This window comes from Pezoporus wallicus, unplaced genomic scaffold, assembly GCF_028554395.1.
Source record: "Pezoporus wallicus isolate ANWC-B61680 ecotype Strahan unplaced genomic scaffold, APGP_CSIRO_Pwel_v1 contig_13737, whole genome shotgun sequence".
Classification (NCBI taxonomy): Eukaryota; Metazoa; Chordata; class Aves; order Psittaciformes; family Psittacidae; genus Pezoporus; species Pezoporus wallicus.
In genome coordinates this window covers 644,991-712,057 of record NW_026641629.1, presented here as the reverse complement: position 1 = coordinate 712,057, position 67,067 = coordinate 644,991, and the positions used below count along the sequence as shown (strand labels likewise).

At 58.6% G+C, this 67,067-nt stretch overlaps 4 protein-coding genes across 5 annotated transcripts in view; 2 read left to right on the top strand and 2 right to left on the bottom strand.

Moving 5' to 3' along the window:
• The window catches only part of NOL4L (nucleolar protein 4 like), a 54,569-nt gene extending 50,060 nt beyond the window's left edge, over positions 1-4,509 (bottom strand). The window contains exon 1 of the mRNA XM_057424761.1: positions 4,153-4,509. Coding sequence (XP_057280744.1) covers positions 4,153-4,461 — 309 coding nt within the window. The 5' untranslated portion in view covers positions 4,462-4,509. The remainder of the gene's footprint in view (positions 1-4,152) is intronic.
• Positions 4,510-24,797: 20,288 nt separating this feature from the next.
• COMMD7 (COMM domain containing 7) lies at positions 24,798-30,022 on the bottom strand. Of its 2 annotated transcripts, XM_057424781.1 has the most exons (9): positions 29,896-30,022; positions 28,726-28,779; positions 28,539-28,641; positions 26,937-26,993; positions 26,823-26,860; positions 26,199-26,289; positions 26,038-26,087; positions 25,495-25,543; positions 24,798-25,074 (listed from the first exon to the last, which is right to left on the bottom strand). In XM_057424781.1, the coding sequence occupies exons 1-9, from the start codon at positions 29,977-29,979 to the stop codon at positions 24,998-25,000; spliced, it is 603 nt and encodes a 200-aa protein (XP_057280764.1). In that variant the 5' UTR covers positions 29,980-30,022; the 3' UTR covers positions 24,798-24,997. The 2 variants fall into 2 exon arrangements, with proteins under 2 accessions (XP_057280764.1, XP_057280765.1); XM_057424782.1 differs by lacking the exon at positions 26,937-26,993 and having other exon boundaries at positions 29,896-30,015.
• An 8,666-nt stretch (positions 30,023-38,688) lies between these two features.
• On the top strand, positions 38,689-55,064 carry DNMT3B (DNA methyltransferase 3 beta). Its single transcript, XM_057424783.1, has 19 exons — positions 38,689-38,932; positions 42,148-42,292; positions 42,903-43,018; positions 43,827-43,979; positions 44,389-44,580; positions 45,716-45,874; positions 46,353-46,460; positions 47,153-47,294; positions 47,568-47,696; positions 48,079-48,123; positions 48,399-48,478; positions 48,728-48,840; positions 49,166-49,349; positions 49,547-49,631; positions 50,090-50,235; positions 50,368-50,458; positions 50,716-50,864; positions 51,355-51,440; positions 53,076-55,064. The coding sequence occupies exons 1-19, from the start codon at positions 38,828-38,830 to the stop codon at positions 53,212-53,214; spliced, it is 2,367 nt and encodes a 788-aa protein (XP_057280766.1). The 5' UTR covers positions 38,689-38,827; the 3' UTR covers positions 53,215-55,064.
• Positions 55,065-56,191: 1,127 nt separating this feature from the next.
• Positions 56,192-66,196, top strand: MAPRE1 (microtubule associated protein RP/EB family member 1). The gene is made up of 7 exons (XM_057424778.1): positions 56,192-56,331; positions 56,984-57,107; positions 59,681-59,826; positions 61,105-61,309; positions 61,693-61,802; positions 62,459-62,611; positions 62,993-66,196. Exons 2-7 carry the CDS (start codon positions 56,987-56,989, stop codon positions 63,047-63,049), a joined length of 792 nt encoding a protein of 263 aa, XP_057280761.1. The 5' UTR covers positions 56,192-56,331; positions 56,984-56,986; the 3' UTR covers positions 63,050-66,196.
• The last annotated feature ends 871 nt before the right edge of the window (positions 66,197-67,067 follow it).

Here is a 67,067-nt window from a genome sequence, read left to right as displayed (position 1 = left end):
TCCCATGTGATGCTTTCCCTGCTGTTGGAGAAAGGCCTCCATCCATTTTGCTTCATGGTCTCACCAATTCCCACTGTAGGCTCCCCCCACTACAGGACCTTTCCTTGGGCTGAGCTTCACCAGGCACAGCTGTAAAATGCTTTCAAACGCCTGTGTCCGGGGGGGGGCAGCATCGGTGACCTGCACTCCTCCAACAGCAGCACCCACACAACGGCCGCAGCCTTCTAGCCATGCCCACAAGGCCCCCAGACCCTCGCCTTGGCTCTGCAGGGGACAGGGAGGGAGCAGGGAAGCAAACCCCAACGTGGGCAGCGCTGCAGAGCCTGCCCGAGCCCCGCGCGGTCCCCGAAGGGCCGGGCTGACGCCAGGCTCCCCAGTCTCATCCCGCATCACCCCTGCCAGGACAAGCCTGTCCTGCGAGCCCGGAGTTGTGAGGAGCTCCCACCACGCACGGCCAAGGGAGCGTGTGCGACCCTCCCACATCGAGGGCCCCAACCCAAGTCCAGGGCTGAGCCCCCCCTGCACACCCCGCTGCTACAGCCGGAGCCAGGCGCATCGCCGGTTGTCACCAAAGCGCTGCGCCACGTCTCCATCTCACTCTACATTTGTATGACTGTCTAAATGATGCTAAATGCTTAGGACAAGAGGGACACGAGATTATAATGAGCTGCGTCTTAGCACCTTGTCACGAAGGAATTCTCCCACAGTTCATAGCAAATCTGGGGAGAAGGGAGCCCGTGGCGCACCCGGGGCCGGGCCCCTCACCGGGTAATGAGGGGTTTTACACCTTATCCCCACGAAGGAAGGGCAGATCTGGGCACTTTGGGCTGTATCCATTGTCTGTGCTGCTGCAGCACACAAAGATGCCCTCCTCCTCCTCTTCAGTACAGCCTGAATGTGTTTCTTCCCAACACCCTGACCTAAAGGATGCAGCATCCAGCCCGTATGTGAATGGGGCTGTCAGACATCAGTGTCCTGCACGGCAACACCCCACGGGTTTATCTGCGTAGGGTTTTTTAATTGTGTGTTAAATGTCCAGCATCTTCGGGACGTTCATCTGGGAAACGGAAATGTGAGCGCTCCCCGTGCCAGACATCCGTCCGCACTGCTGTTCCTATTCCCAGTGCATTCTTTGAGAAGACCACCATCTGCTCTGACCACCACCTAAGGCAGATGCCCCTCTCAGTGCACAGTCCCAGCTCTCAAGCCACCCAAATCTGATTAGGCCTGTTCTGATGAGAGGCCTGGAGAAGGGCAAGGGAAAGTTACTCAGGAGAGAAAATAATAACCACATGTTAATTATGTTTTCGCTACAGATATGCAGAAAATACAGCAGCCAGCTCAGGATGGGTGAGCCAAAAGCAGCAGCAACACCGGGCTGCTGGAGGGGAGGATTATTTGGGGGGTTTGGGATTATTTCTTTATCCCGGTAGAGGAGTGGCCCAGCCCTGTCAGGGAAAGGCAGGATTTTATCCCCACTGCTGCCCTCTACACGCTCCTTACACCACCTCTAGCTACTGCTTCTGGTACCTCGGGTTCCCAGTAGTGACATGCAGACACGGCAGCACATCATGCACCCCCCTGCAGCCTCTGAGACCCCCCCTCCATCCCAGCTGCCTGTGCTTCACCCATCCCTCCAGCCACGGGACAGTCCCAGCACGGAGCTGCCCCAGCAGATGAGCTCGCGGAAGGACAAGCAGCCGGGATGGGACGTGTCGGGCTGCTGAGGAGCACAACCAGGAGAAAGCAAGCGGAACGCTCTCCAGAAGTGTTGGGAAAAGCAGTTGAACGGGCACTGAACCAGAACACACGCTTCACCGTCCAGCAAGAGGCTCCTATCAGCTTCCCTATTTGACTGCATGCGTGAGAGAAATGAAATACACCCACAGACCCAGCCCAAAGCAGCGAGGACGAGGAGAGCGCTGAATTCTGAGAGCTGAAGGAAATCCCTGTCAAGTTCTCTCTATATTTGAGAGCCCCTGCAGGCAAAACCCAAAATGCAGCAACGGCCTTAAAGGGTCCACGGGACTCCCAGCAGAGCGGGGCGGTGGGGCCGGGATGGTGGGGTCTGGGGGCACCCACAGACCCTGTGCTGGAGGATTTGGGAAGCACAGTGCCTAGTCTTCCCTACCACCAGTGGCTCTGGGAAGCACTCCCAGCCCCAACGTCCATCCGGTTGGGAATAAGCCCTATTGCCCCTTGGAAAATGCAGCTGTCCCCTGAGGGCACGGCTGCTTTTTGTTGGGCTTAGGGAGCGGGGTGTATCTGCTGCCTGCAGCCTGCAGGGACTCTGCCTGGGAAGATGCGGGGCCTGGACACGCTCCTCGCTGAAACTTCATCTGGGCAGAAGCCCTGGGGGACCCGCGGCCTCGCACCGGCCTCGCCGAGCCACCGGCCCCGGGGACCCTGCGGGACAAAGCGGGGGCCGGCGGGCGAGCAGCGGGGCCCAGCTCGGCCTCTCCGGGGTACCATGACTCGGCAGCATTCGGGAGATGTGGGATAGAGGCACCGGCTGGAGGGATGGAGAGGACCCGGGCAGGGCTGCATGTGTGAGAGCAGAGGGGTACAGCTCCGAATCCGCCCCGGCTGGGGCTCGGGGGGGGGGGGGGGGGAGGAGGCTGCAAAGAGGTCTTAAAAAAAAAAATTGCAAAGAATTTTTTTGGGGCATGGCATGGGGGAGGGGGGCTGCGAGGGGAGAAAGAAAGGAGCCTCTGAGCACCACGGAGGGAAAGGGAGAAATAATGACCCTTCCCCCTCCCCCCAATAATAAGGCAGACCAGATGGGAGGTAAATAGTGCGTTTAGAAGCATTTGCCACAGATGGGCTGCCCTCAATGGAAGCATCCTCCAGCCACATCAATGCTGGAGTCTGTGTGTGCACAGAAAACACTGCACCCTTCAGAGCAGCGGCAGCAGCAGCAGCAGCGGGAGAGGCGGGGAGGGACGGGGGGGAGAGAAAAAAAATCCCTCCCGGAGCCCTGCGGAGCCGCCGGCCCGAGGAGCGGCCCCGGGGGGGCGGCGGGGCCGGGGCAGCACCGGGCGCACCCTGCGCCGGGGGCCGCTAAAGTTGCGCGTTTGCCTCCGCGCCGGGGAGCGGAGCGCGCTCGGGACGGGAACAATGGGGCGGCGGGGCAGCCCCGGGCGGCGGCGGGGCGGGGGGGCGGCGGGCAGCGGGCAGGGAGGCGGCCGGTGCGCCCGGCGGAGCGCCGAACAATGAGGCTCCGGCGGGGGAGTTTCCCGGGACGGCGGCCCGAGGAGGGGAGGGGGAAGCGGGGAGGGGGGGGGGGGAGCTGCCCTAATCCGGGCTCTGCCGCTGCCCGCACCCCCCGGGGCACCGGCTGCAGCGGCCGCGCCGGGGCGGGCAGCGCCGCGGGACGCCGGGGCCGGGCGAGCCGCAGCGGGCCGGGTCCCTGCGCTCCCTCCGCTCGGCGCGGCGCGGCGGCCGGGCGGGCAGGGCGCGGCGGCGGCAGCGGCGGGGGGGGGGGGGGGGGGGGGCGCCACCGGCGCCCCCTCCCCGCCGCTCCCTGCCCTTGACTGCAGACCTGTCCCCGGCCGGGGGGCGGATGGGAAATGCCGGGCGAACGTGATCGGACGGGGCGGGGGGGGGGGGGGGGGGCAGCGGGACCCGCACCGGGCGGTGGCGAGGCCCCCCCGCGGGGGGCAGGTGCACGGCGGAGAGCGCGGGGCACCGCCGCCCCCCCACACCTCCCGCCGGCAGCGCCCGGGGCCGGCGGCCGCACCGGATGGGACGGGGACGGGCACGGGGAGGGGAGGGGAGGGGGGGGCGGCGGAAGGTGCGAGGCTCCGGGCGGGCGCCTCTCGCCATCCGCATCCCGGGCGGGCCGGGGCGGCGGGGGCGCGGCGGCTGCCCCGGGAGCGGCGGGGGCTGCGGGAGCGGCCGGGCCCCGCGTCGCGCCCCGCATGGGGCATGCGCGCTCCCGGCGGCCGGCGGCGCGGCGGGGCTGGGCCGCCCGGTGCTGACGGGACAGGGCCGGCGCGGCGGTGGTGGGGACAGGGGGCCCCGGGGGTGCCCACCCCCGCCCCGGGATACCCCCCCCACCCCTCCCGCCCGCACCCCCGGGGAGGACAGACAGACACGGACAGGCAGGCAGACAGACAGACACAGAGCCCCCGGGGCACGGAGCGCACTAACCGTTCCCGTTTTCACCGGCACATATACCACCACTTGACCCATCTTCGTCGCCTCCCTGGTGCCGTTTCCCAGGCGGAAGCCCTTGGACCGGACCCAGAACTGGAACTTGCCTTTCTCCCCCCCGCCGGAGCCGCCGCCGGAGCCGGATCCCCCCTGCAGCACCTCAGCGATGCGCTGGTACTTGCTCCGGGTCACCGTCTTGGTTTTAGCCGAGTCCCCGTAGGTGCGCAGGCACCAGTCCCGGAACTGCCGCCCCAGCTCGCTGTCCCCGGGGCGGCTCCCCCGTAGCAGCAACGGCGGCTTCGGCATCGCCCGGCCGGTAGCGGCGGCGGCGGCGGCGGTAGCAGCAGCAGCAGCAACGGCGGTTCCCGGCCCCGCGCCCTGTCCCGGAGCGTGCGGCGGGGGGCAACCGGGGCGGCGCGGTGAGCCCGGCCGGTGCTTGCTCAGCTCGGGGCGGCCCGGGACGGGCTGCGGGGCCACCGTCCGGGATGGAGCGGGGATGGAGGAGGATGGAGAGGAGCGGGGGGGGATGGCCGGGGCTCGGACAGCGACCCCTCTCCGGGCGGAGGGAGGCACCGGCGGCGCCAGCAGCAGCAGCAGCCGCTCCTGTCACAGGATCACAGGCGGCTCCGGCTCGTCCCCCTCCCTCCCTCCCTCCGCCCGCCCGCCCGCCCGTCCTCCGCCCCCCTCCGGCCTCCTCCTCCTCCTCTCAGCGGGATCCCACCTGTTAGAGCGGCCGCGACAACGGCGACGGGTCCCCCCCCTCCCCCGGACGGGACCGCCCCGGGGACGCCGTTCCCCCCGGCCCGGGCCTCGTGCTCCGCGACGGTTGCCCCCCGGTGGGATGCGCTCCCCCGGCTCGGTCGCCGCCTCCGTCCCCGCTCCCGCGGCCCGAACGGGGAGGGTTTACGGGGGGGTAGCCACTGAACCGGGGGGGGGGGGGGGGGGGGGGGGTCTGTCCACGGGTCCCGGTGCCGGTCCCAGACAAAGGGCCAGCGGGCGCACGTGTGAGCGGGACGGGACCGGGGCGAAGGCGGGCACCTGCCGAGCCGCCGCAGAGCCGGGGAGGAGCCGCGGGGGCAGCGGAGGGGTCTCCGCCACCCGCCCTCCGGAGCGGCCTGGAATGGAGAACGGGACAGAGCCGGGAGCTCGCCCCGCAGCGCCCTCGGTCGGGGCTGACCGTAGAAGCGGCTGCGGCTTGTCCCGCCTGACCGAGAGAGCCGCACCCCGCCCCGGAGAGCGGCCCCGGGGCAGCACCGGAGCCGGGAGACAAAGGCCGGACCCCGGCCTCGCTGCTTCGTTCCGCTCCCCCGCGGCGCTGCCCGGCCTGAGCATCCTCCCCGCGGGGCGGCGGCAGGGGGCTGAGGACCGGCACCGTCCCGGGGCGCTACCGAGCCCCGCCGCTGCGGGATAACGGGGGGGGCTCCGTCACACGGGGCTCCGGGGTCGGCCCCGGGCCCTGTCCCGGGCGGTAGCTGAGGCTCCCCGGTGCTCACATGCGTGTGCTGTGCTCCTGGTGGTGCCATACGTGTGCTCCCTGTCCTGCAGTGCCGTGTGTGCCGTGTGCCCACCCAGCAGTGCCATGTGTGTGCTCGTGGTCTGTCCACCAATGCCACGCATATGCTCCCTGTCCAGCGGTGCCATGTATGTGCTTTGTGCCCACCCAGCAGTGCCACACATGTGCTCCTGATGCATCTGCGGGTGCCACACATGCTCCCTGTCTGTCTAATGCCGCACACGGTTCCAGTCAGTCCATCCATCCCACACGTGTGCTCCCTGCCATGCAATGCCATGTATGTGCTGTGTGCCCACCCAGCAGTGCCATGCATGTGCTCCTGCTCCATCTGTGAGTGCCACAAGTGCTCCCTGTCTGTCCATCGATGCCACACATGTGGTCCCAGTCTGCCCATTGATGCCATACATGTGCTCTCTGTACAGCAGTTCCATGTATGTGCTCCAAGCCCACTTGGTAGTGCCACACATGTGGCACTGGTCTGTCCATCAGTGCCATGTGAGTGTTCCTGGGCTGTCCATTGGTTCCACACACGTGCCGACTGCCCATCAGTGCCACACATGCTCCCAGCCTGCCCACTGGTGCCATACATGTGCTCCCTTCCAGCCTGGCAGTGCCACACCTGTGCTCCTGCTCTGTCCATCGATGCCATACATGTGGTCTTGGTCTGTCCGGTGCCATGTGCGTGCTCTGTGCCGGCTGGGTCACAGCAGCGGTGCGTGCTGGGGGTTCCTATGCTGTCCACAGAGGTGGGGCTGGGGTAAGGCTGTAGCAGCAGGAGCTTGTGGGAACCTGGGAGGGGGATTTGATGTGGCAGGGAGTTGTCTGAGGCCAGGACTGGAGACAGGGTGAGGGTGAGTGCGTTTCAGTGGCCAAAGGGCAGTTTGTTCCCTTCCCCTCACCCGTGCTGGCCACACTGTGCCCATCTGACAGGTCCCCAAGATGGGCATCAAAGAGCTGCTTGCATGGTTGGCCATGCCAAGGGGAGCATGGTGAAACCAGGGGTGTCTGTGCCACCAGTGCATTGAAATCAATTATTGAGATGCACCATTGTAAACCCTGCTGACCCTCTGTTCCCCACTGGATGTCTGGACACCTCTCCAAAGATTCCCAGTGTCCCCATCCAGTTTGGGCCCAACACAGAGAGGGACTTAAGCGCATGTCTGCCCCAGGTTGGGTTCTCTCCCCAAAGGCACACAGTACAGGATGCCTACAGGAACTTGCTAGTGCACTGCAGTATTTCTGCTGACCACTAAAAATAAGATGGACATCCTTTCCAGCCTCGGTCAGCCATGGAAGCACGGCTTCCTTGGGGAGCTGCATGAGGATGCTGGGGGATGGAAAGAGCAGAAGAGATGGATGTTCTGCACTGTTGGGGCTCGCTGGGCAACTTGCTCCCCAAGACTTGGTGGGTGAGTCCAGGCTCAGCTCATAGCCTGCTACAGCACACAGGCACCCTGCCACTGAGCTGCGGAACTCTCTGGAGCATGGGGTGGCCATGGGGTGGGATTCCCTGTGCGAACTCTGTGAAGAGGCTTTCCAAGGGATGTTGTGTGAGGAAGGCAGTGACAGGACACTGCTTTTGCTGGGGAGCTGCTCCAGCTGGGGCTGCCTCCTCGTGTCAGACCTCCCGGCTGAGGGAGGCACTGAACTCCACTCCTTGCAACTCAAGCGCTCAGGAGCCAAGAGAAAAGGGAGCAATATCTTCTAGGCACAGACAAAAGTCTCCTACCTCTGCCCACCCCTCTGAAGCTGAGGTAGGATATTGCATGTCCATTATAGTCAGATATTTTCAGAGGAACAGCCCCAATTTGGGGTTTATCTCTGCCAAATCACAGTGGCCATCAAACCTCCTGAGCTCCATTGGTGCAAAGCAGTGATAAGCATTAAATGTTCTGTAATGCCTACTAGGTTTCTCACCCATCCTCCACCTGGTTTGGTTGGTTAATAGCTGCTGTTAAGTGTCCTGACAGCTCTTTGATAGTGAAACCCCCCAGATTTTCTGTTAAGAAGCCTTGGGTTCCCACCCGATGCAGAAGTCACTCTCTGGAGAGCACCAATGTGGTTTTGGGACAGCAAAGCCAGCCAGACCACCAGCTGCTGTCCTTGCAAGGAGGCTTTGGGGAAGACCACTCACGCACGGACTGAGTGCTCAGGTCAGTGTTTTAAGTCCCAATCCAGCATGGATCCAACAAGGGTTTGACTGGCACTGCTTCACCAGTCACAGAGAACCACGGAGTCCCAGACTGGTTTGGGGTTGAAGGGACCTTAAAGCTCCTCCAGTTCCAACCCCTGCCAAGGGCAGGGACCCCTTCCTCTGGAGCAGCTTGCTCCAAGCCCCTTTGTCCAGCCTGGCCTCCATCACTGTCAGGTAGAACACAGGATATTGAGGCCACTCTTGGCCTTAAAGATAGGGGAGGGAAAAGAGGTGGGAACGTTTGGTGGCACTGGCCCATCAGCTGTGGGTTCTGGGTGACAGAGACTGGATTCATTCAGCACAGGGTATCTGCTGCAGGCTTTCTTATGGATGAACACGTAATAACTGCAGGTCCTTTGCTATTTATACTACATAAATAAAGGTTCTTAGAAACTTCCAACAGGTATAACCTGGACGTTGTTCTCTTTGTGGCAGTTTTTTGGGTACGGGTACCCCAGAGCCTGGACTATTCTATTGGCTTGTGGTCATTCTTTCACATACATAAAACCAAGGACATCAGGAATTAGGGATTGTAACACCTGGAAAATGACGAATTGGGAATACCAGAGCAGCTTCCCTGAGATGGGAACCGCTGATGACGGAAGGCGCTGCTGCCTCATGGCATGGCGAGAGGCTGGAGAAGGTACCTGGTGTGTGCAGAGCTCCCTTAAGGTACAAGACAAAGGGATGATCAACACAAGTATGAGTCATGCACAGTGATGAACCCAGATCATTTCTTAGCCAACCGGTGGGATTTATCACACACTCTTTGTGTATGCAAGAGGACCCCTTGCCTCTGCGGAGGAGCAGCACCCGGGGAGGCACAGGTTTGAGAAAGAGAAGGGCGAGATAAGCACTCCTGCTTTAGGGGATAAGCCTGAAACCGATGGTCAGGAGTGAGAAAGATGCTTCCTTTGTGGATGTTTCCTTCCCCAGTTTTCTCCAGCGCCGGGGCCTTCCTTTGAAGTGCCTGATGCTTATCAGGGCAGGGGCACTGATTCAGCCTGGCCATATTCCCACGTTCCCTGTGTTTCCCACAGTGCTTGGTCCTCACCAGTGCTCTGCTCCAGGCCCCTGCTCCCTCTGGAAGAGCCGGGTTGGGACCAGCTGGGCCAAGGGGAGCAGTGACCATGACAAACCATGCCAGGACCCTCCAGATCCCACCCTGGCATCCCCCGGTTACACTGACAGCTTCCAGGGGAAAGCGATAACTGGGAAGTACCTTCTCCTGGAGCAGCTTTGAATGTGGTTCATCAGCTGGGCTGGGTCAGCCTGGAGAAGAGAAGGCTCCAGATCTTAGAGCAGCTCCAGCGCCTGAAGGGGCTGCAGGAAACCTGGAGAGGGGCTTGGGACAGGGGCCTGTAGGGACAGGCCAAGGGGAATGGCTTGAACCTGCCAGAGGGGAGACTGAGATGAGCTCTTAGGCAGAAGCTCTTCCCTGTGAGGGTGCTGAGGCGCTGGCAGTGCCCAGAGAAGCTGTGGCTGCCCCATCCCTGGCAGTGCTCAAGGCCAGGTTGGACACAGGGGCTTGGAGCAAGCTGCTCCAGTGGAAGGGGTTGGAGCTTTAAGGTCCCTTCCAACCCAACCCATTCCATGGTTCTATTGCTGGAGCTGCTGTGTTCTTTCCATCAGACACAAAGGGAGCCTGAGCACCTCTCAGTCTGTGCCTGAGGCATTCACCTGCCTGTGGCTGGATGGGAGACCTGCGATCCACCACCAGTACGGCTGTGAGCTGCCATCCACCAAGGGGATGCAGCCAAGGAGAAGGAGAACGATCCCGAGCTGCCTGGAGAGATTCCTTTTAGGAAGGGCCCCAAAGTGTGGAGGCTCTGGTGAAGCTCGGGGCTGCCGCCGGGTTCTCCCCAGCCGCACTGAGGGAATTCAGGCCGAAAGCGGTGCAAGGAATTTGCTGGAGTGCTCAGGGGAAAGGCGAGAGCCTCCCGAGCTGACTCAGCTCCCTGATCTCAGCCAAAGGAGCGGAGGGAAGGCACGTTTGTGGGCGACCAAGAGGCAGACACCAGGCAGGGACGCGGGTTAAACCCCAGCACCTCCTTGGCACAGGCACGAGGGGGAATAAACAGACTGGGTATAAACCCACGCTTGAAAGGAGGAGATGCTGACCCAGCATCAGAGACACTGGACTCTACAGGAAGGATCCTGGTGAATGGAGGAGAGAACCTGGCTGCTGGGAGAATGGAGCTCGGTCACTGTACGGGGGACGTGGCACCATCTGAGGACCCTTGGAGGTCTCTGTCCTCCAAGTGAGAAATCAGTTTGCATCCTGCTGTGGTTTTTGCTGTCTCTGACCCTAACCAATGAGACTTTTCCAAGTCGAATTATTCTTGACTTTAATGAAAACCTCAGTCAGACCCGGGTCAGGCAAGTCCAGGCAGTGAAGGGGAGGCAGCAAAGTGTGAATTCCTGCTGGAGCCTCTTGGCTGGCTCTCGGTGTCACAGCCCCAGACCAGGGGTTGGTGTGGTTTTCCCTTCGGAGCAGCCTGGGGCCGGTGGGAGCGGAGGAGCCGGAGCTCTCCGTTGAACAGGGATTTGTGGGCATTTTTGCCACCTTCTCGTTCTGTCTCCAGCTGGAGGGTGGGAATCGCACCACGAGCGTGCCCCATTGATGTGCTTGGGGGAAAAACCCCAGGAGTGCCGGAGCCCGAGCGCTGTGGCAGGGACCGAAATACCCAGCAGCTGCCAGGGCTGTGTGGGAGCCCGGGACAGGAACGCCGGGAGCTGCAGATCAGGGCTGAGCTCCATTTCCAGAGCTGCGTGGGGAAGGCTGATGGCACCTGCCCACATCCTCTGTGCCTGCACACGGTGCCACGTCTCCCTCAGCTTCAAGATCAGCAGTTTTACCCTTCCCTGCTTTTTCCTCCTTCAGGCGAAAGCAGAAGAAGCCCACAGGGAAAGCACAGATCCCAGCGTGGGCCGTGCCACCGCGCTGCGAGCTGTCACCAGGCAGGATGCCCTCCGCAAGCTGGAGCCCTCCCCTGTGTGGCAGAGGACAAGGAGGGAAGTCCTCGGAGCCGAGAATAGCCTCGTGCTTTGGGAAGTGAAACTGTGTCCCAGTGACCCCTCACACTGTGCAGGGCCGTGGCTTGTCCTGCTCCAGGTGGGATCCGTCCGCTGCCCGCCCTGCTCCCACCGCCCCCCTTTGGAATCCTCACCATGGGTGCTCTCCGGTAGCATCTGCAGCTGCAAACATCTGCACCGGGCTTTCCCATGCGCCCCTTTATGCTGCTCGGAGCTGCGTTTACATTCTTGGTGTGCTGGTGGGCACGAGGAGCCTTGTGATGACAGTTACGGGGGGAAATGTGGAGAGGGGCTTTTGGTAAGGGCAGACAGTGACAGCAGAACGGGGAATGGCTTTAAACTGACGGGGGAGATTGAGATTAGACATTAGGAAGAAATTATCTACGGTGTGGCTGCCCCATCCCTGGCAGTGCTCAAGGCGAGGTTGGACACAGGGGCTTGGAGCAAGCTGCTCCGGTGGAAGGGGTCCCTGCCCGTGGCAGGGGGTTGGGACTGGATGAGCTTTAAGGTCCCTTCAACCGAAACCAGGCTGGGATTCTGTGATTTAACAACTTGGGCTGAATCCTGGAGACCTGTGCAGCAAAGTGCCGCTCTTCCTCGGTCTGGCTGCATCCCACCTCTGAACTCTTCAAGCTCCGTTAACTTAGCACTGGACACTTGTCCACGTGGCTCATCCATCCCCATCCCTGCCTGCTGGGTGCTCAGCGTGCTCTGTGCCGTGGGTGCTGACCGCAGCCGTGTGCTGCTCATCACCATCCCTGAAGCGGTTCCCTTGTGCTGAACGTCTCCAAAGGCTCGTTCCCAGCAGCCCTGGAGAGCTTCGCCTGCAGCATTGCCCCGGAGACACCGAGCAGGAGCAGGGCTGGTTTCCCATACGGGGACAAGGGGCGCAGAGCAGCAGCAGGCCACCAGCCCGCAGGACACTGCGGCTCTCCTCCAGCTCGTGTCAGGCGGCGGCTGAGGCACTGGGGCGATTTCTGCTGCTTTCATTCTGGGGGCTGGTTGGTTCTTTGCCTCATCTCCTCCAATGCTCTCAGGGATGTTGAAGCCTGGTCTGGGCCCAGAATAAAGCGGATTCAGCATCGTCCTGGGGCTGAACGGGTTAATTTTTGTGCTGCTCTCCCCAGCTCGCTGCGGACTCTGGCTGGGACAGAACATCTGTCTGTTGCTATGGCTGCGGTACACTTGAAGGGGATGACTGGATAATTATTGCAAACATCCATCCTGCCTGATGTGCTCCCGGCCCGGGCGCAGGGAGCGGCTCCGGCCAGGTCCTGCCTGGGGAGGGGGCCGTTGGCAGCACCTCTGCATTTCCATAATGAATGAGGCCGAGGCTGCAGCGCTCCCGGGAGATGCGGTGCAGAGCAGCAGAGATGAAATGGCACAGAGGGCTCCAGCCTCTGCTCATGGAAAACGCCCCGCGCAGAGCTGCAAGGGAGCTGTTCTCCCATTGCCATTAATTCACCACCCACTTCCGTGTGAACAGATTGCTCCAGGCCCGATTCCATGACACCTCCTGCCAGGCGCAGGCCGCAGGAGCAATCCCATGCCCTGGTGCATTCGCATCTCCTGGTGCAGCCCCTGCAGCACTCGGGAGCCTGGGTTGCTGCAGGCTCCTGGATAATGGCACGGACCTGGTCATTCTCCTGCTTCTTGCCCTGGCCAGGCTGCTGCCTGCAGTGCTGCCTGCACTCCCTGCCTGCGCTGCTGCTGCCTGCAGCTCAGTGACTGCCTGGATCAAGCTGTGCTCGCTGTTTACCCCTGCAGTGCCTGGGCACCATCCTGTGTGTGCAGCTGTGGCAGCACTGGGATAGGCATCACCGGGAAGAGATGGGCTGCTGCTCTGCAGGGCGAGCATCACCGCTGGTTCCTGCTGCCAGCCACTGCCTCGTGATCCCCCGGGATCTCCAGCCTCACCTTGCAGCTCCACGTGCTCATCTCTGGGCCATGACATGCCGTAACCCCATACACAGCTCCTTCTCCAGCTCCTAGGAGTCAGGCTGCCCTAAACACCCACACATCCCCTTTGTTCCTGATGCTGCTGCTGTTCTTTTGCTTATTGAGATTTAACCCTGCCCTGGATCTAACCCTGGGGGTGTTCAAAAACCCATCCAGCCCCTGCGTCCTGTGGGTTGTCCCTGTCCCAGCAAGTCCCACCTCTGAATTCAAAGAGCAAAAAATAACGCAGGAGTTCCCCCTCTGACCAGACACTGCTGTGCCCTGCTCAGCCATGAACCTCAATGCAGCCATTGTGCCCTTTCCCCTGTTTATCAGCACGTGGTGGGGAAGGAAGTTCGGCTGGAGCCGGGACCAGGATGAGCACAGACCTCCGTACCCACAAACAGCACCGCAGCCGGCACTGGGTTCACCCTGCGGAAGTCCAGGTAGGATGTGCAGGACAAGGCTGCCCTTTGCTTCCCCTATAACAGTGACAACACATAACGAGGTTTGCATGCAACACTTTGCATCTGCAGAGCACCCACAGGCACACGGTGCGGAGCACGTCCGGGGGCTGAGGACCTCGCTGGAGGCTGGGAACAGGTAGGGATCAGGCCAGGCTGTGGGACTCTCCATCAGGCAGAGCTGTCTCTTTAAAGAAGGCAGGAGGGTGGCACTGAGAGGGAGAGAACTGTGGGCTGCTCCAGGTCCTGTTTGATCCTCATCCTCCCTACACTTTAGTGTATGATTCAATAAACTCCTTTGCTTGCACAACTTACTTGACTCTCATTGGCATGACTCAGGTGCGAATGATCCAGTCGCATTAGCAGGTGATAGAGTTGAGCCCCATGGCTACAAAAGCTTCCAGAGATCCCAATTTTGATTCGGTTGGCCTGGAGGGCAGAGCCAAGTGCTTCCTCTCTTAGGCTTTTGTAGAGGGAATGGGGCAAACAAGGGTGGCAGGGTGGGGAAGGACCACACTGGCTCTGCTCAGGCTGGCATCTGCTTGCTCAACCTGCAGAAGGTCTGTTAGAGTTCGGGGGTTCCTGGAGCCCTTCCTCCCCCAAGACTTCATATTCTGCTGCTGAGGAAGCTCTGGGATCTTTGTCCCAGTGCTCACAGTGATGTACAACTGCTCTGCAGAGCTGGCTGCAGGCAGATTGCGGGTGCACAGCACCTCTGAAAACCCAGCCATCGGGATGCCCAGCTCTGCTTGGAGGTATCTCCCTTCTGTGTGTCTGTGTTTGGAGGTGATTTGCCTGAAAGCACACTGGGCATCCATGAGCTGCAGGTCTGTGGGAGGATCCAGGCAGGAGCACTTCTATGGCAGATGCAATAGAAAAGCATAGAAAGGCAATGCCACTCTGCTCACAGCAGGGTCCTGTATCTGTGGTGTGCTGGAGCTGTGCGGCTGCAGGGGCATTAGAGCACCAACTGGCTGCTGCTGCAGCTCCTGCTTGTGGTCCTGGGGGGAGCACAGCAGGACTCACGCTTGTCCTGTGGGTGTTATCTCCTGACTGCCCCAGTGTTGCTCCAGCGGTGGCTCCAGTGTCCCCAGCCCTTAGAGGATGAAGCTGTGGTTTCCATGCTTCCAGCACTGCGGGCAGGGAGGAGGGCAAGTGAGTCACTGCACAGCCATGGCTGACACGCAGAGCTGTGCCCCGCAGCCCCGGCAGCAGGGCAGTGGCTGCAGGAGGAGGAGTGGGTGCTGAGGAGGGGGTGCTCTGCTCCCCAGGGCCAGTGTCGGCCTGGAGCTCGAGATGGGTCTGGTGTGGGGCTGGAGGTTTGCCATCGCCCCTACCTCCTGGGCTTGGCCCCATTTCCAACGTGTCTTGGCACCATATGGCGCTTGCTTTATTTGTTCTGCTGCGACTTGGGAAGGAGGGCAGTGTTTCATTGTCTGGCAGAGGAGGTGGGACGCAGGCACAGGAGCATGCCCACGTCCCATGGGATCACCGCCTGAGCCAGGCGCTCTGCATCTCTCCTGAGCTGAGGGTCAGTGTCCTCATCCCAGCACAGCCCTTTGCTCCAGAGCGGGTCCCCTGGAGCGCCACCCACCCACCCACCCAGCACCGCATATGCGGGAGCGTCCCGGTGCGGAGCACGACCGGCCCACCACGGGACACTGCCTGGTAGGAGGAAAACGTGGCAGTGCTGCTCCTGACTCATCAGAGCACAGGCAGCAATCCTGCGACAGCGATGCCGGGCTTGCCCAGCACCAAAAAGTGACAGCGCGCTCCACCCACCCTGCTTGCAGGAGGAGCAGGAGGTGCTCTGCGGGCCGTGCCGCTCTCTGGAGGAGCCGCTATCCCGCACCCATCTCCCCGTCCCGCGCCATCGCATCCCTCATCTCGGGCTGCAGCCTCCCTTGCTGCTCCTGCGCTCCCTCTGGCCCTGCCTCCCCCTTCCCGCTGCTGCCCAGGGCCCCATGAGCTGCAGCGCTGGGGCAGAGGCTGCCCCGGAGGCCCAGCCCTGCGTGGTTTGTACCAGCCCCTAAAGAAGGCATCTCTCGGGGGAAGTGAATGCCTCATCTTCCGTGCCCGAGGACGCTGTGTGCTGGGGCAGCAGCCGCCGCTCATGGAGGGCCCATGCTGGACCCACCGCGGGCTCGCTGCAGGCTCTGCGCGCTGCGGCTCTCCCCAGGAAAAGCTGTTTTCTCAGTGGCTTTAAAATTCACGGGGTTCAACAGCAGTGACCCGGGAGCAGGTCCTGTCCCTGCCCGCTCGCAGGCTCCTGGAGGCGGCCAGGCTGCAGCCGCCTGCACAGACCTGCACGGGTTTATTTTTTCCCTAGGATTTCCAGCATCTCCCTCCTCCCGGGTATAATTCAGTCGCATGAAAAGAAGCCGGGAGGAGGAGGAGGAGGGGGAAAGAGGATGGGGAAACTTGCAAAGTCAGCCATGGAGCGGGAATCTGTGTCAGGGAGCGTTACAAAGGGAGCTGGGGACCGGCTCTCGTCGCCTGCTGCTTCGTGCCAGCCCCTCGGGAGCTCGCCCAGCTCCAGGCGCGGCTCTTTCTTCCCCGGCGCCCCTCTCCGTGCCTTCATGGCGCTGCGGCCCGGGCTGGGACAGCCCATCGCGGTTGCTATGGCTGCAGAGAGCGGATGGGGGGGGGGCTCACCCGGAGCAGCACCGGAGCAGCACCGGAGCCCTCCCCGCCCCTCGGCGCAGAGCAGCCCGCCCCGGCCCAGCTCCGCTCCCCCAGCCGCAGAGCGGATTTTATTCCCGTGGGATTAGGGAGGGCTGCGCCCGCCCGAGGGAGAGGAGGAGGAGGAGGAGGAGGAGGAGGAGGAGAGCGGGGCAGCTCGGGCTGGGCGGCAGCCGGCGGGCGCGGGGAGGGCCGGGCGGGCGCGGGGCAGGTAGTGCGGGCAGCGGGAGCGGGGGAGCCGGGGCCGGGACCCCCCCGGGGAGCGGGGCGCAGCCGGGGCGGAGCGGGGCGCAGCTGAGCCCCGGCTGCAGCGCGCAGCTGATCCCCCCCCCCCCCCCCCCCCCCCGCCCGGTGCCGCAGCGCGGGGGCCGCCGAGGCGCAGCCGCGGTCCCGCGTGTCCCCGCCGGCACCGCGCACCCGGTGCCCCCGCGCCGCGTGGGGCCGAGCGAGCCCCGGCGGGCAGCGGCCGCTCCCTGCCCGCTGCGGGGCCGGGGGGAGCGGAGCGCAGCGCAGGGAGGGGGGGGGCTGCGGTGCAGGCAGCGGCTCGGTGCCCACCCGCCGCGGGGCTGCTCGGTGGCAGCGGGGCTGTGCGCGGCCGGGGCTGCACTGCGCTGCTGCGGAGGGGGGGGGGTGCTTCCCCCGAGCCCCGGCGCTGGGATGCAGGACAGCGGCAGCAGCATCGCACCAGCCCTGTCCCATGGGGTTTGGACCCCAAAGCCCTCACGTGGGAGCCATCCGTGCTGCACAGCCGAGGGGCTGCAGTGTGCTGGGCTGCAGGGTGACCCCCACGAGGCTGCACCAGAGCTGTGATGCTGTCCCTGCCATGGATGCCCTGCGCCCAGCTTCTCACTCCTCTGCAGCCCAGCACCCAGGGCTGCGTGGGCAGTGGTCCTGGCAGGGGCCCGGCACAGGATAAAGGCAGAGCAGCTCCTGCAGGCCCCAAGCTCAGATGTGTGGGGTCAGGGGCATCAATCCCCAGCAGTGTTCAAGGCCAGGCTGGATGGGCTTCGGGTGACATGATCTAGTGTGAGGTGTCCCTGCCCATGGCAGGGAGCTGGAAGCGGGTGATCTTGAGGTCCCTTCCAACCCAAACCGTTCTGTGATTCTACAAGGGGGGCAGGAGACTATTGCTCCCACTGGACTCTGCAGCCCTGCAGTGAAGGAGCTGGTGCCAAGGCCCCAGTGGTACCGTGGTGTCAAACCCCAGCGCTGCCCACCGGCACCCATTGTGCAGGCACCATGCAGACAGGGCGCAGGCAGGGTGTTGGGCAGGGTGCCTCCTGCGCTCAGTATCACCATCTCCTTTGGAGCCGAGGCAGCGGCTGTAATCTGATGCTCTGAAGTTGGTGTTTACAAGGGACAGGCAGCCATCAGAGGGCTCTTCTTGTTCTCCCAGTGAAAGAATATTCCTCACCCGGCAGCATGCGGCAGCTCCGTGTGCCAAGCACTGCCCGGGCCTCACTGGGCATCTCGCAGGAACACCCTATGGTCTCAGCACCTCGGGAGCCACCGTGGTGCCCGGGACTGGGGACCTCACACTGGGGTATCTGATGGGACAGTGGGTACAGACCCTCTGCCACAGACACTTGCTGGGGCCCAGCCTGTTCTCGGGGCCCTGAGCCCGCGGGAGGTGGTGCTGGAGGCCGGCGAGCTCCCGCGGGACTCATCAGCTCCCTGTTGACAAATCCTTTCAATGAGGAGCAAGTGGAGCGGGACGGAGCCCGGCACGAGGCTCCCCAGCGCCGCTCCAGCCCCACCACCGCCGTGTCCTCCCTGGGACACACTGGTGCTTTGCTCGCTGCTGGGACACAGTGCCCACATCCCCAGGCCGCCCCCTCCCCGAGCCCTGGCACCCCCCCCCCCCACTGCCCCACAGCCCCAACACCCACAGGGCTCATCTGCAGAGCCAGGGAAGATGCTGCTGGCATCCATCCATGCCCTCATCCTTTCACCAGGGCTGGGAACCGCATCGGTCACCTCGCTCAAAGCCTGGCTCCCGTGCGGGTGCCCCAGCAGGGTCTGGGCGCTTTGGCTTGGCTCCCGCAGCACAGCGTGACACGGGGCTGTGCCTGCAGAACAGATGGCACCAACCGCAGCCAGCGCCACCGCCGCAGCCGGTTTTGGTGATGGAGGGGGACCCGCTGCCCTCCGGCTGCTCTGTTGAGGGGAGCTGAGCCCTGGCCCGGCCGAGGGGCCCTCGGGAGGGTGGTTTGCCAAATACCGGCTGCAAGGGCAGCCTCTGCTCCAGGCAGGTCTGGGGGAGCGGCGCAGGGATCAGCCGCAATAAAAGCCCTGTGAACCCTTTGTGCTGCGCTGTGTTTAGGCAGCGCTGCCTGTCACAGGACAGCAGATCCCCCAGCTGGGGGGGGTGTGCCCCAGCTCACAGGGTCCTGCTGGGAGGAGGGTGAGTGATAAAAGCCAAACCAGCTGCAGGAAGAAGCGTTAATGTGGGAGCCTTTGGGTGGGAGGGATGGGGGACTGCCGGCACCTGGGCCGGGCAGGGCTGCAGGCAGGAAGCTATAAAGCAGGTTGGAAATAGGGGCACATCATGGCAGGGAGCAGCCTTGGGCAGGGCTGAGGCTGGAGCTGGAGGCAGAGCCGGAGCACGCGGCTGTGGTGAGTGAGCTGTGGTTGTTCCTGGTGCCATTACTGCAGACACCCGTTTCTCACACCCGCGGCAGGGCGGGAGCGTGATGTGCTCCAAGCAACCGCGGCTGCTGGTCCTGCCCCGTGGCCCGCTGCTTGCTGCAGATGGAGCTGGCAGAGCCTCGCTGCTGGGAGAGCCATGGCGGAGGGGAAGGCAGGGCTGGTCCTCGCGGGCGCAGGCAGACACTGACACCATGGAGGATGGAGATGGTGACGGGGAGAGGACAGGCAGCCCCTGGGCGTTCCTTGCTGCATCCCTGTCCCAGCCAGGAGGCTTTTTCCTCCTTCCGTGGAGCAGAAGGAGTGATGGGGCGGACCTGCCCTTGTTGATGCTGGGCTTTCATCTGTGCGTCTCGCAGCCCCCTGAGCCTGGTGTGGGGCTGGGCTTGGTCTGGGTTATCCCTCTGATCTCTGCTCCTGGCTGTGAGGTTGGCTTCTAGGCAGAGCCTTAAACCCAACATGCATATGAGTACTAAAAAAAGCATAATTTTATTCAATAACTGCATTGTGTGCTCAGAATTCACTTATAAATGAGCTGGATCAAGTAGGAAAGCTGGTGAGGTGCCTGCTCCCCCTCCCTAACCTGCTCTGCCAGCACTCGGCACCCACAGCTTTGCATAGGGGGCTCTGCCCCCCCCCCCCCAGCTGGATCTTGGCTGGGCCAACTTGAGGGGCTCTGCCTGAGCACAGGGGTGCCCTGTGCTGCCCCAGGGTGACTGCAGAGCCTCCAGCATCCCCCATCCCACTGTCCTGCTGCCCCCCACAGGGCCTGGCCCTGCAGAGGCCACTTGCAGCTGGGAGAGGGCGCACGCTGTCTCCCATGTGGCCCACATAGATGGTGAGGTGGTGATTTTTAGGTATTTTTATATATATGTATATGTGTATGCAGTCAGTTCCTTGGTAGTGGAAGCTAAAAATACCGGCCAGCCTGGCTGGGTGATGAGGTGGCCCCAAGAGGCAGTGGGTTGCCTTGTGGTTATCATTTTTAATGTGCTCTTAGCAAAGCTGCCCTGGCTGATGACCTGACCCAGCACATCACGGGGTGCGGGGTGGGATGTGGCACACTCAGGCGCCATCCATGGGGGACGGCAGGGAGTGGGGACAATGGGGGCTGCGGTTTATTGTGATTTGAATAAATCTGGAATGTGGGGAGCAGGGGGTGGGAGGGCCTGCAATGGCTCCTGTCCCCCTGCCCTGGGCTGGTGTGGGAGGCTCTGCTTGGTGGGCAGGGGCAGGATGGGCGGGTCCCAGGGCAGAATGGTGCAGCCCAACCCACCAGTGTCTGGGGGTGATGCTCGGCTTTGGGGGGGGCCCGGGTGGCTCCCGGACTCCTGGCTGGGAAAGCGCGGTGGGGAATGCGGGGGAGATGGTGCTGGGGTGGGAGGAGGGATGGGGCAGGGAGGGAGGAAGGGATGCTCGGAGGGAAGGGGGTGGCAAAGGCAGGGAGAGAAGGCGGGATGGATGCAGGCAGAGATCCCGGAGGATGGAGGGCGGGATGCCCCGGGGAGGGAGGACGGGAGATGCGCGAGCGGTGCCGGGGGGGAATCGGGGCGGGATGCGCGGGGCGGGGGGGCGCTGGTTGCGCGGAGCTGCTGCGCGGTACTTTGGCGCCCCCTGCTGCTGCGCGCTGCGCACCGGGGGGGGGGGCAGCGCCGTGTCCCTGCGGTGCCGCGAGTTTGCCCGGGCTCAGCAGCGATGTGAGCGGCGGAGGGACCGGGGAGGGGGGGTCCGCGGGACTCCGAAGCTGCCCCGCGGGGATGCTGAGCCGCGGCAATGGAGCTGCCCCCGGAGGGGGCTGCCTGTGCCCACCCCAAGCACGCACAGGGCTCCGTGCAGAGGAACGTGCAGGGATAGTCCCCAGCCCGGGGGTGGCGTGAGGCAGGGTCCCAGCACAGGAAGGGCCCTTGGCCTCGCTTGCAGCCCCCCAGATTTCATGAAGCATTAGTAGCCATGTTCCAGCTGCCCTGGTGGAGCGTTGCCTCCTGCGTGGGCTGACTGCATCCTGCTCATCACCCTCCATCCCACTCTGGCATGATACCACGTTTAGGAAGGATTCAGGCTCAGCTGCTAATGGGGACACAAAGGCTGACGCCCCAAAACCTGTCCCGGGGGCACCACGCACAAGGGACACGGTGTTACAGGTATGGAGATGCTCTGAGAGCAGGGATGCTGTTATGCTGGTGGCATGGGGTGGCAGGAGGGTCCTCGCCTGGGTTCTGGGACTTGTTCAGAGCACGCTTTCAAACAAAGCTCCTCCCCAGTGCTGGGCTGTGGCAGCAGCACAAGGGTTAATCCTGCTTTCCCTCTCTTTCCATGGCAGATTCGTGGCCAGGGTTAAACCTCATTGGCAGCTGCGCTTGGCAGCGATGCCCCTGGGACTGAGCAGCCTGTACAATGGAGCTGGGTGCTGGGTACCCGAGGTGGGTGCTCCGCCTGTCACACGGGATCCTGCTTGGGGTGTCATGGAGGGGAGCAGCCACACCGGGGTGCTGGGCTCATGGCAGCCTGTCATGGCGGGGCCAGGTGCTGGTAGTGAAGCTGTGTGCCAGTGAAGGACTCCAGTTGGTGCTGGATAGGGCTGTCCTGAGGGTGCCGGGTGCACACAGGGGCCTCGGCACTGGCCATTGGGACACCAGTGTTGCCAACCACTGCAGTGGGGTGTGGGAAAGCCCAGAGATCCCCTCCTGGTTCTCCAATGGGCTGGTTGAGCTCCCACTGTCCTTCTCAGGGCTGGTGCTGGTGCTGGTGCCCAGGAATTGTTCTGCCTGTGCTGTTGTGCCACAGGCCCTGTTTCTGGTGGCCACCTCCCCGTGCTGCTGGAGAAGATGGGTTCCGTATGCTGGAGCATTCATTCGCTTGGCTGATCGACAGCCTGCGGTCTGGCTGAGCAACCCCAATTGTTCCCAGTGTGCCTGGACAAAGGAGTGCCTAGAGAGATGGCGAGGCTGAGGAGAGGAGGACATGCTAGGAATATTTCCACTGCTTTGGACACCAGCAGCATTTCCCTCCCTCCCCATGTGAGAATGGGAGGCAGCAGCTCAGTTTCACAGGCAGAGTGGGATGGGATCCCCCCCCGTCTGCCCTAAGCAAGGAGAAGCCTGTCCCAAGGCAGGCTGAGAGCTCATTTCTGGGACATGGCGCTGCTCTGTGTGGGATTAATGCCATGATGGAGGCAAAGCCTTTTCCTTTCCCTCCTGGCTGGTGCTCAGCAGGGCCAGGCACGACACTGGACCTCACTGCAGTCTGTGGCTGGGCTGAGCTCAGGGCTGCTGCTGTGCCTACTGCCTGCAGCTCTTCCCCGTGCTTGCCTCACCTGCCATGGCTCATTTCCAGCTGGGAATGGCTCATTCCTGGCTCGTTCCCAGGCCGGCCAACCCCAATACGTGTTGCCCCGTTTTGCAAACAGGAAAGCTGGGACAGGGATAAAGACCAAACCTTCAAAGCATGGAGCAGCTCCCATTGAGGTCTGAATGCAGAGGGATCCCGTGGGAGCTCGGCTGCTTCCCACACGACCTGCTCAAGGTCAGGCAGAGCCGGCAGCAAGCCCTGGTTCCTTCCTTCCCTGCCGGCCGCGGGCTCACAGGCGGGAATGGAAGCGGAGCCTGCGTCTGAGCCTTTTGTTCTCGGGGCTCAGAGGGCTCCTTCACACGTGAAGGGAGCTGCAGCCGTGTTTCCAGCGGGGAAAAGATGCTGCATCCAAAACCATCCCATCTCCCTTGGCCATTAGCATCTGACACGGTTGAGAATCACCAACAGCATCACATCAGTGCTGGGAAGTGACAGCCCCCGTGAGCACAGCCCCTGTCTCCCTGCTCTTTGCAGGAGGCTGGCAGGGCTGCGTGCGACCACGCTGCTGCACCCCGGGCTGCCGAGCCCAGGGATGATGGCAGAGCGGTGCCTGGGAGCCGGGGTGCAGCGTACCCCGTGCTCCCCGCTGCGGCAAACGGGGCTGTGCGAGCCTCTGAGCCTGCCGGGAGGTGCCTGTGCTGAGCAGCGGGGCCCGGGCAGGGGTGGGGGGGCTGCGGCGCGGCCGCCCCCGGAGGAAATGGGCTGAGGGAGCCCCCGGGGAGGCAAACCGCGGCAGCAGCACCGTTAGCATCGCCCCGAGCCGGCAGGAGGCCCCGCTTCCCCCGCGCCCGCTGCCCCGCCGAGATTAGCGCTCGCCTGGCTGCGCTTGACGGGCAGCCGGAAGCCCCGAGCCCCGCGGGGCCGCCCGGAAACCGGGGCAAAACGGGCGCGGCGGCTCGGTCCCCGCTGCCCTCGCTGCATCCCTGCTCGGGCTCTGGGCATTCGCCATCGCGCCGTGTGCCGGCAGCAGAGCCGCGGCCGTGCTCTGCAGGAGGGGCATGGCTGCTGCGGGGCTTCCCGGTGCCGTGCTTGCCCCTGGCCAGCGTGCTCGGGGGGGTGACCCAGTTCCCCCTGCTTGGCGTCGCCCCATGCCGGCGCTGGCTCCGTCCCTGTGTTCCTCCCCTGCGGGGCTGCCAGCTCAGCTCATGCACAGCCGAGCGTGTGGGATGAAAGGGTGCTCCTGGGTACCGGCTGCGGGAAGGTCACGCCAGAGATGCCCGTGGGGGTTGTGGAGCCGCATGGAGGTGACCCCCGCTCTTGGGGTGTGCGGGCTGCAGCGTGCATGAGCCCTGAGCCCGTGGCTTCATCCCAGCGGGCAGGGGGAGGAACATGGCAGCGAGCGGTGGAGTCCTGAGCCGCATCAGATCCTGGCAGCTTCTCCAGCACCGCTGTGGTCACCTTGTGCTGGGACTGGGCAGGGTTGAGTGGTGCTGCCCTGGCGCCAGGTGGGCAAGGAGATAAAACGAGAACAGGCAGCAGTAAACGTAAAGCAAAAATATTCCTTTTGTTCTGAGGAACCCTTCCTCCCTGAAGCAGCTTTTCCTGCCACCCAAAAGGAGATGGAATACGTGCAGGGCACTTTCTGAGGATTTTGGGGGTTTATGTGTTTAATTTTGACTGTAATCGTGTGCCAGAGCTCGAGATGCTTGTGAATGGCCTGATACGTGGGAGAATAACCACGCAGCCCGTCCCGGGTTTGCCAGCAGGATTCCCCAAGCTGTTCTCCCAACACAGGGTTCAGGCGGTACCCCTTCCTGGGGCTGGGCACTCACACAGGACTACATAAACTGCTGGGTTTCTGCAAGCTGGGAACCTGTGGGTAGAGCTGAGTCACAGGGAGGACTTTGTGACGCCTTTCTCACCAGAGCTGCCTTTGCGTGGCTTTAACTGGAAGCAGATGTGGGCACAGGGGGCTGCAGCGCTCCTTGTCCCGCAGCAGACCTGCAGGATGCTGCAGGACAGGGCATTGCTTCAGGTGTAGGCTGGAAATGGAAAACATCGCACCAGGGTCTAGCCCAGTGCTGCAGTTTATTCCCTCCTCTGTGACCACTGAGTGTGTCAGGACATGGAGGTGCCTTGGGAAGTCTCAGTGGTGGAAGGAACATGCTGTAGGAGGGAGGTCGCTTCTGCTTTGTGCTGTGGGAGGAGGTGACAGTGAGTTCAGGCTGCCGAGAGGTGGTGGGCACTGAATGCTCTGGACACGGGTGAACATAACAGCTTTCACTGCCTGTGTCAGGTCAGGGGCACCCCTCTGCCTCTCGAGGGAGCTGGGTGACCGAAGGGTCGAGCTAATGGCCCTTCATGGGGTCTGGCTGTTGCATCCATCAGGGAACAGGCTGGGTCTGACTGGGCAGCATCACACAAGCTGCAGACAAACTGTTCCCTGCAGCTCAGCACAAACTGGATTTCATCACCCCCTGAGATGCTTTTCCCCCCAAAGCACAGAGGCAGATGTGTGGTTGTTTAAGATTTAAAATCTACCAGTGAGGTACTTTTCCATAACAAGGCATGATTGGGAAGAATGTAATCAACCCATTTCTCAGTACATGAGAAGTGAGAGGCCTGGGAGTGAGCACCAAGTGATGCATCTGGTTAGATGCTCTCCTTGCTTCCCTCGTCATAGCATCATAAAATGTTCTGGCTTGGAAGGGTCATCTCTCCCTTAATTCAAGTTTGAAAATGATTCTCTGCTCCTCTTTCTCCTTTCCTCACAAGATCAGATTGATACAAATGGAGTAGGATGCGAATGGGTTTATTTATTTGCTAGTTCAATACAAGTTTCCACATATTTTGACCAGTTTCCTCATGAGCATATAAAAAAAAGTGGATTGCAGCTGCTTGAAAACACCTGCTGAACTTTCAGGTTCTGAGGGACTCATGGTCCCTCTGGGCCATGGCAGCACTGCTCCTCGCACAGCCTTGCCTCCTCTTACTGAGGTGCCAGGTCAGCTGGGAAAGGGCAGATCTGCTGGCCCACGAGGTGAGTCCCACCGGATGGTGTCTGTCCCGGCCGGTGCTGCCTCAGCTGAAGCTTTCCAGACTGGTTTTGATCCGTTCCATTTCATGCAGAAAACTGTAGAACTGGGGCAAAGTCAACTCTGCGGGAAAAGAGGCATCGTCTTGGGTTTCAGGTTATGCCCCCAGCATGGGAAACGCTGCGCTGGTACCTGCCTAAGCCAGGCAGGATTAGGCACAGTGACCCTCGGCAGCTGTTTCTGCACGCTGCAGCTGGGCTGTGTGGGGTTCCAGGCTGGGATTCTAACGGTGACCAAACCCTGGGAATGGTTTACTTCCTAACTGCTGCTGCTCTGGCTGCTTTCCGCAGCTCCATGGCAGATGCAGGTTTCTTCAGGACGCCCGGAATGCAGTGAGCGTTCCCAGGTACTGCCTGAGTGACTGCTAGGGGAGCAGCATCCTCCAGCCCTGCTCTGGCAGCGACCCATGCTGGGCTCTGCACCCAAAGCTCCCCCACCTCCAGCACCCCCAGAGCTGCTGCTTCCCCAGAACCGTTCACTCACCCAGATACACGTTCTCTGTTTGACTCCCTTTTTTAATCACCAGCTTCAGCTTGGGGGAAGAAAAAGCAGAGGTGTTAATTCGGAGCACGCCGTGCCTGAGCATCATGGAAAGGCAGAAGTACCAGGGGTACGCTGTGAGTTTCAGACCGCCACAAGGCACCCATGTATTTGACAGGCCTTTCAGGAAGTGTCACTGGAGGAACAGATTCCTTGGGCATTGGGAGGCTCTCTGGAAGTTCTTCCAAGTGATCACCCTCCCCGGCCCCCTCCCCAGATAACCTTTGCTATAGACTGAGCTTTCTGAAGAGCTTTTCGGAATGGGCTTTGCTGCTGTGACACAGGATGCCTTCAGAAGGGAAACAAACAGCAGCGTGCCTGCTATCTGCTGGCAGCTGCCCTTGGAAGGTGAAGCAGAAGCCCAGTTGCAGGGCTTGTTCCAGGAAACCCATCTGTCCTCCAGCCCCAGTCATAGCCAGTACTGCCCACATGCCTGGCTGTTGCTTGTCCCTCAACTGCACCACCTGAACTCTGATGTAGATTTACCTGTAAGAAGATACTTCCCACTTTTTCCAGTTCACTGCTCCCAGCAGTCACTGTGAGTCAGAAAAGGGAGATAATCTGTTAGCTAAACAGTGGAATAAGAGGTTTAGCTGAGAGCCGCTGGTGGGTTTCCCACCCCATTCACTTCCTGATTTAGCTCTTACCTCCAAACCTCCACTCCATATCTATCAGCTGGTTGATCATCAGCGTCTGACCAACAGCCAGGCGTGTCAGGGTGGGGGAATTCACCTTCCACTGCAAAGGCAAAAGACACCCCAGCAGTCAACCCCCCGAGGTCTATTTACCTGCAAGTTCAACATCAGACAGAAAGGAGGCAGAAGCTCAGAGTGGAGGTGTGCAAAGGGCTGAGCTCATGTGGTCGGGGGGGGCTTTCACAGATGTGGAGTCCTGCCAGGGTTTCCCTCTGCCAATGAAACTCGCTGGGGTTGTTTTAGCGCTGGTTTGCTGTAACAATATCTGCACAAAAAGCCATGTGTTCATGTAACTGCATGACCCCGGGGCTCAAAGCCTGCAAAGCCAAAACCAACCAAGGGAGAGGCACCCACGAGTGCAGGAGCCACAGAACGGATGAGGTAGCGGCCATGGCTAGAATTCTCATTGGGCAAAGTGCTCGTCACTTATCTGAGCATCAGTTCAAATCCCTGAGCTGGTCTGGCAGAAAGCACCCCAAGGGCTGACACATCCCGGCAGCAGAGCGGGGTTTCACCAGCTCCCGCTCAGAGGCTGTCATTTTGTTAGCTCAGAAACCAGCAGAAGCGGATGCATACCTGTTCTGCAAAGTAAGTGGCTTTCTCCTCACTGAGGCCTGTGGGAGAGAGCAGAGATTACTCCATGCGATAAATATTAATTATCTTTTATTTAGGGGAAGTCAGGTGACCCACCTAGAGCAATGAAATCTGCTCGGACTTGCTCCGAAGACAAATTCCTCTTCAGGGCACCTGAACCAACAATGCAAAGAAGCAAAATCAGTTTTCACTGAGCCAAACCAAGCTTTACCCAGTCCCATAAACGCCGGGATGGAGGCGCTGCGCTGGGGAGCTTCTGTTCTCAGGCTGTGTTTTGAAACAAACCACAGCTCCTCGGGATAGGAAATAGGCTGGTGCCTGCCGCTATCCTTGCAGATGCCCGGTGCTTTAAAAGTCCAGGCTCTGGGAATGCCTGGGAGAGGGGGAGATTTCATTGCAGGTATCCATGGGAACTGCAGCAGCGGTTGTGTTTTGAAGCTGCTGCCTTCTCTCCTATAGAAGCTTTGCTTGTTAAAGGGGAGCTGTTAAGGCTGGCAGGCTACTAATTTGACCTACCTGCTGTGTTTTGGATTATGGGTGTGAACGTGTGCATATAACACTTTCCCCCGCTGCGCCTGCCTCCTTTGTTCTGGGGCACCGGCAGCACATGGAAGTTTACAAGGATTCTGTTCTCTGAAGCCAAGAGCAGGAATCTCATAAATTCAAAGAGACTGCTGGTCCCACGTGGCTTTCTGCTCTGTAGCACACAGGCAAAGTTATCTGCTGGAATCCTTTCCAACACTGTCTGTGGCATCCCAGCGCTAAGGAAGAGTTACATGGGATCGGAGCCAGCGCACAGAAATAGCAATGACAAGACTTGAGTGCACCTAGGCCAGAAAATCCCAGCTCCATGTTAAATACCCCCAAGACAGTTGTAGGAAAGGACATTATTCACTGCTACTCCTGGGTAGAATGGCTTGAAGTAGCATGTTAAGTATAGACCAAATGCGGGAAACAATTGTGTGAGGCTTCAGTGCTGGGAGGAGAGCTACAGGGAAGCCAGGACTGAAGAATAATAGCAAGGGACTATTAATAACAGGAGGGATCAATGGGATGGACGTGCAGTGGAGGTGTTTGATGCATTACCATGTCAAACAGCAGCCACAGTATCACAGTCATCCCATAACGTGCTGGAGTCTGGGGTATTCAAGGGGAATCCCTCTGCCCCTCTTCCCCACTACTTATGACGTCTGCTTTACATGGTCTAGAACCAAAGTGGCTTCCTGTCCACTTTAGAGGGGTGTTTACACTGTCATGTATCTTAAACAGCACTTGTCCTTGTAGGAATTACAGTACTGGCTCACTTTATTATTGCTCTCTTAGTCCACAGACTGGTGGAAGCTCCTGCAGAGACCTGGTGCCCACGCAGGACTGGCCGGTCTGACAAACTGGTTTACAGGTACCGGTCACACCAAGCAGTCACAACATTGTGCTTGCATTTAACACATACATGTGAGTGGAGTTAATCCAGAGGGCTGTGTCTGCAGTTGGGGTATAAATAATACAAAGGCCAAGTCACCAAACAGGGATATTTCAACCGGAGGATTTTTGATTCTTAAATACTAAGCCTTTTATTAGCCACCGTTCGCACCTATTGTGCAAACCAAGTGCACTGCAGTGCTGAAGAACCCCTTGGGCAGCATGCAGGAATGGACCCGAGTGTGGCCTCGGGGCAGCCTATGCAAATGTCTCACTTACCGTTGGGTACCAGAAGAATACTTTTGACAATGTTTTTCAGGGGGCCCAAGCTGATTTTATTCATGGCGGCAAAGTCAGAGAGCTGAGTCAGAAACCTTTCCACCTGCACAAGAGAGAGACACAATCATCTCTGCACGTTTCTCACCCGAGCTGCAGTCACACATTTGGTGTTCTGGACGTGTCTCACCTCCTTGGGCTCTGTCAGAAAGCGGAAGAGCACTTCAGTCAGTGATGAGAATTGCTGTGGAGAAACAGGACAGTGTTATGGAGTCAGGTATGAGCATCTCAGCATCTCGCCCCCCCCCCCATCACCACCATGACTTTGATGTAGCCCTATGTGACTCTGGTACGTCGGCCCCAGAGTTCCACCTCCCATGCCGGGAAGGCACCCCCATCCTCGGCATTAGAAGATGCCTGTGGATGGGGTTTACTCACGGATGCTTTTGAGAGACTCTCAAAGGGTTTGTGCAGCTGGCACTGCACAGGGCTTTTGTGACTTGTGGCTAATTGAAACTGCTGTTCTGTCCTGCGTAACCCAAAATGTGAGTGGAAAAAATGTCAGTGACTCCTCATGTTTCATAAACCCCATGGGGTAACCAGGCTAACTCGGGAAACGAAAAGAACTGGTTAAGGGTCTAGTAGCCTCCTTCACTGTGCAGCGGCAGGGCTGCAGAGCCTGCCTGCAGGGCAGAGCACCGCCGCCTCCCTCTGCAGCACCAGCGCTGGCTGTGCCCCGGGTACGGCTGCCGCGGTGCCTCCTCCTGCCCTCCCCTCCCGCAACAGGCTCTGGGCTGTAGCCGCGGTCCTGGCAACCTCAGCTCCTCCACCACGAGCTGAGCCCGCAGCTGGGGCGCTGTAAGCGCAGGGTGACCCAGGGGCAGATGGGTGCTGCGGGGCAGAGCACCGGCCTGGGGCAAGAGGGCAGCGGGGTGGCAATCGCAGCCCGGCCGCCGGGCATTCCCAGCGGGAGAAAACAGAGCTGGGCAGGACCCCGCTGCCCACGCAGGGCTCGGTGTGAGCCCCTTTGCCGGAACGCATCACAGCCCCGGCAACCGGCTCCCGCGGGGCTCGGCTCGGCCCTGCCTCCGACACCAGAGAGCGCGGTGCCCTTCCGGGGCCGGCTGAGAGCCGGCGAGAAGCCCGGCGCTGGAGCCCCAGCGGGGCTGCTCTGGAGGCTTGACTGGGCTCGGTACCGGAGCTGCGGGCCCCGGAGACCCGATGGAACCCGGTACCTGGGCTGCTCCGGACCCGCCGGGCCCGGCCCCCGGGGGTCGGCTCCCCCCGGCCCGGCCGTGCCTGCCCTGCAGCCTTCGGCCCCGCGGTGCGGGGCTGCCGCCGCGCCCGCCGCCGGCCCCACCTGCGCGCTGAGCTGGTTGAGGCTGTGCATGTCCGCGCTCACCGCCTCCGGCACCGGCTCCCGGCTGAAGTTCAGCAGCCCCATGGCGGCTGCGGCGCCTCCGCCCGCCCCGCCCGGCCCCGCCGCCTCAGCCTGAGCATTGGCGGCCGCACTTTCCGCACGGCAGCGGCCCCGCTCCGGTGCACCCGCGCGGCTCCCCCTGCCCGGCCCGTGGGGAGACCCGGCCCGAGGTGGCCCCTTCGCCCCTGCAGCCGCAGCCGGAGCGCCCGCCGCGGTGCTGGGGGAGCTGCTGGTGGGCCCCGGGCACGTGGCCGGTGGGACTGGTGGCAGTGGGATGGGTGTCCAGTGGGATGGGTGTCCAGTGGGGTGGGTGTCCAGTGGGGTGGGTGTCCAGTGGGATGGGTGTCCAGTGGGATGGGTGTCCAGTGGGATGGGTGTCCAGTGGGGTGGGTGTCCAGTGGGATGGGTGTCCAGTGGGATGGGTGTCCAGTGGGATGGGTGTCCAGTGGGGTGGGTGTCCAGTGGGGTGGGTGTCCAGTGGGATGGGTGTCCAGTGGGATGGGTGTCCAGTGGGGTGGGTGTCCAGTGGGATGGGTGTCCAGTGGGATGGGTGTCCAGTGGGATGGGTGCCCAGTGGGATGGGTGTCCAGTGGGATGGGTGCCCAGTGGGGTGGGTGTCCAGTGGGATGGGTGTCCAGTGGGATGGGTGTCCAGTGGGATGGGTGCCCAGTGGGGTGGGTGTCCAGTGGGATGGGTGTCCAGTGGGATGGGTGCCCAGTGGGGTGGGTGTCCAGTGGGATGGGTGTCCAGTGGGATGGGTGTCCAGTGGGATGGGTGCCCAGTGGGGTGGGTGCCCGGTGTGGGTGATGCTCAGTGGGATGGGTGTCCAGCGTGGGTGATGCTCAGTGGGATGGGTGCCCAGTGGGGTGGGTGCCCGGTGTGGATGATGCTCAGTGGGATGGGTGTCCAGTGGGATGGGTGTCCAGTGTGGGTGATTCTTAGTGGGATGGGTGTCCAGTGTGGGTGATTCTCAGTGGGATGGGTGTCCAGTGTGGGTGATTCTCAGTGGGATGGGTGTCCAGTGTGGGTGATGCTCAGTGGGATGGGTGTCCAGTGTGGGTGATGCTCAGTGGGATGGGTGTTCAGTGTGGGTGATGCTCAGTGGGATGGGTGTCCAGTGTGGGTGATGCTCAGTGGGATGGGTGTTCAGGGTGGGTGATTCTCGGTGGGATGGGTGTCCAGTGGGAGGGGTGTCCAGTGTGGGTGATGCTGAGTGGGATGGGTGTCCAGTGTGGGTGATTCTCAGTGGGATGGGTGTCCAGTGTGGATGATGCTCAGTAGGATGGGTGTCCAGTGGGATGGGTGTCCAGCAGGTCACCATGCCCAGTTGCTCACCCCATGGCTCACATCAGTCTGGGCCACAAGCCCCCCAGACCCCGTGGTCCGTAGGTTGCACCCATGCAGGCATCCAAAGCACAGCTGGGTTCACCTCCCAGCGCCCCATCACAAGCCACGAATTGCTCTTATAGAACAGTTAGTTTTGATGGGGAAGTGTGGGACGGCCTTTTGCTTCCCTACTCAAAACTACTCGGTAGGGCCCCCAAATCAGAGCTGCAGTACACGTGTGTGTTCTTTACACTTCATTCCACTAAGATCTCCGTCATACCGATATTAATATTCCATTTTATCACTTCCATCAAATTACGTGTGATTGTGGTCAGTGTGCAGCCCAAAGTACCGGCACAAAGGGAGAGAGTTGGGGGTACCCACTGTGTGTGGAGGCTTAGGCTTCACCTGCAGGGTGGAGGTTTGGCTTACAGTTCAGGAGCTGTTTTCCTATACAAAAGCCTCAAATAAAAATATAGTCTATAGGGTTTGGGTTGTTTGGTTTTTTTTTGCCTGAAAATTCCACTTAGAACCCAGAACTCGGCTGCGATTTTCCTGCTCCGGCTGCTGCTCCCAGCGCTGCCGCTGTTGAGCCCGGCACAGACTCATGGTGACTGGGGCTGGTGGCCCCCATGTCCATGACCGGGCTCCCTGGGGTGGACGGTGTCTGGTGCGGAAGGAGCCGGCCCAGGGGCTGCAAGTATCCGGATGTCAAAGGGGTCCGGAATTCACAGGGAGATTTAACCTGATTCGCACCATGACCCATCAGCGGGAGCTCTCCTTGCTTCAGAGACGTGGGAAGGGCAGGTGAGCTGTAAATCACCTTCCCACCCTCTGTTGCATGGCCTTGATTCTGTTTGTGCTCGGAAGGCCTTGATCCAGGGAATATTAGAACTGGATGTATTCCCGCAGAGGACAATGGAGCTGATCGCATCCTTAAAGACTCCTTTGCTTTGCTCTGCTATTCCGCAGCTTTCTAAGAGCAGGAAAATAACGTCTCCCGCAGTTTTTCACTATCGGTGTGAATGTGTCTGATCTATTTTATCTGGAAAGGTGTTCGCTGGCTGCCCAGGCGGCGGACAGTGTGTAAAAGCCTTTGTGGAAGGTGGAACTGCGGCAGCCCACACAGCTGAGCTGTTTTATTACCGACACTTTCAATTGCAAATGAGAGCGTAGAAATGTTATAGCGCCTTTCATTGTGAAGATACCCCAGCAGTGGTTTATAAACAAGGAGTTAAGCAGCAAAGTACCACTAATGATGAAGAGTTAAGAGATATTTACTGGTGGTCTGCCTGGAAATAGCAGCCAGGCGTCCTTTTCTTCTCCCAGCTGGGAGGTTTCATATAGACAGGCTTGAACCGTGCTCCTCGCTTGGCTGGGATTGCGGAGCTGAAACACTGCAGGTGGAGATGTTTGCAGGATTTCACCCTCAGTATTTAGGACACCCTAAACCAAGGTACAGATTTGGTCAGGTTCTGCGGTGAACTGGCCCGGTCGGCGGGTTTAGAACCATAGGGTGGGCTTGGCGCTAGAGAAGCGTTAACGTGAACTAAAGCTTGCTCAGGGAGATGCATGGAGTGGGTAGCACGGAGTGCCGCTGCCTGTGGCCACGGTTCTCCTCTGGCTTTAGAATGTCGCATGCCGGTCTGTGTAAATTCTCGTAAGTGTACATGAACAATTGCAGCTGATTATTGCACATTTGGTATCCACCAAAATTCCTTCACCTGTGCTGTGTGGCTGAAAACCGAAACAAAGAACGAGGTGATTTTCTGCCTGGTTTGTCTGGTGGGACGAGCAGTGCAGGAGCAGCCTGTGCCTGATCTTTACTTCTCGGTGTCTTTCTAGGGAGATGCTTTAGGAACTAATCGCGTGAGCACGCCGGAGGCACGGCAGGCGGGTGAAGCTAACGTTGTTAAACTATGTCCCAGGCAGCAAACCGAATTCTTGGGGAAAGTTGAGTGACAGAATCCAAGAAGCTGAGTTTAAGTCGAGGTTCGTGATCGTAACATCCTGTTCAAACAATCACCAGGAAATTCGGCATCCTGGGATGCCGGTTTGGCTGCAGTATGTGAGTGTCACCAGCCCTGGTATGGCCTGTGCTGGCTGGCTTGGTCCTTTGGGAAGGATTTACTCAAAAGAGAAGGTTGCAGGGTAGGTTTGGGATATCTGGGTGAGGTTTGGATTAGTCCCAGCAGTGCCAGGTGGAGGATGGTCCCCGGAGCCCCCAGGGTGCCCTGCCTGGTGCCTGACATCCTCACCCCTGAGTACCTCCTGCCAGGCCATTCTCATGCGGAATGTGTCACTGATTGACTCCTTTGAGCTGAGGAGGAGTTGGACAGCAGTTCCAGGGATGTGCAGGTATTCGGAGTTGCAGTCATGTGCTTGTTCACCACAAATACCTGAGTAAAAGCAGCAGCAGCAGAAAGCAATGGGGACACACATATGGAAGTAGGGTATTTAAAATGGTGCATTCCAAACAGCTGGAGGATCAGTGTGCCCTCCGTTGGATGTGTTGTTCAGCTTCATTGGGCTGGTTCAGCCTGGAGAAGAGAAAGCTCTGGGGAGACCTTAGAGCAGCTCCTGTGCCTAAAGGGGGTACAAGAAAACTGGAGAGGGGCTATGGACAAGAGCCTGTAGGGACAGGCCAAGGGGAATGGCTTTAACCTGCCAGAGGGGAGACTGAGATGAGCTCTTAGGCAGAAGCTCTTCCCTGTGAGGGTGCTGAGGCGCTGGCACAGGGTGCCCAGAGAAGCTGTGGCTGCCTCATCCCTGGCAGTGTTCGAGGCCAGGTTGGACACAGGGGCTTTGAGTTTCTTGCCCTTTCTTCTCCCCCATCACACTCCACCATTTGCTCCAGGGCAAGCATTGCCACAGGAGCAAATTATTGCAAGCTGTGTGCAAAGGTTGGGGTGGAGCTGGCAGCACCATTGCTGGTGTGCTCCTGCCTTGTGACCACGGCAAACCTTTCCCCTGCCGGCATGGAGGGGGCTCTGCAGGCAGCCGCCCCCCAGGAGCTGTATCTCGCCCCATCCCAGTCTATACACTCTGGAGGGCGGCTTGGGGCGGCCTCGGCACTGCAGATTAGGCAGGAGCAGGCGTATTCTGTTTTCTAGGAAAAAGGGGATTTTGTGGCCAGCTTTGTTAGGGCCATTGAAGACTTTCCTTTGTGTGTCTTTGCGTTTGAAGTTCGCAGGCTGGTGGCTGCAGACTCGCTGGATGTTCTGCTTACACAGATGACATTTTTAACCTTAGAGGTTTGTGCCATGTGGTCCAGGCCAGCCCACAGGAAGAGCCAGAAACTTCATGTAGGAGGGGTAACACTTCCTACCTCTGTGTAAACAGCAGTTCCCCCCAGATGGGAAAAGCCATCCCAGCTGTAGGGGAGGCAGGGGCCATATTCCCGCATGTGGAAGCAGGATGAGGATTTCCCACAGGCCTTGCTATCAGTCCTGCTGCTGCTCTGCTGGGTAGCACAGCTCTCCCTGGCACAGGAGGGATGCTGAGGGCAGGAATGCGTCTGCAGGGAGCAGCAGTGAGGAAAGGCTTGTCACTGGGAGCTGTGATGGAGCTGATGGAGAGGAAGGTGGCTGGTGTGGGGCTCAGGCCACAGAGCTGCTCATGGAAGATGAGGGGACGTCCCATGGGATGTGTTCCAACGGGCTCTAGCACTGAAGAATGCCAGAAGATGATTGTTCCCGCAGGCTGGGAAAGAGCCGCTGTGCTGTGTGTTCACTGCCATGGGGAGCCCAGAGCCTCAACTCAGCATTGCCACTGGCTTCAGCGAAAGGAAAAGCTCCTCCCGCTCCCTGGGTCACTGGGGCAGCTCACAACTGTGATGACTGCAGTGCTCAGCGGGTGTTGCCGGTCCCAACTCAGCTGTGATGGTGACAAGAGGATGGCTTTGGTGACCAGCCCCGTGGATTGAAAGGCTGGCTGAGGGTGGCCAGCCTGTGGTGACAATGGCTCTTGCTGAACGACTTTTTTTTTGCAGAAACATTGGACATTGGACACCCCTGTCCATGTCCTGCTGCTCATCAGTGCTGGAGAGCCTGGGGGCTGATGGGGAGGGGGGCAGGTTGCTCTGGTCCCTGCCTGGCAGAGGCTGCCACCACCAGCTCTTGTTAAGGGCACTGGGAATGCCTGTCAGGAGCCCACATACAAAATCCTTTTTAGAGGCACCTTTTTTCCCACCAGATGACACAGACTTTGACCATTAAGAAATGAACTCACAGCATCAATCTGTGGTCATGAGTAGCTGAAACAGGGAAAAGGGTCGGGATTTGTCTCAGTCTGCCTGGACCTGCTTTGTTTGGTACCAGGCCCTTTTCACAACCAGTGTGTGCAGTCCTGCTCTCCTGAATTAGATGATAACTGAGGGGAAGAGAGAGAAAGAGGCGTTTCAGTGGCGGGAGATTGATGGCAGGTCAGCGGGGCCAGCAGAGGCAGGAAGGTTTCCGTAGAAAGGGAGAGGAGCTGCAGATGCTTGGAGCGAGGGCTAATTCCACCCTAACTGTGCCCTGGCAACTCTGAGGAGCACAGCCTGCAAACGCATTGTGCTGTCCAGGTTTGGAAAACCAAACAGGAGTGAAATCTATTTGCTCTGGTTTAATCCCCTCGACGGAGTTGCAAATTAGCTTCAGGCTTCCATGGGGTGTGTTTATGTGAGCCGTAACCTCCAATGCTCCCCAAGGCGTACCCAGGCCACATTTCTCAGCTTCTCTCGCAGGGTTATTTTTGCACGTGCAGCCACGTTTTCGTGCTGGGATGCTGCAGGGATGGAGGGGTGGGGTGGGGGGAACCTGCTGTACAGGCCTGGGGCTGGCCCCAGGCGCATCCCGCAGGTTTCGGGTACTTTGGCCAACTCACTCCTTTTCCCTCCTGACATTGAGAGCTTATTTCCGTCACACCAGGACAATCATATTCCTTTTCTTACTGTTAGATGGTTTTCTGCTGGATCTAGAAGTAATGAGCGAGCAGAGAAGATTATACCCCACGTGGAGCCCTGCTGCTTTGTCTTGGGCAGAGAGGTGCAGGCCTTTCCCCGTCGCCAGCACAGCCCTCCAAAGGTCTTGCTTCCGCACGGAAAAGCGGAAGAACCACCAGAAACTGACTGTGGAACCGGTGAGGCTTTGTCTGCCTGCTCCACGCTGCAAGGGGCACAGGCCCTGAAAACCTGGTGGGTAGAGGGGTAGCTTGGGCTCTGCCTGCTCTGGGTGTCCCCCCCATGGGAGCTCGAGGGGTGAGCCCCGGGGTAAGCTGGCCACTGGGGGTGACACCGGGTGCCGGTGGGTACCAGGGGATGAGGAACTCCGGGAGCCTGTGAGACACTGGGGCGTGTGGAGCGCCGGGATGCTGAGCCCCGGGGACGGGATGCGGGATCCGGGGGGGTGACGTGGGGTACCGGACAATGCGGGGTCCGGGCCGTGCGGAGCAGCGGGGCAATGCAGGGGCGCCAGGGATGCGGAGTCCGGGGGCTGATGCTGAGCCCCGGGGGTGCGGACCCGTGGGGCGGGGGCCCGGCGATGCGGTGCGGGCCCCGCGCTCCCCTCCCCCGCCGTGCGGCGCGGCGGGCGTGGAGAGGAGGAGGAGGAGGAGGAGGAGGAGGGGCTGCCCAGCACGGGCAGGGTTAAAGCGCCATGTAACCGGAGCGCGGGGCTGTCGGGGGCCGGCCGGAGCGCGAGAGGCGGTGAGCGGCGGCGCGGCCCCGCTGGACGGCGCGTCCCGCCGCGGCGCAGGTGAGAGCGGGGACTGGGGGGAACCGGGCCGGAGCCGCGGCGCATCCTCGTGGGCGGCTTTGTTGTACGCGGTGGTGGCGGCGGGGGACAATGGGGCGGGCGGGGTCGCGGCACCGGGGCACCGGAGGGCGGCGGCGGGAGCGCGCCCCGGGCCCGGCCGACCGCGCGGCCCCCCCCTCCGTGCTCCCGGGGTCTCGCCCCTCCGGTCCGGGGCCACCGGGCGGAGCGGCCCCGCCGCCACTTGTTGCCGGCGCTCGGTCCCGGGGCGGTGTTGGGGTCGGTACGGCCCCAGCCCCGGTCCCGGCTCCCGCCCGCTCCCCCGGCGCTCGTCGCAACTTTCGGGAGTTTCCCGCGGAGGCGCCGCTGTCGCGTATCCCGGGGGCGCGTCCCGGGGCTGTCACGGCCGGGCTGGGGGTACTCCCGGCGCCCCGGGACGGGCACGGGGAGCGGGGCGGGGGCAGAGCCCGGAGCCGCAGGGGGAGCACAGCGGAGCCTCGGGTCCCTTCAGTGAAGAGGCAAGCGGGGCTGCGGGGCGGGGAGGGCTCGGGGGGGTGTTCCCCGGGCCGGGGCTCGGTTTGGGCTTCCGGGGACCGGGATGCGGCGGCACCGCTGCCGGAGCCGAGCACCTTTTGTTTTCGGTTCTGGGGTCGAGGATCTGTCAGCGCATCTCCTCGCTTCTCTGTTCGCAGGAAAGCGGCTCCCGCCGGCCACTCGGACGTGAAGCGGCGCCTCCCCGGGGCGGAGCGGAGGGGGCGGCCGGGGCCCGGGCTCAGCTGCTGAGGCACCGGCCCAGCGGCAGGTACCGGCCCGGGGGAGCTCTACCGGCATCATCCTCCTCAGCCGGGTGCAGGGAGAGGCAAGGGAGGGGCATCAAGGAAGAGGTCTGAGCTCCAGCCTGGGGCACGAGTCCCTGGAGCCGGGAGAGGAGCAGCGGGTGGGAGCAGGTCCTGGGGCTGCCCCGGTCCCCGGGAAAAGGGGACACAGAAGGAGCTGAAACGTGCTGCCCCTGCAGCAGGACTTGTGTTAACTGCCTCTTAACTGCTTCCAGTTTCCTAATTTTTAGTGAAATGAGGGGGAATGAGCCAAGGGGGCACCCTGGGGAAGATGGGGGGAGGCTGAGCCCCCACTCTGCAGAGGTACTTTATCGCTCTCTACAACTACCTGAAAGGAGGATGGAGCCAGGAAAGGGGGCACCCTGGGGAAGATGGGGGGGAGGCTGAGCCCCCACTCTGCAGAGGTACTTTATCGCTCTCTACGACTACCTGAAAGGAGGATGGAGCCAGGAGTCTCTCAGGTATGAGACTAGAGGAAATGGCCTCAAGCTGCACCAAGGGAGGTTCATACTGGAGATAGGAACAATTCCTTCCCCAGAGGTGCTCGGGCATTGAAACAGGCTGCCCAGGCCAGTGTTGCAGTTACCATCTCTGGAAGTGTTCCCACACCATGTAGATGAGGCCCTCAGTGCCATGGGTTAGTGGTGGCCTTGGCAATGCTGGGGAACGGCTGGTTGTGATGATCTTAAAGGTCTTTTCGAATCTGGTTGATTCTAGGATTCTCCAGAGCCAGGCAGGGGACATGGGGACAGCGAGGTGTCATTGTCATCACTGTGTCCTCTTGTGCAGGGAAAGGATGCAGCAGTAACGGCTCTGGACAGGACCTGGCACGGCTGAGACCCTCCCGGCCGGTGCGGAGCCCCCAGTGCCCCCAGCCCTGCCCGCAGCACCCCCGGCCCGGCCGCTCCACGCCGGGCACGTCCCGGGGCAGGGGCTCGGGGGAGCCGGCGTGGCCCCTGGCAGCGCGACGAGGCCGAGATGAGCATGGTAAAGAGCCTAGAGCGGCTGGAGCAGCGGCTGGCTGTGATGGTGGCTGCCCAGGAGACTCCTCAGGCCTGGTCTTCACGGGGAGAGGAGGGGCCGGTTTGTTTTTTGTTTCTTTCCTTTCATCCGAGCTCGGCTGCTGAGCCCGGGGGTGGCCGCGCAGCGCTGGGGCAGGGGGGCAGGAGAGGAAACAGGGGGAAATGGAGGGAAGTGCGGGAGCGCGGGAGAGCCGGAGAGGGGCCAGGCACAGGAAACGGGCAGGGGAGGGGAGAGCCTGCCCTTCTTAATGAGCCAAAATGGGCTCCCTTTCTTGCTGAGCTGCCAGCCCAGCAGCTCTTTTCTTCCCAGGATTAGAGGGAAATGCTCGGTTTGGGGAGAGTTAAAGGGCATTTGTGTGGGGGACAGCCCTGAGCCAGCCCGGAGGGAGCAGCCCTGGCCATTGGGGTCCTTTATTTCTTTTTGTTATTCAAACAGGGCCTGGGTGATGGCTGCCATCCCAGCCATCCCGTAAAACTTCCAGCCTTTTGATATGCATGCCCCTGTCTGGAGGCAAAGTCCTGCGGTCTCCCTGCCAGCTCCCCACCTACCCGGAACAGCACCTGATAAGGGCCAGGCTGTTTTCTCAAGAAGGAAAATGAAAGTGGGCCCAGCCCCGGGCTGAGGAACAGCCCTGGGTCAGGGGCAGCAGGGTTCAGGGCAACGGGGTCCTGAGGCATGGTCTGCGGGGCAGAATGTGATGCCTGGTAGGTGAGAGCAGCCCCCCTGCCCGCACTGGGGCGCGGGCTGCTCCGCAGGCTGGCTCTCGAAGCGGTTAATGCTGTGGCATGGTCCTTTAACCAGTTTGGCAAACCTTAAAGAAACTGGTATTGCAAAACTAGGGCGGGATCCGGAGTCAGCGGGTTCATTGTCTCGGTGGGGTACCGCTGCAGGGCACATCCCGGGCACCAGGCAGAGCCGGGCCGCCGCTAGCACCGGTCTCTTGGGGAGCTCAGAGCATCCGAGCTGGAATCCTGCACGGTTCGAGTCTTGGTGGGTTCCCGTAGGAAGCGTGCGGCTGCAGCGCTCGCCTGTGTGTGTGCAGTGCATTGAGCAGTGCAGACGCTGCCGTGCTGGTTTTCTCCTCCCGTGAGACACAACATGTGAGGGGAGCGCTCTGGTTCTTATTATTTTCGCAATGCCCTGTGCACATGTTGGTGTGCGAGGGGAGGCGAGGACAAAGAGCTGAGCCTCCCTCCCGAGCGTGGTGAGGCTTGTAGCGATGGCGGCTCCAGGGGGTCAGTGGGAAGGACAGCATGGGCTTGGGAATGCAGCTTCCTTCCTTGGTGCTAACGCAGCATCAAGAAGAGAAGGGGATGGGAGTTGCAGTCCCGCTGTCCCGACGTAGGTGCTTGTGAGAGCGAGACTTTAGCTTTGCAGTTTGGGTCTGGTGTGATGTGATGTTCCCTTTCCTGCTTGCTGTCTGAGGATGGTGATGGGATGTCCTCAAGTGATCCGGGGTGGTGCAGCTGGAGAAGCGCACGGTGTGATGCTCCCGTGGGTGCACTGCTTGCTTTAGAATTGGCAGAAAGAGCTCCCGGAGCATGCGGCAAAGCTGAGCTGGGCACAGCTGGTGCTCGGTCCTGGCTGCGTGCCTTGGGGAGACCTGGCTGCTGCGTCACCAGCGTCACCAGTGCAGGGCTGGTGGGGATGTATCACTGCATTGCCAGCCAGGGCACACCGGGCAGCCCCAGGCTGAGAAAGGAAAAAGCCATTTTGAGGTGCAAGTTTGAATGTCCTGGGTGGGCTCTGGCTCTGTCTGGGGCTGCCACTCAAAGGACCAGATGCAAAGTTCCCATGAAGGGCCTGGTGGGGTTTGAGGATGCAGATGTTTGCAGGGCTGGGAGGTGGCCTTGCCTGCTCCTGTCCTCCATGGATCTTGCCAGGCTCATGCTGCCCCATCTCCTATCCTCAGCCTCTCCTCTGGGTCCTGCTCACGCTAAGGGAGCAGCGCATCCTCTCGCACCTCGCTGTGTGGGTTCCCAAGGGAGATTCTCTGTATTTTGGTGGGATTGTTCATGGCAGCACTGCCACTGGTGAGGGTTGCTGCTGCACCGCAGCCTGGAGAAGGGAGCAGAGCCCGGAGGGGCTGACCTGCCTGTGCTGCACCGCATCGGGAGCATCTGGGGCCAGGACCGGCTGCCCAAGCCAGGGCAGCCCGGCGAGTCCAGGCAGCTCCCAGGAATTGTTCACTGGCTCTGGAGCAGATGTGCTGCAGCCGTGGGATTTCTGCACACAGCTGTGGGGCTCGGAGCGCTTTTACACTCCTGCTGGTGCCGTTCCTCTTGTCCCTTTGTTGGGCAGATGTGTGTGGGGCGCAGGCAGGACGTGCACCGGGGGCTCTGGCTATGGAGGTGGGTGCTGGTCACCTGCCTTCCTTCATGTCTGGGTGTTAGCAGGGTTTTAAGGCTGCCTTTGGCATCTGGAACATCAGACCCCGACTGTTCTTTGTTTGCCAGAGGTGCTGACAGGCGATCTCGAAGCAGATCTCAATTGTTAGGGAAGCAGTTGGAGGCGATGCTGAGTGAGAGCGGTGGGAGGGGGCCAGGGCTGGAGCCTGGGGTCTCTCTGGGGCTGGGGGGGATTGGTTGTGTCTGGTTCCAAACAGGGCTTTGGATGGGTTAAGCCTGGCTTGCTCCTTGCTCGCTGAGCTACGTGCGCCTGCAGTGCCGGTGCTGGCAGAGGGGCAAGTTGCAGCACAGACCCATAGCCCAGCAATGAGGCAGCTTCGTTAGCGCGGTCCCGGGTGCCTCTGGGAGAGCCTGGGAGCTTCCACTTCCGAAAACAGGATCCAGGGAGGGCAGAGGCCCCTGGGTGCCGGTGAGGTGCCGGGGACACGTGGCCGGGCTCTGCCTGCGCTGCAGCAGCCCCCGGTGCACGGGACACCGGCACAAGCGGGCGCTGCCGGTGCCGTGGGTGCAGAGCCCTGCCCCGGGTGAGGCCAGGGAAGGGGCAGGAGGAGTTTTCTCCCTTTGGGGGAGTTCAGGTCGCTGCAGGCGCCAGGACTTTGCCCCCCATGGCGAGCTCTGCTGTGTCCTGAGCGCCCGCCTGCTGCGGGGTGCAGGGCACCACGGGGGTGGTGGATGTGGCTCGTTTGCTGGAGCCCGTGGACCCTCAGAGCCCCCGCGTAGCTCCCAGGGCCGCTGCGGATATGGCGCCAGTGAGACCCCTGCACAAAGGGCAGAAGTTGTGGCTGGATTGCAGCGCTTGCAGCAGGGGCTCTGCCTGCCCCGGGGCTTTCTGCATTCTCCATTTCCTTTCTGCTCTGGCTTCCACAGGCGACCATGAAGAAGGAGAGCAGCCACGGCCAGGAGGAGGCAGACTGCAGGGCAGAGCTGATCCTCCTCAACGGGGCCTGTACCAGTCCCACCAGTAACGCCCCCCCCATCATACGGGAGACAAACAGGAAGCCCAGCACTCCAGGTGAGTCTCGACGTGCCCAGGGACACACAGGGATACGTGAAACCAGGGATGTCCCAGGCACTATCCCGGGGTTGCAGCACAGCATCCAGGTTCCCTTCATGACTCCGCCGGGTCTTTTCTTCCCGGCTGCGCATCCACGAGTCCAGGCTGCAGCAACAGCAGTGGTTGTGGAAGGGTGCCACGCTGGGGTGCTGGCTCTGCCCCTTGATGGTTGGAGCCCTTGGAGTAAGGGAGTCCTGGGGATGCTCAGGTCATGGTCCCCACATCCCACCTCTTGTATTCATAAGGTCCTGCTTTTAAAGTGGCGACAAGCCCTGAATAGCAGGAGTAAGGTTTGCTTATGGCTCAGGAACAAAAAGGCGCATAAGAAGGTCCCTCCCTTCCAGCCTGGGTGCAGGTGGGGGATCTGGAACTGCTGCTCTTGGCAGCCCCGCGATGGGCAGCCTCGGGGATGCTGCTGCTTGTCTTCTGCTCTCGGCCTCATTTCTCCAGGGGGAGGCTTTGGTCTCTTCAAGTCCCGGTGTGCTGCCCGGAGCAGTGGGGGTTTGGGGTGTGCTGGGCATGGCTGGGGAGGCTCATGGAGCCTGAGGCTGCTCTTGTCCCTGTGCAGATGCTGCAGGCCTGGGGCTGCCATCGCTGGAGAGCAACAAGAAGGTGAGCAAGGGAGACCCGGCCAAGGAGGAGGAGGGCCTGTCCTGGCCGCTGGCTCTGGCTGAGGTGCAGGAGGCAAGTGCTCAGCAGGACCCTGGCGCCAGGGCTCTGTGTGGGGACCCTCGCCCGTTCCCCCCCGGGCTATGGGAGCAGCCCAATGGCAGATGTGATATTCATTCACAAGCAGAATATTTGTTTGCATTGTTCAGTTCCTGCTGTGCTTTATGCCCCAGCAGCAGTGTGGTGGGGGTGATGCAGCGATGCCCACGACGGGTTGCAGCAATGTAATCGCTGTTATGCTGATATTGTCTTCAGTTGATGGACAGAAGCATCTCACCCCCTCCTCAGGGTGTCCTGCTTTTGCCTGCTTTGGGGCTGGGTCCCAGTTTTGCGTTGAGTAGGTTGAAAAACCCCCAGGGGATTTTCACTTGCAAAATCTCTTCTTGTGCTGAAGCTCTCTTGTGCTGCATGCAAGAAAGCCCCTTGGGTTGTGCTGTTTGGAAACTGCAGCTCCTGAGCCGCAGGGAAAGGGCTGCCCTGGTGCCTCTGCAGGGCTGGGGCAGGAGGGAGGTGGAGGAGGATACAGTCAAGGATGCACATGATGGCTGGAAACAAAGGTGATGCCATCAGCTGCTGGTGGGATGCTCTCCCAGTGCCGGGGGCTGCAGCAGTGAGTGCTCCTGAGCACCTTACCATACCATCAGCAGAGATGCTGTGAAGTGCAGGGGCTCAGCCCAAGGGGCTTCCCGCAGCTGCCTGCGCTCCTCTCGCATTCCCCATCCATCCCCAGGGCGCTGGTGCTGCCGATGCCAGCCCCAGGGGGCACGGGCTGGGGGAAGGCATCTGTGCCACATCCACACCACGTCCTCTGCTCTGGTTGCAGATGCGGCCCCGGGGCAGCGCGGGCTGGGAGAGCAGCCTCCGGCAGAAGCCCCCCGTGCGCCTCATCTTCCAGGCAGGGCAGACCCGCCAGGAGATGAAGATCAAGGAAACCAACAGTGTGGAGCCCCCCCGGGACCTGCCCACCCCACTGCGGGTGAGGGTGCATGGGGCTGGGGCTGCCCTGGGGCTCCCCTGGGATCGGGAGACCCACACTGCTGCCGTGCCCTGCCCAAGGCTTCAGGCACGCTCTGTGCCTCAGTTTCCCCTGTGCAGCGCGGGGGGTGTGGGCTGCTGCTTGCCACTGCTGTGAGCCGGGTGCTTTGGGGTGAACTGGGGAGAGGAAAAGGGAAGGGAGCAAGCGCTGCACTGTTTTCTGTGTGTCTTGAGAGCAGAAACAGAGCACTTCTCCTTCAGGTGCCCCAGTCCTGGGCCTTTCCCTCCGTTCCTGGTGCCCCCCTTTCACAAGTTCCCCCTCTCTGATCCGTGGCTGGGGGTGACGTGGGGCAGGTTTCTGCTCCCATTCCCCTCTCTCTGTGCTCACACTCTCCTGCTCCACCATGCAGAGCTCCAAGCGGCGCCAGTCCACACCTATCTCCATCCCCACCATCGACCTCACGGAGGAGGACTCCCGGGACTCATCCCAGAGCAGCAGCACGCTCTCTGGCAGCAGCTCCCAGGAGGGCCAGAACGGCTCCACTGAGCTGGGGACTGAGGAGACCGAGAGCAGGGACGCGGGGATGGCACTGGAGTACCAGGTACGGATGGGTCCCGCTCTGCTCCTGCACCGGGGATGCTGCAGCTTCTCCCGCCTCCCTTCCCCTGCCTGCCTCTCCCTGTGTGCCCAGGCTGTGATGATGCCCTGGGCTCTGCTCCGGGGCTGCAGGTGGGTGCTGTGCAGGGACCGGCCCTGCCCGTGCTGCCTGTGGGGCTGGAAAAGGCTCCGAGGGCCCCGGAGACGCGCGCATGGCACACGCCGTGCCCCGCCGAGACACGCAGTTGCATGTGCAGGAAACGTTTCTGGGGGGGATGCTGGGTTGGAGCGGAGCTGCTGGAGCTGCAGAGAGTGATTCAGTGCCTGCAGGCAGCGGGGCAGGGCCCCGGCCTTGCAGGAATTGGGCAACTGCATCTTGCTGCATAGCTGGGTGCCTGACTGGGGAATAAGGCCGGGAAGGAGGGCTCTGCAGGTCAAGGTGACTGCTCCTGCGTGGGGAGCATGGTCCTGCCATGGTCCCTGCCAGGCTGCCTGATGGAGGCCCTTGGCACGGTCATGCCAAAATTCCCAGCTCTCCCTTTTGTTGTCTCTGTTTTGCCCTGCCCCATTTCCTGCTCTCCCCTGTGGGTGCCCTGTCCCCGGGGTGCAGCCGGATGGGCTGAGCCGTGAGCCCCATGAAGGGGCTGCCCTGTGCCAAGGAGCAACCTCAGAGCAAAGCCCTCCCTGCAGCAGCAGGATACGTGCATCCCTGTGTGCTTCCCGCATCCCTTGGCCTGGGCAGCGGCGTGCAGTGAGCTGGGTTCTCCCAGACAAACGCGGCTGTGATGGGCAATGGGACTGGGAGGAGTGGGGTGCTGGTGCTGGTACCGGTGCCGAGGAGGCTGTGCAGGACGCAGCACGCACTGCCCTGTGCCTGGCACTGCCAATGCTCCTGCAAGACCTTCCTGGGTGCAGGGCTGGCTCTGGTGCTGCCGGGGTGTGCTCTGCTCTTCTCCTGAGGCAGGGGATGCAGCTCCTGTGCATCCTGTGCAGAGGCTCGCAGGTGACCGGTGATGGGCACACGCGGTGGAGCAGCAGCGTGGGGTGCTCTGTGGCCGTGTTCGGGGCTCTCTGCCACAGCTGCTTGGACAAAGCAGGGAGCTCAGTGTGGCTGATCCGTGTTGTCCTCTTGCCTTCAGGACGGGAAGGATTTTGGGATCGGGGAGCTCGTCTGGGGAAAGATCAAGGGTTTCTCCTGGTGGCCGGCGATCGTCGTCTCCTACAGAGCCACGGCCAAGCGCCCGGCGGCCTCGGGCATGCGCTGGGTGCAGTGGTTTGGGGATGGGAAGTTCTCTGAGGTGAGCTCCTGTCTGTGCCTGCCTTCACCCGGGCTGGAGCCCTCGTCCCTGCCCAGCTCTGCTGCCTGCCCTGCTCCCGGGGCTGCCTCGGCTCTGTGTGCGCCCGGCTGCAGCCTCCCTTGGCAGGGGCCCCGGTGGCTCCAGTGACAGCAGCCTGGGCACCACAGGCTGGTGACAGGACCCAGCAATGGGAACGTCCCCGGGGTGCAGGAGGGAGGGAAGCGCCGTGCCCGCAGAGGTGCGGTGCCGGCAGAGGCTGCGCGCAGCTCATTCCATGTGTGCAGCGCTGCCGCTGCTCATCCCCTCTGCAGCTGATGCTGAGCATCCTCCCATGGCCCCAGAGCGCAGACAAAGCCCTGGGCTGTGGTGTGAGCTGTGCTGGGCGTGCAGTGCCGCAGGGCTGGGTGTGCGGCACGGGCTGCATGGTGCCGCAGGGACGTGCCCGTGCCCGGTGTAAGCTCTTGTTGCTGTCCCGCAGGTGTCTGCAGACAAGCTGATGGGGCTCGTGGCCTTTAGGCAGCATTTCAATCTGTCCACGTTCAACAAGCTGGTCTCCTACCGCCGAGCCGTGTACCATGCACTAGAGGTAACCGCAGCAGAGCTGGGGCCGGGGGAAGGAAGGTGCCCAGTGAAGCAGCTGGGGCTGGGCTGTCCCTGCTCCCATCAGATGGGGCTGATGGAGGCAGCCGGCTCATGGCAGGGAGGGCAGGCACAGGAGGAGGGTGCCTGGGAGCATTCCCAGCACTGGAATCCAACAGCTGCTGTTGTGCCGAGCCCTGTGCACGTGTGTGTGATGGGGAGAGGGCTGGGGACATGGCCCTGCCAGGCACGTGGGCCGTGCAGCTGCAGCCTGGCTGCTCCATGCACTGGGACCAGCCCCTATCCCATGGTGTCCCGTGGTGTCCTCTGGTGTCGCATGGTATTCCATGGTGTCCCATGATGTCCTGTGGTGTCCTCTGCTGTCCCATGGTATTCCATGGTGTCCCATGATGTCCCGTGGTGTCCTCTGCTGTCCCACGGTATTCCATGGTGTCCCACGGTGTCCCGTGGTGTCCTCTGCTGTCGCATGGTATTCCATGGTGTCCCATGATGTCCTGTGGTGTCCTCTGTTGTCCCACGGTATTCCATGGTGTCCCATGATGTCCCGTGGTGTCCTCTGCTGTCCCACGGTATTCTATGGTGTCCCACGGTATTCCATGGTGTCCCACGGTGTCCCGTGGTGTCCTCTGCTGTCCCACGGTGTCCCGTGGTGTCCCACAAGGTCCCTCCTCTCGGCAGGTTGCCCGGAGCCGGTCGGGAAAGACGTTTTCCACAGCCCCTGGGGAGTCCCTGGAGGAGCAGCTGAAGCCCATGATTGACTGGGCACTCACTGGCTTCAAACCCCTGGGCTTCAAGGGACTGCGGCCGCCCAAAGCCTCAGGTGAGGAGGTGCCGTGGGCCGGGCACGGGGATGGCGCTGGCATTGCCGAGCCTGCTGGCTGGGTCCCCAGGTGACCCTGGGGCTCCTCAGTGTGGTCCCTCCCAGCAGCATTGCCAGAAGCCAGAGGAAAGCACCTCAAAGCCATCGCTCCTGGAAGTCAAAGACCAGGATGCGCCTCGAGCCGCGCTGGGGAGCTGCGGTGCTGTCGCCCGGTGCCCTGGGATGCTCCCAGGCCTGGAGGCTTGTCCCCAAGGAGCCACCTTTGCCTTGCAGAGAACGGGGTCCTGAGGAACGGGACGGAGGAGGTGCTGTCCCTCGAGCAGTGTCCCCCCACCAAGAGGCTGAAGACCAACCTCTGCACCGGCGGCAAGGAGCAGCGCGTGGAGGAGGAGCAAACCCGAGGTGCGCAGCGGGGAGAGCTGGGGGGCACCGTGCGCCCTGTGGCACTGGGGTACCCCTGCGAAAGGGCTCGGCTCTTCCCCTGGGATGTGAGCTTGGCTTCCAAAAGCAGGAGCTTTTATGGGCCTTACAAGGCACCAGCAAACCCAGCTGCGAGACACAGGCTGGGCTCCGTTGGTGGCTTAGCTTGGAAATGACCTTAGAGCTCTAGTTCTGGTGTGTCCGGCAGCGAAGGACATGGGGTTTGCACAGGAATTCCTGATACGCCTTTGCTGCACAATGCCCAGCGGAGCGGCAGCGGTGTTAAGAAAGAAGGCATCTGTATGTAGGGGGTTTGTTCGTTGCTTAAGGGCTCATAAAGACATGCATTTTGTGTTTCCTAAAGAGCAAATGGTGTCGGAAGTTACGAACAACAGCGGGAGCCTCGAAGGTAACGGATGGTCCTCCCTTGGGAAAGGTGTGGGGTGATGGGCAAAGATCCTGGGTCCCTCTTTAGGGCTCCAAGTGGGAAGGGGGAACGTGCCATTGCTGCACGGTGCTGGGGTGCCCGGTGCCGATCCCCCCTGTGGGGCCTGCTCCTGGGGGAGCCTCAGCCACCTCCAGACCTGTGCTTGTCTGCGGCACAGGGCAGGGGTTCTGCTCCCCGGCCCAGGCTCCCTGCCCTGCCCCGGGCTCAGCAGAGCTCTGTCCATCCCTGTCCCGCAGAGAGCTGCTTGTCCTGCGGGAGGAGAAACCCGGCCACCTTCCACCCGCTGTTCGAGGGGGGGCTCTGCCAGACCTGCAGGGTAAGTGCTGGCAGGACGGGTGCAGGATCCAGCCCTGCCGCACGGCGCGGGAGGGGGTGACCCTGCCAAGTCCTGGCTCTGCTGTGTCCACCATGGGGCTGTCCCATGCCGTGTCTCCACTCGAAGCACCGAGGACGGGCATCCTCAAGCTCTCGCTGTGCATCAGAGATGGAACAACTCCAGTCTCTCTTCACGCTCTGATGATGGATCCTGATCCCTTTGTACTTCTCCCGGTTCTCCTTTCGCTAGGATAGATTCCTGGAGCTCTTCTACATGTACGACGAGGACGGTTACCAGTCCTACTGCACCGTGTGCTGCGAGGGCAAGGAGCTGCTGCTCTGCAGCAATGCTGGCTGCTACAGGTGGGTCCTGGCTGTTCCCTGGGCTGAGCTCCCAGCGCTGCTCCTGGAAACGCAGGGAAGCGGGCTCGTGTGTGAGCCTGGGCAAGGGGCTGGTGCTGGCTGCGGTGCAGCACGTCCCGGCGCAGCCTCCCCAGCCCTGCTGAGCCAGGCTTCACCTGAATAACAACCCCCGGGAGGCTTCGTGTCAGCATCCCTGGAACCTGGACAAACCTCCTGCAAAACGTGGGGGGGGCTCCAGAGCTTGGCAGGGGAGACCCCAGGAGAGGCTGGGCTGAGCCGGAGGGACCCTGGAGGTGATGGGCACAAGCTGCTCTGGTTTGGGCAGGTGCTTCTGCGTGGAGTGCCTGGAGGTGCTGGTGGGCCGAGGGACGTCGGCCAAGGCGAAAGAGCAGGAGCCCTGGAACTGCTACATGTGCCAGCCCCAGAGGAGCTATGGGGTGCTGCAGCGCCGGCAGGACTGGAACACGCGCCTGCAGGACTTCTTCACCAGTGACAAGGGGCAGGAATATGTAAGGGCTGCGGCCATGGGAGCCCAGAGCGCTGGGAATGGTGGAGAGGCTCGGAATTCCTCATCCCTCTGCCTTGGCCCCACTCCTCCACCTTCACCAAGGGTGGTGCTGGGCTCTCGGCCATGCAGATGCTCCCCTGAAGGCGGAGGTGATGCTGGTATTGCAGCACTGAGGCTTCATTGCTGGCTTCGTTGCAGGCTGCACCCAAAATCTATCCGATGATCCCACCGGCGAAGAGGAGACCCATTCGAGTGCTCTCTTTGTTCGCTGGCATAGCCACAGGTGAGCGCTGGAAGAGCAGCACCGCACATGGGGGGGATCAGCTTCATGGCCTCAAACCCGTCTCTGAAGCCTTGGTGGAGAGAAGGAGGAGCAGGGCAGGGGGATCCCCGCCAGGAGGGCAGGGGCTCCCATTCCTGCTGGATAGGGCTGTGGAGGAGGGAGGGCATGGGAATTGCTCAGAGGTTCCTGCTGCGCCGGGTGCTGGTTTCGCTGGGAAGCGAGGGCTGTGGGAGCGCTGGCAGCACTGGTTTGACTCCGCTCTGGAATTGTGCTTCCCGGGTTTCCCAAGCCTGCTGCAGGAATGGGTCACAAAAGTGGTTTGCTGTCCCACGAGCCAGCCCTGTGTGACTGCCCCCTCCTAGGACACGCGGGAACGGCCGCGTCGAGCGTCTCTGCTGACGAAGGAGACCGCGAGACCAAAGAGAGCAGTGCAGCCTCAGACATCTGTCCCTTGGCAGGGTACCTGGTGCTGAAGGACTTGGGCATCCAAGTGGAGAAGTACATCGCCTCGGAGATCTGCGAAGACCCCATTGCCGTGGGCACCATGCGGCACGAGGGCAACATCACCTACGTGCACGATGTCAGGAACATAACCAAGAGAAACGTGAGCTGGGCAACGTGGCACCATGGCCGCGGGGGCTCACCCCAGCACCCCTGGGACAGGATTTCCCCCTGCCCTGTCCAGGAGGAGGGAGCCACTTCCCTGGCGTCTCCTAACGGAATCTGTCCACACTAGATCGAGGAGTGGGGTCCTTTTGACCTGGTGATCGGTGGGAGCCCCTGCAATGACATCTCCCTTGTCAACCCCACCAGGAAGGGGCTCTATGGTAAGGCTGCTTTGCCTCTGCAGGGCTGGGCTTCCCTGGGGACGTTCCTGGGGTTCGGAGCCACCTTAAAGCGCAGGGAAGAGGTTCAGCCCCTGTCTGCCTTGGTGGTGGCTCCCCTGCGAGCTGCAGCCCTTGGGGTGGCACCTGCTGAGCACAGGCTGTGGCCGTGCTGGTGGGGAGGAGGCAGCCAGGGCCCCCAGACCCGTGCCCCCCACGCCGCAGCAGATCCCAGCCTGCAGCTCCTTTCTCCCTTGCAGAAGGGACCGGGAGGCTGTTCTTTGAGTTCTACCACCTGCTCAACTACGCCCGCCCCAAGGCGGGAGAGGAGCGTCCCTTCTTCTGGATGTTTGAGAACGTGGTGGCCATGAGGGTCAATGACAAGCGGGACATCTCTCGGTTCCTGGAGGTAGGGATTGTGGCTGCAGGAAGGGCATCTGAGCCGGAGACACCTCCCGTGCCCTGCAGGCTGTGCTGAGCCGTGTGGGGCTGGCTCTGGTTTCCTGTGGCCCCTGCCTGATGTGCACCCCAGGAATCAAGCTTTCATCCTTGGCTCTGGGTCTCCTGGGGCTTGCAGCAGGATGACCCCAGCACTGGCTCCCTGGAGCAGGCTCTTGCTTCGCAGAAAGATCTGCTCAGGGCAGTGCCTGCTCTCTTATTTCTAGGGAGAGGGAGGTCAGGGCCTGGAGAGGACTTTTAGCTGGGCTGGCCATGGCTGTGGTGTGGGAGCCCATGGGGCCAACCAGCCCGTGCTCTGGTGTGGAGCAGGAGTCTGGGGGGCTACCTCCTTAGGAGGACTTGGTGTTCACTGCTGGTGCAGTGCAGTGGAGTGCGGCTCCATGCAGGAGCGGGCTGAGCCCAAGCCTCCTCTAACCTTGATTTTTGCATGTCTTTTGCAGTGTAACCCAGTTATGATCGATGCTATCAAGATATCAGCTGCCCACCGAGCGCGCTATTTCTGGGGTAACCTTCCGGGGATGAACAGGTAATGAACCCTTCGCTGTCCGTTTGACTCTCGCTGCAGCTTTGCTCTGTTTCATGGTGCTTGTGTGGCTCTTCCCTCCTTGGCCCTGAGCCCAGCTCCTGGGAGCTGAAGAGCTGCAGTTCCCGTATGGTGCAGTTCCCTGCAGTGATGTGCACATGATAATGTGCTTGTTAACGAGCAGGGATGAGACCGGGAAAAGCAGCAGCATCCTCTGCCCCGGACCTGGAGCCTGCGGAGGGAGAAGCGATGGGGTCAGCGCAGGATGCTGTGTGGTGTGTTTAGCTTGGGGTTATACATGATACACACATCCAGCAGCCTTTGTTTAAGATGCAGGCTAATGTGGGGGTGCTGTAGGGCAGCCCCATGCCCAGTGAGTGCTGTGTGAGGTTTGCAGGGGCAGGGGATGAACCCCAGCAGCCTCCTTGGCCAGGGCTGCTCGGTCCAGTGTGGTGCCTTAGGGAAGCTCCTCCAGGCTTTGTGCACGCCTCGGCAGCACCCTGAATTGATGGTAAAACACAGCAGGAGGACTTGGAGTAGAGTAGAATCCTACTGCTACCAGTCCTGTGCACCAGATACTCCTAGCAACAAAACCTGGAGATTTCACCAGGGAATGCCTCAGCCAAGAAAGAGATGGGGTTTAAATACTCCAGATTGTTTGTATTTAAATTGCCAGTATTTCTTGGAGTTCAAACTAATTAAAGCTGAGCGAGAGGCATGCAGGAATTTGAAAGTGAAATAGCGATTACCGAGGCTTTGTCATGTGAAATGGCACTTGGAGAACCTTCCTCTGATGGGAGCCCGGGATGAGCTGTCCCGGGGCGATGCTTGTGGAGGTGCCTTGCTGAGCAGAGTGGGCAGAGGTGTGAGTTCCTGGCTCCGTGTGGCTCCTGGGACAGCGTTGTACTGACCTCAGCCACGGCAGGGGCTGCGTGAGGACATGGCCATGGAGCTGGGAGGAGGAATTTTCCATTGTCTTTAGCGTTTGCTTTTCTCTCGCCGTGCTCGGTGCTGAGTCCTGGCTGGAGATTGCTGGTGGCTCTTGGGTTTGTTTTGCCTTTTATTTCTCCTAATCCAGCTTTAAAATGGAGCCAGTGGGGGGGGGGGTCCCAACCCCTGCCAGCATCTCCCTCCAACTGGGAGCTCTGCTGGGGGGTGTTCCCAGGGGCATCAGCCGCTGGGTGCACTGGTGGTGGTGGGCTGGGGCCCTGGGGCAGCTCCTGGACAGCTGTGCTTCTGTGCCCAGGCAGATGTGCTTGCACGGCTACACGAGGGGGGGGGGTTGGTTTGTCTGTGGCCATGGGAGCGGGGCTGCAGGTGTGGGCTCTGCTCCGCTGCCCCTGGGCGAGTGCCTCTGGCTCCGGGTAGAGCAGGAAAGACTGCATCACCTTTGCCAGATGCTTTGGGTGGAAGCAATGCACATTCGCTTGCTGCCACTCTGGGAAAGGAAATCAGAGCTGGTGGGGAGCACTGCCACGCTGCGGAGGAGCTTCTGCTGAGCAAGACTAAAACCCAGGCCGGGGCTCGAGGGATGCAGGATGGACGCAGATGGGACAGAGATGCTGTGTCCTGGCTGCATCTGATGGGCACCGGTGCAGTCACCAAAGCTCACCCACCCTCCTCTGCTCTGCTCCACAGGATCTTCGTCTTCCCCCTCCACTACACCGACGTCTCCAACATGGGCCGCGGTGCTCGGCAGAAGCTGCTGCGGTCGTGGAGCGTCCCCGTCATCCAGCACCTCTTCTCCCCGCTCAAGGATTACTTCGCCTGCGAATAGCCAGCCGAGCAGCCCTCGTCTCTCTGGTAAAGATGCACAGCTCGGCTGGAGGCGGGAGAGGGACGGGCCCATCCCTGCTCTTCCCTCCTGCAGGGAGGCAGCCTGGCCCCGCAGGGAGAGCCGAGGAAATGTCTTTAACCAAAGAACCTGGCAGGGTAACTTTTCTTGAAAGGGACTGATGGCAGTGATAGAACACCCGGACAAAAGAGCTTTAATTGCCCAGCGCAGGAAGCTCTGTGCATGGCTGAGCCCATGGGAAGTCTCCTCCAGAGCATTAAATACCCCGGTTTAGCCTAGAGCTGAAAGTCACAACTTGCTGAGCAGTGAGCACGGAGGCAGCTGCCGAGGTGCTGCGGGCAGATGTGAACTGCAGCGAGTTACTGCTTCTGACCAAACAAAACCTCTCCTGAAGCAACTGCCAAAGCCAGGGGGGGCTGTGGCAGGAGGTGTAAGGGACCCTGCTCAGGTACATACACTGAACACGCAGGATACACACACCAAATCGGTTTTATTCTTTTTTTTGATAAACTTTTGTGTTGTTTAATGTCTATTGCTGCTTTACGGCATTACATATGAATGTGGAGACTCCTAGACCTGAATGTAGCTGAAACTGAACTGTGAGGTGATAGAATTACTTTTCTAGCTAGAACTAAAGGAATACTGTTTTATACGTTTGGCTGTAGTTTACAAATACTCACTACTTCCTTTTTTAAAGCATCTACAACCTTTTCCTTCCATTTTAAAAATCCTGCTGAGTGCTTTGAAAGCTTACACAGGAATTGGAGCAGGGAGGATTTGAGCTCCAGCGTCCATAAAGGAAAATGTTCTCTGAGCATCCATTATCCCCAGTGAATGTGGTGCATGGGCAGGAAGGGCAGTGCAGGGGTCAGGATGGTCCTCAAGCTGCTGCCCCCACGTGTTGTGAAGCCGAGCAGTATTGGGAGCGTGGTGGCTGTGATGTAGGAGCTTTCTGGCAGGGAAGATCCCCCTGGACCCCAGTGGGGCTGCAGGCTCCCGGAGCACAGCACCGGTCTCACCCGTGCTGATCCCGCTCCATGGGCAGCAAGGTGGGAAAGCTGCTGTGGCTGGGGGCTGCGTGTGTCCCCCCATTGCGGGCGCTGGTGCTGGGGCAGGTCCTGGGTCCGCAGGCAGGGCTCTGCTCTACCTCTCTCCTTCCCTGCTCGCCCATCTCCCCATGCACAGGGATGCTTTTGTGCTTCTGTGCCCAGCCTGGGGCTGAACCAGGAGCTCCTGCAGCCGCTGCTGTGCTCACTTTATTGCCCTCCTGCTCCCTGACTTTGCCGAGGTGATTTCCTGCTGTCTGTGAAGTCCCAGGGAGCCCATCCCACCTGTGCCAGGTTTTCCGTAGCCCCCTTAATTCCAATGCACATTTCAATGCACTGAAACAACCCGTGGTGTCCCCCATTGTCCCTCTGTCCTCCCCTACCTCTGCTGTTCACTACACCCTGTTCGCAGCATCCTTTGGTGCCTTCTCAGAGCGAATCATGTCCAAACCACGGGCCAGGCTGCTTCATGAGGTGTCATACAGCATCAGTGGGGAATGAGAGCTTCTCTCCCAGCTCCTTCTACCTCTCTGACACACGGGGGCCCTCCTCACCCCTCTCATAGGTGGTGGAGGATGACAGCCTCCTTGGAGGAGGGAGCCTCTCACTTTCCACTCTTCTGTGCCGCTTTCAACCCTGGGCTTTGAGGACCACCTTCTCTGGGGCTCCTGCCCAAGGCCGCACTTGGGAATGGGCAGGAAGGGAAGCCTGGGGAGTTGAAAGGCTTTTTCACTTGGTCCTGCCCAGAGGTCACTCTTTGAAGTCTTCCCAGTGGGCGTTGTTCTTGGTGATGTGTTTGAGCTTTCCTTTGTCACCAGCCCCTGGCTGGGAAGATGATGGGGTGGATGCTGGGGAAGCCCCAGCATTGCAATCACCAGCTTTGAACCCATCTGCATCCTCTGGCACCGAGCCTGGACCCGTGACACAACACTAACTCCTGTGCCCAGCCCCAGCCAGAGCCCGATGTGGAGCCAAAGGGTCACAGCCACCCTCTGCTTTGGGACCCTCTGATGGGTTTTTATGTTTCCAAACGGGGCTGGCTCGTAACCTCCACTCCCCAGCGTCTCTGATTTCATGCTCCAGGTCTCACATCCCTTCCTTATCTGATCAAAAGAAAAATAAATAGATGAGGGAAAAAAAAAGGACTCGGGGAATTTACACAAAGATAAAAGAGGGATGAGAATTGTCTTGGCATTAAGCTTACTTGATAAGAATTGTAGTAGACAAGTCTTCCTTGAAACGGTTTTCCCTGTAAGAGCTGCCTTTTATTATGTGTTTATAAGATGTTGTAAGGAGAGGTAGATTCAGAAATGCCTTTTTAACACTTTTGTAAAGGTTTCTAACTCTCCCTGGTGCTATTTTTTTAGGTTAAGGATTGTTGATGAAATTTGTGCGGGTTTTTATACAATCTTTTGCAAATAAAAGAAGTGCATCGTTTTGCTGAGCACATTTTGCGTCGCTCTTTGTACCGAGGAGCGGGAGAGCTCAGACCTGCGTGCCCACAAGGCACCAACAGCTTTGGGGTGGGGGAGAAAAGGGGATCCGCATCAACCGTTTATTGCCGTCTAATTACAGACCGGTGTTTCTGTAGGACCGGGCAGCCCTTCACTGGCACGTTTGTGTGTGGAGATCAAGGGGCTTCACGCAGGGACGGGCGCCCCTTGCCTGCCGCCCACGGAGGCGCTGGGTGGGATGTGGGAACCCGATGGGTGACATCGGGGCACGGACGGGTCGGGACCGGAGCGCGCGTCCTCGGACCGGAGCCGTGGGAGACCCCACGGGCACGCGGCACCTGTGGGCGGGGCTAGCGGCACAGCCAATCGCAGGCGAGTCCGTGGGCGGGATGGGCGGAGCCTCGCCCTAGAGACGCGGCGGGTGCCCCCGCCCCTTAGCAACCGCCCTGGCCCGGCTCAGTCCCGCGCCGGTGAGCGGCGCTCGCGGCGACGGCCGTGACGCAAGCGTGACGCAAGCGCGTAGCGTGCGAGTGACGTGGTCCCGGGCAGGCGGGCGGGGCCGGTTTGAACGCGCAGGAGACGGGGCGAGAGCGGGGCAGGTAACGGGCCGGGCCCCGGCGGGGGGCGGCTGCGGGCCCGGCCCGGGATGGCGGCGGGTCCCGGACCGGGTCCGGGCTCGGGGAGCGGCGGGTGGCGGCGAGCCGGGCCCGGCGGGCGGTGAGGAGAGCGGCGCGAGGCCTGCAGGGCCCGGCCGCGCCCCTCCGCTGGTGCGGGGAACCGGGGGCCCGGCGGCGGAGCCAGCGCCCGGCGCGGCTGTGGCCGAAGGGGGGGCGGCGGCGGGCGGGTGGGTGCGGGCCGTGCCCCGCCCGGGGCGGGGGCGTGCGGCGCGGTCGGCCCTGCCCGGCGGCAGCTGCACCGGGGGCTCGGCGGCGAGCGAGCGGCTCCGCTTTGTGCTGGCGGGGCTGGGTGGGACCGGCCGCTCGGTGCTGCGCCCTGGGGAGAGCGATAACCGGGGCAGAGCAGGAAGCGTCGGTGCCGCGCCCGGTGAGCGGGATGGACACCGGCTCGTTCAGCGCTGCCACGGGAGTGTTAATGGGTCTTCAGAAAGCCCCAACCACGAGGTCACCCCAGCTGTTTGCAGCCGCCTCACGGCGTTTCCTGTGCTGCTGGGTCAGGCCTGTCTCGACAGGAGCCGTGGGAACGTTTGGTGATAACGTCTGTGGTACTAACGCCGCTGGTTGTGCCTTCCAGAAAATGGCAGTGAATGTGTATTCTACTTCAGTGACCATCGAGAACTTGAGTCGACATGACATGCTGGCCTGGATCAATGAGTCTCTGCAGCTGACGCTGACAAAGATCGAACAGCTCTGCTCAGGTGAGGGCTCAGCGCCGGGGCTGCCGCCTCGGAGGTGCTCCCCGGGTCTGCAGGGGTTCCACTGTGCTGTGTGACTGTGCTGGCGCTCAGTAGCCATCCCAATGGCTTCATTCCTGGTGTGAACAGATCCACGGTCACTGGTACAGTCTAGTTGTGGTTAGGGCATTATTGAAATGGCTATTAATAATGTAACCATAATGAGAAGGTGTATTCTTCTGACTCACTGCAGTTTAGATGAAATAAGAAGGAATGGGGGTTAACATGAAAAAAGACCCTTAGGAGAGGGTCTTTTCCAGTGAGAAATGAAGTATTTAGTCTGAATGGATCAAGTAAGTCTTACAAGTGTAGTAACTAGAGTAAATAAAGGGGATTTCTTATGGAAAAGAACCACTGGGAGGCTGGGCAGAGGGAGTGTTGTGAGGAAGGGATTCTGGTGACTCAGGTTCACCTTCTGGACTTTATGACTCCTCTTGGTGAAGGAGTGTGTCAGTCGGTGTCACCTCAGCTTGCTTTGGGTTGAGCTGACTTAGCACAGCTGGACCTCGGTAGAGTCGTCAGCAGAAAGGGGGAAGTAATTGTGGTACAGAAATGAAGTCAAGTGTCATCACAGGGAGGAGCGTGTGTGGGAGGAGGCTTGTAGGAACGAACACGAGATAATGGTCTGTGGAGTAAGAGCTGGAAGAAAATAAGGCTAGAAATGCAGCCTTGGTAAAAGATGGTGATTTGGGTAACTGCAGCAGGTAGGCAAAAGGCACTTGGTGCAGAGTGGAAGTGCAGCTCTTAGGGCGAGTTTGAGATACGGTGTTGCTCATGGAATGATAGATGGGGAATAAAAGGAGGAAGGAGTAAATTTAAAGTCAGTTTGGGACTGTCAGTGTTGGATGTGGGCGAGTGTGTGGAAGAAACGTTCACAGAGATTACAGAGAAGCAGGGGACTTACAACAGACATCTGACAGGTATTTGTAGTGGCTTTTTTGTAGTGAGGTGATGGAGGAAACCTGTAAGAGTGAAGGCACTAGAGCTCCACAAGCACATAAGTAAGGGAAGTGATATGCATTCTCTTATTGTCTGCTTTTGGATGGGCGGGTTAAAACCCTGTTTTGTGCAGTGTTGATTTATACAGCTGGGAAATTGTGCTTAGGGTTGGTGTGAGCCTCGCATGCTGCGAGTGCTCTGTCTTGCTGTGAGGCTGTGCAGAATTTCAGCTCACCTGTTTTCGGGTGAGAAAAGCCTGAGAACTCTTGAGGTGGTGTGTGCTGAGTGATGTCCCTGTGTCTGCAGAATGCCTCATGCTTCCTCAGGCATGGAAGTGGCTTTCGCTTTTGGTCATAGTTGTGTGAAAGGAGCGCCCAGGCTGGCTCTGCTGCCTTTGGCAAGGGCAGAGGTTACAGCAGCGAACTGAGCTTGCAAAAGACAACCTTTGGCCTATGCTGTGATCCCTCTATTTTTGTCACACTTATCACTCTGACTACCGATGGTGAGCTAACCCCTGATTTCTGGCAGGTGACCTGGTTTTGAGCTGGGTGTTGGAGTTCTTCAGCAAGTGAACTGAAAGCCAGGGGAGATCAAACAGCATGGATAAAAACAGCGAGATTTTATTATATCTTGGTAGGAAGTGAACAAAATAGGACTCTGTGGTTGAGATGAATGGAGTTGTTTAGAGCAACACCATGTACTTCATGGCCTTTACATAGCTCAGGAAATGTTGTGTAGCCATTTGAGTTTGAGGTCAAGGTTCCCATTACTCTCTGTGTGCACTTAATTCATTGGTGGTGTGAGGGCAGCAGTGCTCAGAATGTCGTGTTTGAGGTTTTGGGGCACACAGTTACATGTTGTCACTGCAGAGTGAGGGTGCAAGTTAAATATCTTTTTTGTTGGGTGTGTATATTCTACAAAAGAATCTTTTTGGAGGTGATCATTTGCTCTGTGCCTGAGCTGAATCCTTTGTTTGCTCTTGTTACAGTAAGAGCTGAATTGAAGGTCATGAGAGATTTAAAATTAATAGAAAGAAACTGTGTTATTTCAGTCCTTAAAGGCTGGATTTAAATATAGTCCATCTTAATTTGGCCTCTTGCCTTGGAGGGCACCTTGAATTGTGTGCAGGTTCTGTTTGTAGGCAGTAAATGTATCACAGTTTCAATAATGATTAAATGTAGTGTTTAGAATAGTTATTTTTCTGGTTCAGCTCTATTAGTGCTGATAAGAGGTGATTACAGGCCAGCGAGACACGTGTAGCAACTCTGGTCCATACTGATATCTGTGAAGAAAGGGAAATTGGGTGACTCATTGGATATTTGTTTTCTCTCTTGGAATTCTTGGAGCAGGGTTGCTCTTGTTCCCAAGACCTCAAGGCATGAGACCAAGAGCTTGGCTCTGCAGCTTGCTTAAGCTTATTTACAGCCAGGCTGTCCCAAAACAGGAGACTGAAGGTTCCTGTTTCCTCCCTTTTGTTGCCATTGAGGGATGGTGTAGCTGAGGGGTGAGTCAGGTTGGTTTGCTGATCTGACAGGGGTCACTACACTAGTGGGCTGCCTCGATTCATCCCAGGGTTTGTGTTCTCTTTCTCTTGGCAGGTGCTGCATACTGCCAGTTCATGGACATGCTCTTCCCAGGGTCTGTAGCGCTCAAGAAAGTGAAGTTTCAAGCAAAACTGGAACACGAGTATATCCAAAACTTCAAGGTTCTACAAGCAGGTTTCAAACGAATGGGTGTTGACAAAGTAAGCTGGGTTGTAACTGATTCACTGTGCTCTTCATGGCAAAGTAGACGCAATGTGCTTTCAAATTTAGAGCTGAGTGAATCTGGGAGCAGAGTTTACTTTTGGTTTGTAGATCTCAAAACTTGGTTTGCTCTGGGGCCCTCACTTGATATAGGACACTACCTGCTTTACCCCAGCTGAGATCAGGTTTCCAGGTCTTAATGCTGAGATGAATTTTTCCATGTAGTTCTGTGCAGCTTCAGTAGCACAGACTGATCCTGACATTTCTATGTGATAAGGTTTACTTGAGCTTTCTGTTTGAACCATCTCTGTTTTGGTATGTTCCTATAACCTGCTGGTTTGCTGGTCCTGAGGATTTCAGATTCTTCTTTTCAAGCATATAGAATGGTTTGGGTTGGAAAAGACCTTTAAGATCGAGTCCAGCTGTTAACCCAGCATTGCCAAGGCCACCATTAACCATGTCTCTAAGCACCACATCTACACATCTGTGAAATACATATCTTAATACCTGGAGGGAATTTGAAGCTAGTGAAAGTGAGATCTGAAATTAATCATTTCAGATCGAATGATAGTTGTGCTTATGGAAGGGTGATTTATGTAGGTAATAGTTACTGACAGCAGGTATGGTGCAGAGCATCTCTGGGTTAAAGTCTTCTTTCTTCTCTAAAAAGACATCTTGCTGTGTTGGCTGGTAGCTTCAGCACGAGCTTGATTGGTGCTGAGCTTGAGGGCAGCAGCTTGTGCTGTATGCCTGGAACTGGACAGCCTGTGGTGCCTTCACGTACCGAGTGGTGATGTACTGGCAGTGGCTTCTGGCTCCTGTCAGGCCACAGACTCTCAGCCCATGGCCTCACAGACAAGGCTTCACAATTTGCTGCATCTGTTTAATAAAGTTCTGCTCCTCATTCCAGAGGAGCTGTAACTGTAACCTACTGAAAGGTGGTGTTTAGGTCTCACAGTGGTGCTGCCTCTGCTCCGCGGTTCCGGTTCACGACACCAAGCGCTGCCTGAGTTCAGCTTTACAGGAGGAAGTTTCATGTTGAAACTTGGTGTAGCAGGAACCTTAAAGATTATTTGGCTCCTCACAGTGAAAGCAGGATTTGTTTTTAATTCAGTTACCAGCAGAAGGCCTGCTCTGGGACATACAGTTGTTATCAAGGAGGAGTTTCTCTACACCGGACAAAGAATTACATTTGTGGTCTTCTGAGTGCGCTCATTTTAAAACAAGGGAGAGGTTTTTTTACCCTTAACATGACTTTGACTTTTTTTCCCCTCCAGATAATTCCCGTGGACAAACTGGTGAAAGGAAAATTTCAGGACAACTTTGAATTTGTTCAGTGGTTCAAGAAGTTTTTTGATGCGAACTATGACGGGAAGGAGTATGATCCCGTTGCGGCTCGACAAGGCCAAGAGACAGTAGCACCAAACTTTGTTGCTCCAGTTGTGAACAAACCCAAGAAATCTCTCGGTTCCGGCTGTGCAGGTAGAGAAAATAGTTACAAGATTATCTAGATCATTAAAACCTCTGGGGAAAATAAGACCGAGTTGCTATTTAAAATCAGTGTATGAGATGAGAGTAGTTTGCATCTCTAGAGGTGTTAGGCTGCAAACACTGAGTCACTCTGTAGTGCCTGGTTATCTGGAAACTACAGAAGACAATCTTCTCTTTTAAAGAGAAAAGGGCAAAGGTTGGTGCCAACACATACCAAAACCAAATAAAAATGGAGATGTCACATGGAGTCAAGCAGAAGGAAGGGACATATCTTCAAACTCTTATGGGCCTGAATATGTTTGGAAGGGGAATAATACCTTTCTAGAAGGAAGAAAGGTGTTCTGAGAGGAACTAACCCTGAGTTAATCTTGCAGCCCCACAGAGGCCCATCGTTGCACAGAGAACTGCAGCAACTCCCAAAGCTGGGACTGGGATGGTCAAAAAGGCTGCGGGAGACAGTGAGTCGGCAGGATTGATTGAGCAGGTGTGTGACCAAACCAGCCCTCTGTTACTAGTTTTATCTGCAGATTTATTCTTTAATAGCATGAAATGGCTGGGTCAGGCAGATGGAATAAAATTACCTGAATCTCATTTAAAATCACTTAAAAGCCTCCGTTGTAATGGACTTGCTCTCCTGTAGGAGCTAGCCCCCTCCTGCAGGACATGAGTACCAGACATTCAAACCCTGTGCCATGTCACACATAGCGTTGTTTCAAGTATTTCCACAGCTGTGTTGCAGCTCTCACAGCATTCCAACCGAGCTCTAAGCAGCTGCTACTTCACTGAAATGCTGAATGTGATACAACTAAAACTGCCATCAGCATTAGAGCTGTCTTGAAAGAAAATGTTAGCAAAGATGACTGCAGGCAGCTAGTGCTTTACCTATTTCATGGCATAAGCCTTTACACTTTCTAAGTGGTATTGTGTGCGTTGGACTGGGTGTTTGTTGTGGCAATGATATTACAATATAGGAAACAGACCTTCTCCTCCTCCTGCAGTCCCCCTTCCCCCCATCTTGGTTACTTCTGAAGCGCTTTGCATGTTACCACCCTCCTGAGAGCTATGGGGACCCTGCCTGCAACATAGATCCTGCTGAATTCTGTCTTTGGTGGATGAATTATTATTGATGTCTTTTGGCAGATTAATGTATTGAAACTCACTGTTGAGGATCTGGAGAAGGAGAGAGACTTCTACTTTGGGAAATTGAGGAACATTGAGTTGATCTGCCAGGAGAATGAAGGGGAGAATGATCCAGTGTTGCAGAGGATTGTGGAAATTCTTTATGCCACAGATGTAAGTGATCTGGTATAAATTGCATTGCATAGTTCCTCCCTCCCTGCATAACTGGGAGCTGGTTTGCTTTCTAGGGCTTCCTCTAGTTCTGCTTTTTCATTTTTGTCTTTAGGTTTCTGGCCTAGCTATTCCCTCTGATTAAGGATCAGATAACATAACTGTAGTCAGGCAGCGAAAAAGGCTAGCCTTGCCTGAAGAGTATGTAGCAAATAGATCAAAGATCAGGAAAATAACTCTCCTGGTGATGTGTCTTGACACTGTAAATGGTGACTTAAGGGGTATTTGTCCCTGGTAAAAGTTAAAAAAGAAGAGCATACAGAATAGCAAGGAACTGGTTTGATAGCAGATTTTCATTCAAGCCCTTGTTTTCTTCCCCTTCAGGAAGGCTTTGTGATACCTGACGAAGGAGCACCACAGGAGGAACAAGAAGAGTATTAACAGACCACATACTGTACCAGCAGAGCAGCAACATCAGAATTCTTTGCCCCAGATCATGTGCTTAACTGTAAAATACTCCACTTTATTCTTAGAGGACTCACTGGTTTCTTTTCATAAGCAAAAAAGTACCTCTTCTTAAAGTGCACTTTGCAGAAGTCTCACTTTTTACAGCGGGTTTGAGTTAGGAGCTCTTTCTCACTTGGTAGCAGAGCAGTATTCACATTGAAATGGTATATTTAGGGAGCAAGAGGCTGAACATTTGGAACTTGTTGCAGAAAGGTTTGCTGGTAAAACACTGGTTTGTGGGAAGACTCTTTGTATCTAAGGTGGTGTGTAGTAGAGAAATTAAAGACTGACTCATGGAAAGATTGAGTTAATGTGAAAATGCAGCACAGAAATTATTATAAAATGCCTTAAGAGTATTTAAAATATGCCTCCAGATGCCAAATTGAAGTAATGTGACAGGAGATTTTATGTGCTTCATACTGGGGTAGACGTTTAACTCCGCTCACTGCTGGCTGAGAGGCCTTGCGTGGCAATCCTGCCTTGTCAGCAAGTGCTCAAAAAGGGGCTATGAAAACAAAACTCCATTCCTGTGGAAAGCTGCTTACTAAGTGATTAGTTCTCGATGGAATAGGCCTCAACGTTGCCTGTCACAAGAGTAGAGGGAGTATGAACAGCTGAGACACATAAATTACCTTGAAGAGTGCTAAAGCCTTTTTCTGTGGCATTGTGGCTAATGACCTTGCTAAAATGTACTGTGTTTTCTGTAAAAAATAACAGCAAAAAAAGCAAAGGGCATCCAGTCCTACTGCCTGAAATGTTCTTCAGAAGTATCTTTTTCCTTCCTGGCTCTTGGTTCTATTTGTCCTGTTGCTTTTCATTTTTGTTGATATACTTTTTGATCTCTCACTTGTTCTTTTGCCTTTCCCATCCCAAGGAATGCTGAGCAAATCCAGCAGTTGTAATGGGGCTTGTGCTGTGCAGTTAGTTTAGAATGAAAGTGAATTGAGCACATGAGGATGATGACTTTTCTGTCCTTTTTCTTCCCCCCTTTCAAGCCAGGGCATATGTGATACTACTTGCCAGTTCAGTAGTCTTCTGGGGTAAAAACTAAGAGGAGCTGGCTAACAGAGCTAATGTTATTGCAGAAAATACAGTACTGAGACTAACTTAAATATTAATATTTAAAGTCCTTTCCTTACCTGTCCTTTTTTTGCTACCATGCCCCTCATTACTGTTGTGTTTGGCAAGATCCTGCAAGACTTCTGATCCCCCTTCACTACTGAGATTGATCAGTCCTGTTGTGCTTGTACTCATTTGTTTCTGGTGGTAGCTTGTCCTAAAATGTGTGTAGGAGAGCATCTTATGGTAATTGTTGTGTAGTGCATGAATCTTCGTGAAATTCAGAGAAAAACCCAAATTCAGTGAATGCCAAAAATGCAAGTAACTAGCCATTGTTTAAAACTGCAGTGGTGCTATTTCTCTGTGGCCTTTGAGACTTTCGTTGCCCTAAACCTCCGTTTTACTGAGAAACCATATTTGACTTGGATTTTTCTTGACAGGGTTTTTCTACTTTAAGCAGTTTCTAAATAAAGTTCTGTATTTCAAGAGTGTCACGTCTGCTGGAGTCTCTCGTGCTTTCAGATCCCATTGGGTGAAGCTGAAGTTCGTGAGTTTTCAGGAGGAAGCTTGCAGGCCCTGGAGTATCAGCTTTCATTCTCCAGTCCCAGTTAGAGCTGTTGCTCGCTGGAGTAGCGGTGATGTTGAAACCTTTGGAGTCTGCTGGGGGAAGCCATTGCTTGAATTCTTGGGTTTTTTGCCTTATTCCTCCTGCAGCGGATGAAATGTGAGTGTATTGTTGGCTTCCTTCTCCTAATGTGACTTCACGTCTGTTTAAAGTGTTTTAAAACTGCTACAGCGCTGGTTGTTACTTATAAGCAAGCTGTGAGTTGGGTCTCTCGCCAGTCTCTGAGCAGATCAACTGCAGGCTTAGTTGGTGTTTCATTTGAAGTGTGTTTGGTAGAGCCCAAATGTAACTGCCCCAGATGTGTGGGCAGAGCAGCGTCTTCAGAGAAGTGCTTATGTGATGCATCTAACCTGGAGTTGGAAGTGTTCCCAGCAGGCTTCTTCCTGCCCCTGCTTGGTGGACACTGTTCTGCAGAGCAGGCACTGCTGGCATTGCCCACTGCTGTTGTGAAACTGGTGTTGAGCTCCAGGAGTGCAGATGTAGAAAGGGGGTTTTGATGCACATAAAATCTTCATTACCATTACTTACTTGCTTTGAGGTTGGAAGCATGTTTTTTCAACTCTAAATATTCCATCATTCCAGCTGCTGAGAGCAAAAGATGGCAAATAGTATGTGCCTGGATTTGAAGGTGGCTTCTTGGGTGTCTGCTTTTGCAGTCCAGTTGTGTGCTGGCACCTGGTCGCTTCAGGTCTCTCTAAGGAGCCTGCACGTGTGGAACTGCAGAGCACCCAGGTGGTCAGACGGGCGGCATTAGGTGGATTTTGAGCTCTGCTAGCAGAGCAAGCAGATAGCCTTTTGTGCTAAGAGCATGTTGAGTAAGAAATAGTGCTGTCAGAATAGCCCTGTGAGACTACTGAATGTGTGGAGCTATTGGATGTGGGTTGTGGAATGAAATTGAAACTCGGATTGTAAGTCAAAGGCTGCTAAGATTTCCAGTTGCTTAACATCATGTCTCTGCTACCAAGATGAGTTATAAATAGAAGGGGGACAAACTTATGTAGTCGGCTTATGACTGCGTTATAGATACTTTGTCATAATCTTTTTTTAATGTCCTTTTTGGGAAGAAAATAACAACACCAAACCCAACTCAAACCCATAGATGTAACGTAGCTACTCTGTGACACTGGTACAGTATCTGCTGTTAAATGCTCACCTGCAGGAACAGTTCCAATAGCATCCAGCCTTTCTTAGTGTCTTAGTTCTATCAGAGATCTGCAAAGCGATGGGAATGGAAGCAGCAAAGCTCACGTCTCCTCTGTACCAACATGTCTTACTTGCAGCTGGACTCCTGGATGGTTTTTTAACTTTTTATTGTCCGTTTTTTTAAAAGCTCCTTGTTTGCAATGACAATTCTTACTGTAACTGTTCACAGCCTTCAAATAAAGGCCAAAAACTTCCTTGCTGTTGTATATCACTGTTCAAAGTGACTGCTTAAGCACTCGGTTGCCTTGTAGCCTGTCTAGTTGAATGTTCATCCACAGGAGCGTGTGTCCTTCGGGAGTGGGAGTTTTTCTTTCTTAGAACAGCCTGTTAAGGGTAAGGCTGGAATCTGCTTATCACAAGAGAAAGATACTGTTTTGCAAGTCGGTGTGTAAATGTAATGGGGACTGTAATGCAGATTTCAAGCTGCCCTGCTGGCATGCAGCATGGACCTTGATTTCCATACTGGTGCAAGAGCTAGGGGGGATAATCATAACGTATGGGCCTTTACTGCAGCACCTGCAAACAACCCGGTTCCTGCAGAGAAGAGGAACGTGCATCAGGGCCCTGCTTTGTTGGCAGGACAGATGGAGCATTCACTGATCTTCTAGTGCAGAGAGAGCAAGGGGGGGATAAAGTCATTGGAGATCTGCTGCTGGTTGGCTGGGAAACGTCGCTCAATATTTGATGAGAAGTTTCCTCGCCTCCTGATCAATCATGTTCTTATGAAAAATGTACCCTCGCTTCCCCTTCGGACATTCAATGTTTAAAGGCAATAACAGTCACAAGAGACTCCCAACAGCAAGGGAAGAGCTGCAGCCTGTGACTCCTCTTTGAACACCCTCGGGAAGTTTTGCTCAGTGACCGGTTATTTGCAGCACAACTTAGTGCTTCAGCGTTAGGTAGAGGTTTGTTCTCCGTGCAAGATCGCTGCAGATACACGTGCAACCTGGAAGCCAGCTTGTGTAAATGGCCTAGCTGTGTATCGTACCTGGGGGGGGTGTGGTGGCTGTGAGCTGCGCCACTTGGGCTGCCATAAATGTGTTTGCTGATTGGGAAACTGTAGAA

Coding starts and splice junctions, on each gene's coding strand:
- COMMD7 (XM_057424781.1), bottom strand. CDS start 29,979: ATGGGGCTGCTGAACTTCAGCCGGGAGCCGGTGCCGGAGGCGGTGAGC. Junction 26,861..26,936: donor AGCAGATTTCATTGCTCTAG/GTGGGTCACCTG, acceptor TCTCTCCCACAG/GCCTCAGTGAGGAGAAAGCC. Junction 25,075..25,494: donor AACAGAGAACGTGTATCTGG/GTGAGTGAACGG, acceptor CTTTTCCCGCAG/AGTTGACTTTGCCCCAGTTC.
- DNMT3B (XM_057424783.1), top strand. CDS start 38,828: ATGAGCATGGTAAAGAGCCTAGAGCGGCTGGAGCAGCGGCTGGCTGTG. Junction 43,980..44,388: donor ACCTGCCCACCCCACTGCGG/GTGAGGGTGCAT, acceptor TCCACCATGCAG/AGCTCCAAGCGGCGCCAGTC. Junction 51,441..53,075: donor AACCTTCCGGGGATGAACAG/GTAATGAACCCT, acceptor TCTGCTCCACAG/GATCTTCGTCTTCCCCCTCC.
- MAPRE1 (XM_057424778.1), top strand. CDS start 56,987: ATGGCAGTGAATGTGTATTCTACTTCAGTGACCATCGAGAACTTGAGT. Junction 57,108..59,680: donor GATCGAACAGCTCTGCTCAG/GTGAGGGCTCAG, acceptor TTCTCTTGGCAG/GTGCTGCATACTGCCAGTTC. Junction 62,612..62,992: donor AAATTCTTTATGCCACAGAT/GTAAGTGATCTG, acceptor CTTCCCCTTCAG/GAAGGCTTTGTGATACCTGA.